Source organism: Pan troglodytes, chromosome 4 (genome assembly GCF_028858775.2).
Source record: "Pan troglodytes isolate AG18354 chromosome 4, NHGRI_mPanTro3-v2.0_pri, whole genome shotgun sequence".
In the NCBI taxonomy this organism is placed as follows: Eukaryota; Metazoa; Chordata; class Mammalia; order Primates; family Hominidae; genus Pan; species Pan troglodytes.
The window spans coordinates 9,063,591-9,135,679 of record NC_072402.2 but is presented as its reverse complement, the minus strand read 5'-3'; positions in this window follow the sequence as shown (position 1 = coordinate 9,135,679).

Below are 72,089 nucleotides of genomic sequence, written 5' to 3'. Positions count from 1 at the left end.
TTCTGTCATCTTATGTAAAAAATGCAGACTCACTGAGCCAAAGGCATAAGTAACTATTTTTCTCTAGCACCCTCTTACATGAAAATTGTGTACTTCTCAATTTCCTACCCTTTCCTCTTTAAATTCGGAGCCCTCAAAATCATCTTCAGAGAAGGGCATAGACCTGTCTCCTGGGCACGTCCTTAACATTGGCAAATAAATCTCCTAAAATGATTGAGACTTGTCTCATCATTTTTCTCAATTGACAGAACTAAGTCATGGAATTGCCTTGAGGACTCAATAGACAATATACATCATCAACACCCTTTACCCAAAGCCCACTGGAATGGCCCTATAAACAGGTTGGGTTTATTCCTCCTTGCAATTAGTGAGAAGACACAGCATAGGGAACCAAGGGATGTCTCAATAAGATGGTGTTATAAAGAGCCTCTTACAGGAACTGGGCTTTGGTTGGGTGAATTGGCAGAGCATCTAAGGAAGTGGGGACTTGCTCTAGATTGGAGGGTGTCAGAAATTATAGATTTATAGGTGAATCTATAACTGAGTATCTCAATAAATCTTATCCATAGGGAGGACAGACTAGCATGAAGATAGAGCTATAACTGGTACAGTAGCAGGCACTCATTTGGTGATAGGAATGTTTAGAATTTTGTGTTGCAGAGTGACCTTGTTATTGTCTTATTTTGTTATGATTCCAGACTGCACTTTTTTGACATTCTGTGAGACTGTACATGCCCAATGGCAGAACACAAGAGTCTGGCCATGAACATCAGACTAGCTTGTATTGAGGTCTAAATGTGAATGTCAGATCAGTTCCGGATGTCAGGGGCTGTTTTTGTTTGCTGTCAACATAAATATTTGGCACAGTGTTTAGCACCTGAGTACTTTCAGCTCGCTTAATAAGGAGCTCTGCTAAACTCTGCAGATCAAGCACACATGAGTAGCTGTACCCTCTTATAGCATCTGAGCTAGATCTTCACTCCTTTGGCTATGTCTCTTATAACAATGATAGATTACACACACACAAACAGAAAACAATAAATGCTAAAGTTAGGTTGTTTAGACATAAATAAACTAATCTATGTTAGCATTCTCTCACTCTGAAAAATTATTATAATAGCAACATGTTACCTAAGAAACATGGTTAAGAAAACCATGATTCATAAGCTCTAGCCATGAATATCTAAGGGTTGTCAAAGGCAGTATTTGGATTTCCTTTAAGTATCAGCCAGTAATATTTAAAATGAAAAATGTTAGCATTTAACAGAGATGAAAATTTGGAAAAATAATTTTAAAACACCATATATAAGAAGACTTTTATTAGCAATTGAGTTAATGCCCTTCTACAGATGGGGAAAGTTTATCATGTCAATTGAAGTATTTTAAACATACTTAAATTAGGTTTTTAGGGTTTCGAGGTAATAAGCCACTTTAATATGTAGGTACTTTAAGCAAAACTGCACCAACAGAACAACCTACAGGCTTCCTAGACTAATCTGGATGACTCAGAACAGAAGGCACTTAGGAACACCTGGCCCTGGACACATGGGAGTTACTGGGCTGTCAGCAGGTAACTTGGGGTATTGGTTTTCTACTCATTTAGCTCTGGATAGGAGTAGATCTAGCTTAAACCTTTCAAGTTTACGAATGCTCACTTAATGCTTAAAATTATAAAATGAAGGATTTACTAATACCTCAGAATAAAAATAAAGTTGCCACTAATGATCCTAATTTATCTTGGATGAATTTTAAAGAGGGGAGTATAATAAATTATGGTAAGCAGAGTTAAAAATTATTTAACAGGCCGGGCGTGGTGGCTCATGCCTGTAATCCCAGCACTTTGGGAGGCCAAGGTGGGTGGATCACGAGGTCAGGAGATTGAGGCCATCCTGGCTAACATGGTGAAACCCCGTCTCTACTAAAAATACAAAACCATTAGCTGGGCGTAGTGGTGGGCACCTGTAGTCCCAGCTACTCGGGAGGCTGAGGCAGGAAAATGGTGTGAACCCGGGAGGCAGAGCTTGCAGTGAGTCGAGACCACGCCACTGCACTCCAGCCTGGGTGACAGAGCGAGACTCTGTCTCAAAAAATATATATATACAAATTTTTCTACTCAGTAATACCCACACGAGACAGTGTTCACTTTATGCTAGGAGCTATTCTAAGTGCTTCTTCACAAACTGACTTATTTATTCAAATAATGCGGTAAGGACTCCCATCATCGTCATTTAAAGATGAGAAACTGAGGCACTAGCCAAGTCACGATTAGTACGTGTCAGGGTGTTTTCAAACCCATGTGGTCTGTCGCTAGAGTCTATGCTTTTAAACCACTATGCTCTACTGCCCCTCTGAGGAGCCACAGTTCCTATTTTGTGACTCTAGACCCTGATTTTTCCCCCCAACATGATATAGAAATGGATGCTGAGGGCCAAGAGGTCATAGAAAGCAGTGCATGTTCTTTCAGATTCTTTAAAAATTATTGTACCTATAGTTATGTCCCCCTTTTTCATCATGATGTCTATTTCTGCTCTTTTTCCTCAGTTTTTATTAGTCATTTTAATAACAGATTTAGGTTTATTATTTTTTAAAATTTTTCTATTCTGTCATTGCCTGCTTTTTTCTCATTTGTTTCCTTCTACTGGCGTTATTTCATTTTTCTCTTATCTAACTTTCTAACTTCAAACAGATTTTTAACTTTACTTTTCAATATCTTTTTTCTTTTTTTTTTTTTAAATACAGGGTCTCACTTTATCTTCTAGGCTGGAGTGCAGTGGCAAGATCATGGCTCACTGCATGCTTGCTCGATCTCCTGGGCTCAAACAATCCTCCCACCTCAGCCTCCCAAGTAGCTGGGACTACATTATACACCTGGCTAATTTTTGTACTTTCTGTAGAGACCAGATTTCGCCACGTTGCTTAGGTTACACTCGACTCCTGGACTCGAGTGATCTGCCCTCCTTGGCCTCCCAAAATGCTGGGATTACAGGTGTGAGCCACGATGCCCAGCCTCAATATGTCTTGAACTCAAATACCCCTAATAATCATGGCTTCTCCTTCTCCTTGATTCCTCTTACAACCACTATGTCAGGTTTTTGTGCCTACCACTCCACAAAAATCGCTCCTCATTACCCATGACCTGAATGCTGTCAAATCCTATGGATACTTCTCAGTTCTCCTCCTACTTGACCTATCAACTGTAATAGACTCAGTTGCCCGTAAGTTCTTCTTGAAACACTTTATTGTTCTCTAGTGTTTCATATTCTTGAGTTTCCTAACTGGCCATTCGTCTCAGTCTTAGTTGCTACTTCCTCCTCCTCCCAATTTCTCAACCAAAATCCTCCTCCAGCATTCATTTTACCACTCCCTTCAGTATACAACAGAAATATAAACATGCAATGATTGGTGATAATCATGTTCTTGATTCATTTGTGTTTAAAACAACTGAAAAGGAAGAAAAAGTTTTAAAGTTTTTATTCAAATTCAGAATATTTTATATTTCAACTAAATTTTAAACTTTCTAAATGAAAGTTTACAACTTGAAGTTCACACTGCTGTACTGCTTTAAAACTTAAAAGCAAATAAACTTTGTCAACTAAAATCAAAGTAACCAATATCTGGCCTGCCTGTCTCTAAAATGGCCATGCTGTCACTGCATTCATTATTCACAGTCAGTGACCCTTAGACCAATGCTTACACAAGATTTCTTTCAAATATGACACTGTGGAGATGGCCACAGGAGGTACTACAAAAACCAAGTGCTCGATTACCACTTAACATGTTCAGCTTGAAATGACTGCTACCTTTGCCTTCAATTCCTTCCCACACACCCAGGTATACAAATATCTTTTATACAAAGAGTCCTTGTGAAAGTAAATAGAGGGAACTCCCAGGAATAAGGGAGGGCAAAAAACAGGAGGCACTTGAAGCCAAAATCTGGAGCAACTTTTAAGAAGGAAGAGACGTCCGTCCGTTCCATTTTCATATCTCTGCATGGATCTCCCATGGAGAACTTGAGTTAAATGTAATGATTACACATGGCAGAAAGACAACTCTCTAGCACAGTGTTTCTTTCACATAGGCTGCTACATTCATTCCATAAGCTCAACAATTTTAATAAAAAATATTTCTGCTAAATACTTTATATTCATCATCATAAAAAATGCACAGCCATTTGAAAAAAGGGCAATTACCCTAAATGAAAATTGCCAAAGCACAGATCAACTTTATATAGGATTTCTTTCCTTGTTCCTGAAAAATCGCAAACAGAACTGGCAGACTTTATTTAACAAACATTGATTTTGGCCAGGCATGGAGTTTAAATTTTAGTGTATGTGCTGGAGGCAGGGAGAAGTGATGCGAGAAAGTAAAGCAATGACAGGTCATGCGGGGACCAGTGCTACAAAGAAACTAAAGCCAGGGGAAGGGTTGGGGAGGCATGGAGTGGGGTAGGACTGCTAAATTTAGACGGAATGGGGTGCTAGAAAAGGTTGACTATGCTGTGGTAATAAATTAGCCCCTGAACCCCAGCGGTGTAGCATAAGTTTATCTCTTACCCACATTCTACGTCCACCACAGGTCACCAGTGGCTGTGCTCTAGTCATTCAGGGACACAGCTGGATGGAGGCTGCACCATCTGAGACACAGGGCACCTCCCTAGTCCTGCCAGAGCCGCAGTAGCAGTGGACCAGAGCTGGAAAGTCACACATGGAGCCTTAAAGTCTTTAAGCAATAAGCCACAACTAGTACCATGGCCCCACCTACTGCAAGAGGGCTGAGAAATGGGAGGAGTTCATAGCATGAGCAATCAATAACTGTCACTGATGTCCAGGGAAGTCTTCTCTGACACAGGGAAATCTAAGCAAAGACCAACTAAAGAAAGAAGCTACACAGAAAGTTGGAGACAGGATGATGTCATTTATGACTCCAAGAAATATTCTGTTTGTCTGCCATTTGTTTCCAGTGAACAGCCACACCAAATCTTTAATTTAGATATTTTGATAATTAAATGCATTAAAAATCTGTTTCTATTTCTATGCTTAGTTCAAGTAATAGCTTACCTCAGTGATTTTAACAGTCTTACATACCATATAGTATCACTGCCCTTACATTACATCCTTCAACAATTATCCCCTCCCGAGTAAAATCATAATACAACGGCTGACAAACTCATTCTTGATTGACACACATCTTGACTCCTCACTCATTTCTTCTCCACATATTATTATTATTTTCTCATTACTTACCTAAAATTTAGCCTTATAGATAATGAAAAGGGTTCTGAACATTAAGAAATAATAGAATAGTTATAAATGGAGAAAAAAGTTTGAATAAAAAAGTTTCTTAAAAGGATAGTGTCACTTGCAAAAATAGCTCTTTGAAATACAGGTTCCTATAAACATTTTACACACATTAAGATATTACTCTTACACATACTGGTAACACAGACACTATACATATTTGTCTCCATTTTAGGAAGAAATGAAGCAAGGCTATTTTTAATAATAGACTTAGAAACAATTCATAACCCCTAGTATTTGCAGGTTAATGCAAATACTAGGCAGCACACCACAGCAGAGTGTAACTAAAACCTAAAATAGTGTTTCACTTTCTTCCACACCTACCTCTGTGCGCTCATGCAAGTGTTTTTATTTTGCTTTGCATTAGATGCTTCTGTAATACAGGCATCTGATTCACCCCACATAAAGCTGTTGTAAGTAATCAATGTGAGAAAGTCTACTTATTGTTAAGCATATTTGTATATTTTTTACTAGTTATTTCATACTTGCCCTGAAAGAATACACATTCAAAAAGCTTGAAATTAGGCAATGTCAGTCTCATCAACCAAAACGAGCATTGGAAGTGAATATTAACAAATATCAGAATGAAATTACAAAATACACATCTCCAGCCTCATAAAACATGAATTTTATAAGCACTTTCATAAACATAAGAAAAATAGCTTTGACAATAACTATTTGAAAACATTATTATTAATAATATTGTATACTGTACATGTGCACTTAAATGCAATAACCCCAACATTCATTATCTTATGAAGGGGATACTTTATAAGAATTATAAATTATTTTTACATGATTAAATAATTTTGGCAGAGTAAGTCCACAGGACTTAAATAACCAGTCAGCCTTAGTATCTACATCTGGACCAGGAAGCCTTTGTGTTACAGATACAGATTCCCTATGAAGTTCTCCAGGGTGTAAAGAAGGCCCCAGGGAGGTACCGATGGGGTGTGAGGGCTGCCTTTCAGCTCAGGCAAGCCTGCAAGCAACAGGGCAGTTTGGGAAGGGTCATAGGCACAGGAAGGGAGCAGTGGGCAACTGTTGATTACATCAAACCAGGATGGTTTCTTCTTTTTAAAGAAACTTTTGTTGAGTGTTTACCCACCCCCATCCATACAAATATGCTCTGTAGGAAATGTGAAAGTATCAGCTTCAGAAAAATGTTTTTCTCATCCTTTAATGTCTGGTTTTATGATCAAATGTTCCGAAGACACTGCTTCTTTTTGCTCAAAATAGTTGACATTGTCATTGCTTCTAGTTTTTCAGCTCCTACTATGCTTACTATGTCCATGGGTGCCATTGACGTCTTTGGCTATTTATCATCTCTAGAAAAGAAAAAAAAAACATTAAAATTTGAGGATGTAGCATTCACAATAAATCTCTTACCAAATCCTCCTTAAATCCCTAAACTCTCTACCTGGCTCTGACTCCAAGATCACCCTTTCAGTTCTTTCCATGTTTTTCTTTGGAAAATGTAGTTTCCTAACCTTTCTACCCACCCTTCTCGTCTACTCTTAGGTCTGCAGCCACAGTGATAGTTCTAAGTTGCAAACCTGATCATGTCCTTCCAGTACTTAGTCTTTCAAAATCTTCCTACTTCCCGCAGAGTGAAGCCTGAACTCTTTAATAGGCATCTAAGGACTTGGACCCAGATCCTGTTAACCTGTTAATTCATCTTTGCCTCTAACTCCCTCCCTTCATCTTTCAAAGCACAGCGCAGGACTTAACTCATTGTGAAAGTACTAAGCCTTGATGTATCTTTAGGAAAAACACATGTATACACACACACGCATGCAAAGAGAGGAAGCATAGCTTAGTGGTTAACCTACATAGACTGCAACTTGCTTAAATAATCCAGTATTTATCTATGTTTTAATAAAATTGTTTTAATAAAAATATATGAAATTCATCTATCTTTTCTCTGGAATGCTTTTGCCTGTTCAAAGATTATACAATGCTCCCATATGTTACAGAGGAAGCCGTCCCTTCATTTATAAAAGACAGTTAACACATAGCACAAAAACTCTAGAGTAGGATGGATCTGCAACTACTGTACTGGAAATATGCTAAATTAGGGTTCTGATTAGAGTTAATGGAATTAACTTGGGTGACAGAAAATACTCACCATTAATGTAGGGGTAACAGAGGAGTTAAACTCCAATTCAGAAATAGAGCAGTTCAAAATCAGAATCTAGAGTCAGCCTACATGGGCTTGATCTGGGAATGTGCCCTTTATTAGACGTGTAACCTTGGGCAGCTGCTTGACTGAATTGGTCTTCGATTCCTCATGGAATGAATATAATAAGATCTGATAAATGCAATTAGACAGTGCCTGAAACAGTAGTCATAAGTAGGTATTTCTGTTGTCCCACTTTTTGAGAAACAAAACCAAAGTCAATTCAATTAAAACTGCAGGTTTCTTGATTTCATCCTAATACTTTGCAAATTAATCACAGAACCCAAGTGAAATTGCCTAGACTCTCAAAGAGTTCGAAAAACATTTCTAATACACTCAAAATTTTCCTAGTTGACGTTCACAGATTATCAAGAGTAAAGCACCTTCATACAGTTTTGATCCTCACACTGTCTAAATCTGAGGAGCTGTCAGGAAAGACATGTAAGGAAAGATCTAAGCTAAAACTCAAACCACACATGAGGCTTTTCAACTGTAACCAGCTAGTAGTTAAAATTAAGTTTATGCTTTTCTGTCCACCTAAGAGCAAATTAAACCTTTAAGAAAGCAAAGGATAAAATCATTGTTAGCTCACGCATTAAAAAAGAAAATAACTGAATATATCTTCTTCAACTCTCTACCCCTAGGGATGAGAACTGCACCTGGCAAACAAGAGGACATTCAACACGTAGTAGCTGTTAAAATGAGTAACTCCCCAAAAGCACTATGTAGAAGGCGATATAGTTATTATGACCAAGTTCTGCGGAAAGGTGGTGTTGAAAACCTTACTGAAGCTAACAATGTGCGTCACCTTCCAGGAGCCACACACACATCTGAGGGCTTCCCAGATCAACCCCTCATCCCCGCTACAGAGCCACAATCCAGCACCACCTTCCCACGACTCTCAGCTGAGGCCCCAGCCCCCGCAGGCCCAGGGACGACGCGGCGGGCAGGGCACATGCTGCGTCCGGCCAGGTGGAAGCTCGGAACGACCACGGGCCCCCGGGGCGCGCCCCTCCCCGTCACGCCCCCCGTTTCCCACGTCCACGCATGCGGTTTCCCCAGGCCTGGGAAGCGCCTAGAGCCAAAGCGCCCAGGGGCTTGCCCGCGCAGAGGCCGACGTGGGGCCCAGGGACGCGCTCCCGGGGTCCTCCCCGCCGAGCCCGCAGCCAGCACCCGGAGCGACCCCCCGAGCCCGAGGGGCGTGGGAACCACGCGCGCAAGCCGGCTGCCCTTCCAGTCCCGGGACGCTTCCCCATCAGGCCAGTGCTAGGCGGGCGGTCGGGACCCGGGGATCGCAGCCTCCGGAGCGCTCACCTGGGTGGCGCAGGCCAAGGACGCCCATGGACAGCGCGACCTCCTCCCATTCCACACACGCACCCACGCCCAAAGTGCGCATGCTCGGCACCTGGGACCAATAGGAATCTCGGTCCCAGGGTAGCTGGGGCCAATCACAGCGCGTCTGGCGTGTGGGCGGTGTCTCCTCGTGTTACGCGTGCGCGGAGCTGCCTCGCTGCCCGGTCTTCGGTTTTTCCTCCGGGAGTAGGGGTGGACTGAAGGCTTGGCCGCTCCGCCTCACTGAGCCGGTTCAGTCAGCGCAGGTGTTCCTGGAACGCCAGTCCCTTAGGATGGGAGGTACTTTCATCTCGAAGAGGGCCGTGGCGTCTGGAGCTTCCCTCCCTTCTGTCCTGCTGAGTCATCCCCGCGTCGCCCGCGAGGCCGCGAGGCGTTTAGGTCTGGGCAGGCCGCCTCTTCCCCATCACGATCCTGTTATTTTACTGTTTCATTCTTTTTCTCACTTTCCTATTTGTTAAGCCAAACTTTTTCCTTCCATAGACGTGACCGCTTAGAAGGCTGCCCATGCCTCGACATATCTGACATTTGACGTTTTACCCAAATAATTGGCCAAAGTCTATTGCCTTTTTTAACTTCTGTTTTGTAAAGCTAGTTTGATACTAATCAACACAGTTTTTTCAACAAGCATGTAAGTGTGCATATTCTAGACATGCGCGGCCTGAATACAATACATTCTTGTATTGCTATAAAGAAATACCTGAGACTGGGTAGTTTATAAAGAAAAGAGGTTTAATTGGCTCACAGTTCTGCAGGCTGTACAAGCATGCTGCTGGCATCTGTTAGACTTCCGGGGGAAGCCTCAGGGAGCTTTAACCCTGAGTTTAACCCATCTGCTACTAATTTGTGTTGTCTCGGAATATTATCTAATCCCGTGCTTCAGTTCTCATATATAAACTGAAACTTTATAGATTCACTGGTGGCCTGTAAGCCTGGCCTTGTAAGCCTTAAGTTGAAACATGGAGCATATCAGAACTGTGCCTGGCACGTGGTGAAATGTTCAAAAGTTAGTATTGTTATTAGGTGCTGGGCACTTTTCTAGGCTTTGGGATATAGGGATCAATGTCCCTGATGTCCTGGTGTTTATAATTTATTGTGGACACTTTGCTATTTTTTTGGATACAGATCTTTATTTTCATAAACATGGATAATTTTCATTGAGTGCAGTGTGATCTCAATTGATACTTTTGTAGTATTTCATCATTATGCTTATATTCTTTTTAAAATTTAGGTACTGTTGAGGGAAAGTGAAAATGACATGATTTTGATAACATGGTAGAACCTTTTTCATTCATCTGGTGTTGCCACACTGGGGCTCTGGGTGCTTTATGAATCATGTTCACAAGTCATACTTGTGTCCATGGTTCTTTTCACTACAGCCACCATAGTTCAGGGTGAGATTTTTCACACCGACTGTAAAGATTTATCAGTGGAAAATGGTAATGAGCTTGCCTGGTTGATGTCCTGTTGTTTTCCCAAGTACATACTTGGAAGAGAGTGAACAGAAGACTAAAACGTGGGTCAACAGATGTTTTGCAGTGAGCTAAAAAAAATTCACTTTACTAGAACAATTGCTTGATATTCTACAGCAGTTTTGCAGGTTTCTGAAGTGGAAGAAGCAGATAGTGATGGAATGCTGCTAAAAGAAATATAGGAGAATAATAACACTCTTGGTGCTTGTTAATCTCATTTTGAGTTTTTTTTTTAAAGTTGTCAGTTACATGTTTGGTGACTGCTTTGAAAGTTCTGATTCTGTTGCATGTGGATCCACAAGGTAGCTTAGGAAACCTGATGGCAGAATACAAATTGTCTTAAAAGAGTTCATAGGTATTCACAATCTTTGTATTGAAGAAAGTATGATGAAACTCCCCAGGTCCAGTTAGGGCAGCACTGGGAATGCAAGGTGAGAAATTGGAAGAATTGACCACACACAAAAAATGATGTGTCTGTATTAGTCCATTCTTGTATTGCTATAAAGAAATACCTGAGACTGGGTAGTTTATAAAGAAAAGAGGTTTAATTGGCTCACAGTTCTGCAGGCTGTACAAGCATGCTGCTGGCATCTGTTAGACTTCCGGGGGAAGCCTCAGGGAGCTTTTATTCATGGTGGAAGGCCAGCAGGAGCAAGAGAGAAAAGTGGTGGGGAGGTGCCACAATTTACAGCAACCAGATCTTGCAGGAACTTAGTATCAGGAAGTCAGCACCAAGCCTGAGGGATCTGCCTCCACGACCCAAACACCTCCCACCAGCCCCCGCCTCCAACACTGGGGATTAAAATTCAGCATGAGATTTGGTGGGGACATATATTCAAAACATATCAGTGTCATTTTATGAAATATTCTGGGCTAAAACAGTAGATCTACAAGCAATTTTTAAAAAGAAGATAATTAACATCTCTCAGTTGACAGTTTCTAACTTGAATCCTAAATAGGCCAAGTGTGCAGCATGCTTGTGGTTTTTGATCAGACACTACCTGTAAGCTCTCTTTTTCTTAGTTCTAATAAGGAAATAGATACTTAGTCTTAGAAATTTTTAAATACTTTGGGCACAATAACATTTTTTTAAACAAAGACCTAGAGCAACATGTTGCTGGACTTTCTGAGCAAAGAAAGTCAAGTGATATAGAAAACTGACTCCTGGGCCAGGGGTGGTGTCTCACGCCTGTAATCCCAGCACTTTGGCAGGCCGAGGTGGGCAGATCACGACATCAGGAGTTCAAGACCAGCCTGGCCAATGTGGTGAAACCCATCTCTACTAAAAATACAAAAATTAGCCGGGCATGGTGGCATGTGCCTGTAGTCCCAGCTACTTGAGAGGCTGAGGCAGCAGAATTGCTTGGACCCGGGAGGCGAAGGTTGCAGTGGGCAGAGATTGTGCCATTATATTCCAGCCTGAGCGATAGAGCAAGACTCCATCTCAAAAAAAAAAAAAAAGAAAGAAAAAAGAAAACTGACTCTTTCAAAATCCATTTTGAATGTAATAGCAAAAAGTTGTTTTCCCCCTTGCAAATTACAGGCATATGTTAGAGATATTGGGGGTTCAGTTCCAGACCACCTCAATAAAGTGAATATCACAATAAAGCATGTCAGATGAAGTCCTAGACAGCATCTCATTCCACATAAGGCTATTTTGCCTACACTGAAAAGCTGTTGTTTAGTGTAGCCACCTTTATCAATGATCTTAGCTGGATCTTCTGGATAACTCGTGGCAGTGTCTACACTAGCACTTGCTGCTTCACATTGCACTTTTATGTATAGAGGCAGCTTCTTTCCTTAAACCTCATCAGCCAATGTCTGCCAGCTTTAAACTTTTCTGCAGCTTCCTTATGTCTCTCAGTCATCATAGAAAAGAAAATTAGGGCTTTGTTCTGGATTAGACATTGGCTTAAGGGAATGATATGTCTGGTTTGAATCTCTCCAGACCACTAAAACTTTCCGCAGATGAGCAGAAAGACTGTTTCACTTTCTTATTATCCCTATATTCCCTGAGGTAGCACTTTTAATTTTTTTTTCAAGAACGTTTCCTTTGCATTCACAACTTGGCTACCCATTTGGCACAAAAGGCCTAGCTTTCAACCTATCCAGCTTTTGACATGCCTTCCTTGCGAAGCTTAATCATTTCAAGCTTTTGATTTAAAGTGAGAGACTTGCAAGTCTCCCTTTCACTTGAACACCTAGAGGCCACTGTAGGGTTATTAATTGGCCTAGTTTTAACATTGTGTCTCAGGGAACAGGGAGACTTAATGGGAGGGAGAGAGATGGGGAACAGCTGGTTGGTGGTGCAGTCAGAACACACATATTTACCAGTTCAGTTTAAAGTCTTCCATGAGTGTGGCTCTTGGTGCCCCCAAGCAATTATAATAGTAACATCAAAGATCACTCACCACATATCATCATAACAGATATAATAACAAGAAAAAGTTTGAAATAGTGTGAGAATTACCAAAATGTGACACAGATACACAAACTGAACACATGCTGTTGGAAAAATGGCGCTGATAGACTTGCTCAATGCAAGGCTGCCACAACCCTTCTATATATATATATATATATATATATATATATATATGTATATAAAATACAGTATCTGTGAAACTCAGTAAAGCAAAATGTACAATAAAACAAGTATGACTGAATAAACTTTTAGTACCTCAGGTTTTCAATTAATAAAATCACCTGGGAAAGTCAATTACTTGCCATGAAAACCTGCATTTTGTTTAGAAAACTAGAAAATACGTGATTCCCTCACTTTTATTCTTTTCATGCATAATATTGTTAAACTCTTAATTCATGTTCACTGATCAAATATAATCATCTGACTTATGCTAAACACATTTAGCTCTTATTTTCTTCATTAGTTTCAAGATGAGCTGGTTATAACTTAGACTAGAATAATTAATGTTTGAAATTTTGATGTTTCAGAGTCCAGGAATCCTTTATACCCAGCAATGTTTTGACTTTCTTTTCCATAATGGTCTAAAAAAAGTCATGTGGTAAAGCGTTTGAATTAGAAGAAAATAGTTAAAGAAACTTAACTATTTTATGGAAAGGGAAGCAGGCAGTTTCCAGAAGAGCAGGATCTTTACTTACCTAACTAAAGAGTTGCAATATAATTTTGGAGATAATATTGATAATAATAACCACAGTAATATATGTTAGAATCTTTCATGAAAGAGCAAATGTCTAAATGTCACTTTGGACATTTTCTTAAGAGGGTTAGTTTATAATTTATATCAAATCAAGTCTACCTAGATACTTCAGATGACTGGATCTCAGTTAAAGGAAATATATACTGAAGATAAATAAAGAAAAATAGATCATATTATTTTGGAGATAAATATTTATAATCATTGAATCATGCAGAAAATTATTTAAACTAGCAACAGAAAATTCTTATATATCAATGTGAAATTTTGGGGGAACATAAAAATACAAATCAGTAAAAAGGAACTTAACATAGATAAGCTTTTCTTAGAGGTGGCAAGGGAAATTGACAAGGGAAACTTCTGATTTTAAGTCACAGAAAGTATGCGAGTTTCATTTGATCCGATATAAATGCTTCATTGTCAGGTTGAGAGACAGGACAGGAATGGCAAGAAAGGCAGGAATGAGGGATCATGGATAGAAAAGGCTCTGAAGTTGGGAAAATTGAGTCTGGGTCGTTTCATCATCAGATAGTTCTGTCAAGAAGGAACAAGAAGAAGGAAAGAAATGGTATTATTTTCTCACTTAATGCCCATTCATGTCAGGCCACATACCAGGTACTTTCATTACACGCCAACCATGTGACTTGGGACAAGTTAATTCCCAAGTCACAGTTTCCTTGGAGATGATACTAGTAGAATTGTGTGAGAATTAAGTTATTCAATACATGTAAAACACAAACATGGTAGCACATGTTATTGAATACATGTAAAACATAAACATGGTAGCACAAAGAAAGTATACTGTAACTATGATAACGATTACGTCTGATTTTGTCACACTATGCTGGTGCCTCACTTTATCTTTGGGGTCTGTTTATTCATCAGTAAAACTCAGGGAGAGGGGGGTTAGGTGAGTTGATCTCTAAGATTATTCATAAAATGTTCTGGTTCTTTTGTTTTAGAGAGCGGAGAAGGCAAAGAGGAACAGACTGAATGGGAAAGAGACTGGATAGATTCTAATATGGTAAAGTACTCAGTTAATTAGTCTGTCTACTTGGAGGCTAGCTTTAAAGCATTTTTTGCTCACTTTAAAATCAGGTAGTTAGTTGATTTCCAATTCTTATCAGATCTGTGCTATTGAAAATGATGTTTTGGACCTTTAATCTAAGAGATTTGTAGACATCATTTTGATTGGAAGGTTCATGAACCCTCAGAAAGTGTAAAGTATGTACCATATACATGTATTTTTCTGGAGACAAGCTCTACATTACATTGTTTTTAAAAGCATAGGTGACTCCCCTTCTAAATCTTAATAATTACTGACTTAATCCCTTCTACATACGCCATTCTATACCCCAGCATTTCTTTCATACCATTTACGGTGGGACAAAAATACTTTTATACCATGACTATTGTCACAGTATACACAGCTCTTCCACACACCTCTTTGTTACCCATTTTCCAGTCTGGTCCTTTGACATTTTGGATTATCTGCACAATCTATTAGCTTATGTACATAGATATATACCCCTGATAATTTCCTTCCAGGAAAAAGAACACTTGGGGACATTTTTTTGGAGTTCTACCCACAGAAAGTGTTTACCTTTGCCATAGTCCTTCACGGTTCCTGAAGAATGGGGCTGCTGAAGGGTTTTCTTGGATGGGGCAGTAATCTCGCAGTTCTCCACTTTAGGTGATGCCAGCATGTTACATAGAATTATCTGTAAACGAGACTCAGCATTTTCCTCCTCCATCAATATGTTACAGTATGCTTGCGTTGAGAGACAGCAGTTAATGCAGCAAGAGGAGGAGCCATGCAAATCTGAGCCTCTTACTTTTACCTTTAGGTCTTGCTTGAGACCAATCTCGTATATAAAACTACAACTTGTAATGGAGTGCTGCTATACACACGTTTCATTACTTGTTTTTTCAGACATTTCCCAGTTCTTGAAGGGCAGAAGAGGTTGAATGGTTACTTAGTGGCTCAGAGTCAGACATTCTATCTCTACTAGGGTCCAGTAGCACACCAGGAGCTATCAAAAGAGAACACTGTGTGTGCAAAAGATGACAAAGTTTTGCTCCAAAATCCTGAAGTTTTGCATTGTGCTTCTACAGCGACCTCTCGAAGGTTCTAAACAGCATTTGCATCTGCCACAAACATGTTGAATACTTTTGGATCTGCTAGGTCATGAGGCCCCAGTAGCAGATCAGTTTGTATGACAGCCCAGACCTATATGTAGAGCAGTATTTTCCTCTGGTCACCATTCAATACTGATAGCCTCTAAGATTTCCCATTAAAGAGGTAGCACACTACAGATCCAAAAAGGCCTTCGCCTTGTATCTCAGTGTGCCCTCTGAACAGTGGACCTCTCACCAAGACATCTAAGAAGGTGGCAGTGCCTTACATTTTTAGGTATTTATTCCTGTCCTTGGTATACATGTGTGTCTGTGGTCAGGGTGTCTGGGATATTTGCGACTTTTTGCTTACTAGGTCTGATCAGCATTGTAGAGGGCCAGCATCATGTCCTGTGGAATGCAGAGGTCACCAAGATTCTCATGGATATATTATTACATAGGACTGCAGAGTTGATATAGTCTGGAAATTAGACAATTTTGCAGATTCTGCCAGCTGAAAGCAAACTGTTTCAGTATACTTCATTAAAAAATATAGCCATAAAAGCATTCACCAGATTTATAGCCGCATACCTGGTAATGGATTGTGTTCATTTTTTTCAATGAAATGAACACACACACACAACTGAACAGCAGTTACCACTGGAGTCGCCATATGATTAAGTTTATATTCTATTGCCGTTTTCCAAGATTCAAGTCTCCTGCACAGCCCCTGCGTCCTTTAAGTTCCTGATGGAGGCTCTAATCTCCACATCTCTTCCATGAGTGTGGTTATTGCTTTTATTACTTTGGTAGTAGAGACAGTTCAACTTCATATTTCTTCTGTAATAGTCCTCAGTCAACAAATCAAGAAACCCGTATAGAAATATTTCCAGGGCTGAGTATTTGGATTCCAACTTTGCATTTTGGAATTGGAGAAAAAATACCACAGAATAGATTTGGGGAGCTTCTGACCCCATGTGAGATAGAACTGTGCTAAAACTACATTAATCAATTCTGTAAACTCCTACTTTGACTAATGAACCATAACAACACTTTGGGTTTCTAAGAATAAGTATCACTTTAGAGCCTATGAAGAGCATTTATTTCTCTTCCACAAAGCACACTGACCTGGTAAAGAGTTTCAGGTACTTTGGAAATGAATAAGAGGAAGATTTAAATTCTTAATTTCTGACAGTGTAGTATTGTTCCTTTCCTAAAGAGATCAGGCTTCCATTTCATTCAAAAGGCTCTTGAGCCTGTGAATAGGGCTATAAACTCTATTGCGGTGATTCAAGTGAGACATCAATTTGTTTACTAGACGTAAAACCTTTCTGTTTGATTATACAAATAAACAATTTAAAAGGCTTCCATTGGCCAGGCGCGGTGGCTAACGCCTGTAATCCCAGCACTTTGGGAGGCCGAGGCGGGTGGATCACGAGGTCAGGAGATCGAGACCATCCTGGCTAACATGGTGAAATCCTGTCTCTACTAAAAATACAAAAAAATAGCCAGATGTGGTGGTGGGCACCTATAGTCCAAGCTACTCAGGAGGCTGAGGCAGGAGAATGGCCTGAACCCGGGAGGCGTAGCTTGCAGTGAGCTGAGATTGCACCACTGCACTCCAGCCTGGGTGACAGAGCGAGACTCCATCTCAAAAAAAAAAAAAAAAAAAAAAAGCCTCCATTTTCCAAATCTTTCTGAGATTCTTTCTATGAACTGTAAACTTGAGTTTTAGCCAACTGCGATGGCGTGTGCCTCTGGTCCCAGCTTGAGAGGCTGAGTCAGGAGGATTGCTTGAACCCAGGAGTTTGAGGCTGCAGTGAGCTACAAATATATACTGCCTTCCAGCCTGTGCAAAAGAGTGAGAACCCATCTCTAAAAAAATAAAAAATAAAAATATTTGAGTTTCTCAAGGAACTGGGAAAAATAGTTTATAACTTTAGCCAAGTTGATGCAGCACAGTCCAGCAAAAGATAGGTGCATGGTTGATCACAGTAAATATGATATGCACACTCACACTGAAATTCATGCAAAACTTGATGGTATTATACAAGAATTTAGGACTTAAAGAAAATCAGAAAATGATACCTGAAGTGATTTGTGGGCTGAATTTTAGAAGGAAAATAGGTGATGGGAGTGATGGAAGAGCATTTCCGGCAGTATTCCAGATAGGACATTGACAAATGATGAATAGTTTACCGTAACTGGCATATGCGATACATTGCACGCAGAGTAGATACTTGAGCTGAGGCTAGATCTGACTTTTTCTGGCGCGGTTTGAAAAACAATCTCTAGCCCAGCAATTGTGCATGCATTTTATGAAGATAATTTAGGCTGGTAAAAATTTACCTACACAGATCAAAATAAGAGACACACATTAAGATTTTAATTGAACATTGATTCCATATTTTGCATTGATTAAGTTCATAGGAGACATTGCAGCAGTTTAATTAAGTTACTTTTTCCCAAACCATAATGTAAGTGGTCAAATAGTGTTTTAATTATTTGAACAACTTTCTTTTTCTTTTTTTCTGATTAGATTATTTTTCGTTTTTTTCAGGAAGAATATTAAAACTAGATATGGATTTGTCTGTGTGTCTGTGTGAAGTGATCAGTTATTAACGTGTGAAATGCTTTCACTTTTGTCTGTATGAACCACAGAGCAGGCCTTCACCTTGAGGCCTAACAGGATTTAATGACACAGGATTGTGATGTGTTGTGTTATATGTCAGCATAGGTAGGACATAGTACCCAGTTTTGCCAGTTTTGGGTCAAACACTGGTCAAATTGTCGCTATGAAGACTGTTTTTTTTTAGATGATATTAACATTTCAATCAGTAGACCTTGAGTATAGCAGATTACCAACCATAATATGAGTAGGCCTCATCCCACCAGTTGAAGGCATTAAGATAAATGACTCAGGTTCCCCAAGGAAGAGAGAATTTTGCCTCCAGACTGCCTTCAGGCTTGAGGCTGTAACATCAGTTCTTTCTTGGGTCTTCAGACTGCCAGTTTAACCTGCAGATTTTATGCTTGTCAGCTTCCAAAATTGTGTAAGCCAATTCTTTAAAATAAAATTTCTCTCTATATATGCATGTCTGTTTCTCTGGAGTAACTGACTAGTACAAAAATAAACCAAACATTGTTTTAAAACATCAAGTTTAAAAGCATTTTTTGTGCACAAAGAAGATGCTGTTTACTTTTTTAAAAGAATTGTGAACTTGAATAAATCATTGATAACTTATAATCATGACTGGATTATTTATAGTGTTGGGAACAATATTGGCATGCATAATTGAGTTTAAACATGATCTCCAAATTCAATTTTTACCAACAGTTTTCAAACCATTTACCAACAAATCAATTGACTCTAAAATGGATAGATTTTTTTCCCTATTTTATATTATTATAGGGCTACAAATAACTATTGAAATAGCAAAAATATTGAAATGAAAGGGAAGAAAATATCATCTCCAAGTTGATGATAAGCACTGTATAAGAAATCTAAGATTAAACAAAATAACCAGATGCATTGGTTTACATCTGTAATCTCAATGCTTTGGGAAGGTGAGGTGGGAGAATTGCTTGAGGCATGGAGTTCAAGACCGAGTTCAAGACCACCCTGGGCAACATGATGAGACCCCATCTCTACATAAATCAATTTAAAAACAAACAAATAAAATTTAACATGGAATAGACCTATTGGAAAAATAAGGCAGTATTGTTATCATAGCAAAAAATATAATTGTACAAATTTATGGTTGTTATGAGTTGAATTGTGTCCCCTAAAAATTCACATGATCAAGTCCTAAACCCTAGTACCTCAGAATTTAACTTTATTTGGAGATTATTTCTTTATAAAATGAGAAATTTGGAGACAAACCCCAATATAGGGAGAATGCCATGTAAAGATGAAAGCAGAGATAAGATTCTTCAAGAAAGCCAAGGAATACAAAACATACCAACAAACCACCAGGAGCCAGGGAGAATCTTGGGCCAGATTCTACTTCAACTCTGAAGCTACCATAATCTTGGATTCCTAGCTATGACACAATAAATTTCTGTGATTTAAGCCACTCAGTTTGTGGTACTTTGTTGTAGCAGCCCTACCAAAGTAACTTAATAGTACAAATCAATTTTTCTTTAATAAACATAATGAAGAAATGTAATTGTTAATTTCCTGATTATTCAACTAATCTCAGAATTATTCTAGATTGAGTATCCCTTATTTGAAATGCTTAGGACCCAGAAGTGTCTAGGATTTTGGATATTTTTGGGGGTGGATATTGGAATATTTTCATAGGCATGCTGAGATATATTAGGGATAGGACCAAAGTCTACACATAAAATCTATTTATGTTTCATAGGTACGTTATATACCTAGCCTGAAGGTAATTTTATATATTTTAAATAATTTTGTGCATGAAATAAAATGTGTGCACACTGAACCATCAGAAAGCAATGGTGTCACAATCTCAGCCATCCACATGGACAATCTGTGGTTGTTTGTCATCCCCATCATTCCTGACTTTGAATTTACATGCTATCAATAAGCAATCATTTCTTTACACATATTCACACATAAGTAATTAACAGTAAAAAATATGACATACCATTAGTACAGTGAAAAATTAATGTGTTCAGGATAAGTAAGCAGCACAGTAGCATCCCCAGAACACTTGTATCAGCTGTTAAACAACAACAGCAACAAGCAGCAGGCATTCAGTTTCCAGTTATGATGTGGCATTTTGTTTAAAATATTACTGTACACTGCATTTTACTTTATTTTTAGGTGAAAACATCAGAAGCAGTTCAGGGACTAGGAAGTGGGAACTCTAGAGATGAGAGACATTCTGCTGGGTGGTTTTTAAAGTTTCTTCCAGAGTCATCTGCCTCATTAACAACAATTTTTGTGGAAGAAGTCTGTCTTTGATTTTATAAACTCACGTGACTCCTTGGTCTGTTACGAATGCACAGTGCTCCAGTCCTTCAATAAGACCATTACATACTTTCACCATGTCATCTATAGGTGCTTTTTCTCCAGTGTAAACATCATCTTCGTCATCACTCTTACAATGCTCACCTTGATTCAGAACCATTTTGACCATTCACATCAGTCAATGAATGAACAACTGAAGTGTCATCATGGACAGTAAAAACTTCTTCCATATCCTCTTCTTTCAGCCTACTGACAGACTCGGAAGGTATATATTTCACATATGGCAGGAGGTCAGACTTTTTTTTCAACTTGACATACAGAATCCTTCAAAGTCACTACCTTGTTCTTCATCATCACTGAGCATACTTGCAGGCCAGATATTGCACCATGCATGCACAACTGTGTCTCTAGTTATTGTGTTCCAAGTGTTGGAACAGTATATATGGCATCTTTCACGCCAAACTCTTTTGAAAACTTTCCACACCCATGCCCCTGTTCACTGCTGCTAGCCTGCTGTTCAAGAAAGTGTTCTTATATTTACTCTTCTTCTGTATATGGTGTGAAAGGAAAATAAATCTCAGGACCCCCAAATCACTAAGCCAAATGAAAAAGTCGAGGTGGGAATTGCATCAGACAATTTGCCTCACATTTTATTCCTAAAGAGGATAGCTACAAAGATAAAGAGAGAGAAAGAAAAAGAAAGAGAAAGAAAGAAAGGAAAGAAAGAAAGAAAGGCAAGCAAGCAAGCTACATACCTTCCTCACAATTTGCCCACTTGGAAATTCCTTGTGGGCTCAAGATCTTTACCCTAAAATGGTTCTGTTGAATTTTATCCTGACAATGTAAATTGATAGCTTATCTAAACAGTTGCAGGACAAAGGACAAAACCGAAAGTCATCCCTCTGCTCACTTAAGACAAATGCACATCTGATTGCTTCACCTGATGTAAAAATGTGATTCACTGAGCTACATGAAAGCATGAGTGACTATTATTCCTCTACCCACCCCCCCAACCCCCCCTCCCTGCCAACATGTAAATTTTGTATTCAGTGAAAGGCTGATCAAACACAAAAAAGAATGAAACAATTTGTCTCTTATCTACCCACAACTTTAAAAGATATATTCCTTTTTCCCCAATATCCACCCTTTCCCTTTAAATATTGAAGCCCTCAAAATAATCTTTGGAGAAAGGCACAGACATGTTTGCTTGGTGCACATATTTAACCTTGGCAAAATAAACATTCTAAATTCATTGAGACCTGTCTCAGATACTTTTGGTTTACAAAGGATACCCTGGTCACATGGTTGAATTAATGAAGTCACATTTGGGAGAAAGTACATGGCATAAATATTTTTCATGAGAATTTCAGCTGGAACGAGAGCAGTGCAGTTGTCAAGGAATAACAAAATATTGCAGTTGTCATCTAGTCCAGGTTCCCTGCAGTAAGCATGAGCCACTGGTACAAAATGTTTGTAAAACCAGTAAGAAAAGATGGCCCTGGTGATCCATGCCTTTTATTAGCATAATAATGGGCTGGTAAGAAAGTCACTCCTGAAAACAGCAAGGATACAAGTTTTGCCTATCACAACAAGTTTACATGTATGCATGCCTGCGGCATAAGCTCATCCCAGAATAGCTGTTCTGTCCTTGACATCCATCATTCCTGTAGGGGCTCTCTCATCAGCTGTAGCCAGTGTCTTTCGGGGGCATTAAAACCAGAACAATGATGTTTCATCAGCATTATTGACTTGTTCTGGCATCAGATTTTTATCACTGATGACCTTGGCAAAGTCATCCATGAATTTCTCCACTGCTTTGTGATTAGCAGATGCTTTATCACCACAAATATTTAAAAATTTAATGCTGTATCTTTTCTTAAATTTCTGTAACCAGCCTATTGAACACTTACATTTTCTTCAATTTTTGGTTCATCATGATAAATACTCACTTGTTTTGTGATCAATATGACATTGAATGTCATGTGTTTACTGCAATACTGATAGATCCACTCTTTCTATTCAATACACGATTAAGATCTTCATTTTTAGATTTATGCAGCATTTATCTATTTTTTTAAATTAACTTCAGTTGATTATTTTCAGCAGAGAACTTCCACGATTATTTTTCTGTTTCTTAGGGTCATATATAGTGGTCATTCTAACACCAAACTCTTCCATAAGATGTTTCACATTTACACTGCTGCCCAGTTTCTTCAACAGCTTAACATTCTGTGCTACAGACAAATACAAATGCTTCCTCTTTTTTATATCACTGTTACCCATGGGGTATTGGCAGGACGTTTTGACATTTCTGACAATACCTTTATACCACAGATCAGAAAATAAGTAAAAATACCCAGAGGGATATGTGTGTAGATCTTGGCTCCATGTAGGATATCATGGGGAACTGCTGATGGTGCCTCTGTCCTGCACACTTGCCATTTAATTACCTTTGGTGGGCATACTTCAGTGGAGAGATATGGGCATTTTCAGAAAATATATATTGCAGCTGAAGGGGACTGGGAGTGTCTTTTTTTTTCCCTTTGGGATGCTGAATAAACTGTTTTGTGCATCTGCATTTTAACTCTCAACTGATCACATGAGCTCACACGAGGTACCAAGTCAAAATTATACATATTTAATCCTGAGAAATTATGTCTGGCAGGGTACCACATGGCTCTTTCGTATAAAGAATACAAACTATATCTCCAGAATCATAGAAATAAAGACATTAAAAAATATAATATGTTTAAGCTTAAATGTTAATTTATCATAAATTGAAGATCTATTTTTCTTTCTATTCTTTAAACTCTGTTATGGTTTGGCTCTGTGTCCCTACTCAAATCTCATCTCCAATTGTAATCCCCATGTGTCAAGGGAGAGACTTGCAATCCCCATGTGTCGAGGGAGGGAGGTGATTGGATCATGGGGGCAGTCTCTTCCGTGCTGTTCTCCTGTTAGTGAGTGAGTTCTCATGAGATCTGATGGTTTTATAAGGGGCTCTCCTGGCTTCACGCATCTCTCTGTCTCCTGCCACCTTGCGAAGAAGGTGCCTGCTTCCCTTTTGCCATGATTGCATCCCATGGATGCAAAGTGATAGTGCAGTTTCAGGTACCACATTCATCAAAGCAAGAGGAAATCTTTCTTCTGTGAATTCACTTCTAGAACTCCCCAGCAGACCATTCTTCACATCTCCTTGGACATGGCATTACACACCTACCCTTACATAAGTTATTGTCAAAGGGGACAGGATCCTCTTAATTGAATTAAACCTAAATTTACCCCAGAGCTATATGAGGGAGAGTTAGATACCTGAAAAAGTGAGGATTTACCTTGCCCCAAGAAAAGACGGAATAATATGTTTGGTATAGACAACTAATTATTGTGGCTCCGAGGATCTGCTATGGAAGGACTTGCTACCTACATGGGAATGTGTAGGACATTGTGAAGATAAGGGGATGGGGAAAGAAATGAAATCCTATACCCTCTCTAGTCCCTTTTATTATCAGCTGCCTTTTCTTGTCTTGTACTTCTAGAGACATTTGACACCTTCCAGGTTCCCAGAAGCCAACAAAATAGCCCACCATCACCTATGGACTCGGCATGTTTTCACCTCTCAGTGCAGAGGAAGAAGCGTTGTTATCAGCCCGTGGCCAGTTTCTTTCTGTGTGCTCTCTTCTCAAGGAATGCGTTGCTTTGATTATCTCTTCTTGCTGCTGCAGCTACTTCTCTAATGGCTACTTCCTATTAATTAATTTTAAATCATGCTCAAATATTTTAATTTTTAAGCAATACAACTAACAAGCTAAAAACAATTCACCTGTTTTGTTGTTGTTGCTGTTCTTGTGAAGAAAGTAAAAAAAGACATATTCTGTTTCTTAGTTTTCAACAAACTCTGAAACTAGGAAGAAGAGTCTAGCAGATGGAGATCAAGTAAATTTTGTTACTTATGGAGCTGCTTAAAGGAAAGGGGTTCAGGAAGTGCCATGAGAAGCAGTAAGAAGCTTTAAGTCTTTCTTGTTTCCTCATTTTTAGTGAAATATTGTCTCTTTTCTATAAAATCCTCAGGAAGGGAAATAAGCAATCCATCCTATCACCTGTCTCCTCTTCACATCCAAGTTTCTTGAGAATGATGAGTAATCTTAACTACTGCCTTTAACAACTTTTGAATATCCCAGTTGCTGCCCATACCTCTGCATTTAGTTTCTGATCCCCATCACTTAACTGAAACTATCCTCCCTATATGAACAAGGTCTAACTACAAAACTCAAGGAATTTTTAAAGTCATTATCTTAACTGGCTTCTTGGAAGGATTTGGCTTCGCCGACCATGCTTTTCGTCTAGAAGTGTCTTCTCACTCAGAAAATGCCACTGCACCAGTCATAACTGGTTCAGGTCCTACACTTCTGCACTTGCTCAGTTTGGGGCTCGTTTCTTTTGCCAGAGCTATAAGCATGTTGGTTTCCTGAACATTCCATTCACATCTGCCTGGTCTCCTCTCCCACTCTTCTCACTTCAGAAGCTTTTTTTGTGTGTGCTTCTTATTCATGCCACAGCTTCCCCCCTCCACTGCCACATGTGTACCTCTGGACCTGCCTGTGTTATTTCCAATCATTAATAAATTCTTCCACAAGAAAAGCATTATGGAATGGGTGTCTAGACTTTAAGTTGGACTAAAAGCCTCCAAGGGGCTGTCACTCACCATCATCACTGATATTTGTAAATTTGTGAGGAACAGAATTTCTTGTATTGGGCATTGTCCAGTGTTATGAGCCCAACCCCAAAATTCCCAGTACCAGCAACTTGTTAGGCACTTTACCTACTCAATCCTTCAATCTTCCTTCTGTCATTTATCTATTCATCCAACCACCCATCCATCCAGCCAGCCATTCATCAATTCATCCATCCATCGATCCATCTATCCATCTACCCACCCACCCATCCATCCACGAAGTTCCATTTCAGCAACCATTCCTTTCACAATTCTTAGTGCCATAACTATAAAATCTTAAACTGTTGTTGTCTTACTACTTGACTGTGACCTTAATTTTTCCAGAGCTGCAGGTGCAACTTTTCAGACTTTCTTGGCCTTATCATTCTTATGTTCATCATATGACATTGTCTCCTCTTCCTAAAGGGAAATAGAGGCTCTCAAGTTGTTATAGGATTACCATATATCCTACTTTGCCTGAAAGAGTCTTATTTATATGTAATTATTAACACTACTACTGCTTTTGTTGGCCAAAATGTCCTGGTTTGAACAACAAAGCATGTTTACCTTAAGTGTAGACACATTCAAATCACTCTTCTTAACTGAAAACATCCATTTCCTAGAAGCATACAAACAACTGCATAACAAACAACCACAAGCCTCAGAGGCATTCATTAACAAAGATTTGTTTTGTTCATGGGTTTGTGGTGTTCATCGTGGTGGGTTGGCTGATCCTGGCTAGGTTTACTCATGAATTTGTGAACACTTCCAAGTTGGCTGATCCACGGTGGTCTTGTTGGTATGATTGAGGTGACTCAACTTTCTCCCCTGCAGCTGGTTAGGGCGTGTCCCCTGGTAACAGCAGCAGCATGAGAGAGCACATAAAAACAAGCACTTTTCCAAGACTTATGTCAAATCGGCTGTCATCCTGTTGGCCAAAGCAAATTCTACTGTCAAAGTCAGAGTAGTAGAGCTCTGCACAGTGATGTGTCAAAGGACATGAATATAGGGAGAGAGTAAGAATTGGAGCATTTGTGCAGTCAGCCAGACGATGCCTGGAAATGCTTCTGTGTTCACATGCACCTCTCCTTTTGCCCGATAGCCTTACTGTGTTCACATGCACCTCTCCTTTTGCCCCATAGCCTTAGAGAACGTGGTGTCCCTCCTTCAACTTGAGGGCTGTCTTTGAATCTCTTCTTGCTCCATAGAATCTCTTCTTGTTTCTCAAGGAAAATGCACTTGGTTGGTGGGAATGGTATTCTGATTTAATCCCTAGAAATATGGAATTGGAAGAATTACATAAAGAATACTCTGATGCGACAGTCTTAGAGAAGTTTTAGTGAGTAACGTAGGCACAAAGACTGTGTCTTCAGAAGATGTTTACAAGTTACTTTAGTCTGTGGGACATTCACTGATCTCAGGTCCTCTAGACTCCCTTGTCCCCATGACAAATGCACTTGGTTGGCAGCGATGGTATTCTGCCCTGTCAAATTGCAGGAAGTCTTGGATAAGAGTTTACTAAGCTTCTTACAATCCACCCACATTGTCCTGAAAGTCCAGCATGAGTAACTATCTTTCAATGGGTGCGGAAACATCCCTCTTGGAAGTCAGGTTACTCAAATCTAACATTTGAGGTTCAGGTATAAAGCTTTACTACACCGTACATGCCACTTTGCTACATTGGCCATAGGTCATATAACAACGTACTCTTCATTACACATGCATAGTTGCATCTATCTATGCACTACAGACCAGTCCGCTATCCTCAAGGACTAGGAGAGCATGAGCAATGTCAGGCACATCCACTGCTCATTCTTGCTTTTTCAGTTTTGTTTTTTTCTTCCTCTTCGTGGGTCCCTTTTCTCTAAAGTCAGTCTACTTTTTCATCTTTAGCTCTTGCAACTGCCTCACTTGTATACCGCTCCATAAAGGAGCAATGTGTGGTCTCCTAAATGTATCATGGTCTCTCTTACCTCTGTTCGTTTACAAATTACATCAATTCTGACTGTAGTTTTTTTGTGCCTCTTGGGTAATTCCTGCTGCTCCTTTAATTCTCCATTGAATTTTCAGTTTTCCCCAGACTTCATTAGGTCTTTGTTACTCTTTTATCAGCATCCTAAATTATGGTACTTACCTCTACAGTGTTAGAACTCTTAGTCAATCCTCTGCTAAAAACCTATCGTACCTGCTAGGGTTTGGATGTGGTTTGCCCCACCAAACTCATGTTGGAATTTGATCCCCAATGTGGTAGTGTTGAGAGGTTGGCCCTAGGGAAGGTGTTTTTAGGTCATGGGGGGTGGATGCCTCATAAATAGATTAATGCCCTCCCTCAGGAGTGAGTTTTACCTCTCACAGGAATGAGATTGTTCCAATGAAAGTGGGATGTTGAAAAGAGTCTAGCTTCCTTAATTTCTCTCTCTTTCTCCTTCTCTCACCTTGTGGTCTTTTTGCATGCACCTGTTCCCCTTCCACTTTCCAACATGAGTTGAAGCAGGAGGAGACCAGAGAGGCGGCCCAATCTTGGAGTTCCCAACCTCCAGAATCATGCGCCAAATAAACTTCTTTTGTTTATAAATTACCCAGCCTCAGGTATTCTGCTGTAACAATACAAAATGGATTAAACCAGTTCCCTATTTCAAATTTGGTAAAACCTGAAACCTTTCCCCTGGGCTTCCCAATTTCTCTTTGATATTTTCCCCTTTTACTCTTCATTCTATTCACTAAGCTTTAGCCATACTGGCTTTCTGACTTTTTTTGTAAAATGCCAGACATTTGTATTTGTTTTTCCCTCCATGTGTAAAGCTTTTCCATTCAGTATCCAGTTGGTCAAATTCTTCAACTCCTTTAAGTTTTTGCTCAAGTGTCATTTTCTGAATGAGCACATATTCAGTATTGCTACTCCCCATCTAGCATTCCTGAACTCGTATTTTTTTTCCATAACACTTATCAATTTCTAACATACCCTATACTTTTCAAATTTTCATGATTATTGTAATTGTCTCCCATTACTATGAAGCAAGTTCCACAAAGCACTTATATTTCTATGGCTTTTATTCATCAATCTATCCTGAAAGCTGAGAACAGTGCTAAGCAATACTATTTTTTGAATAAATTAATTAATGACTGCTTTATGGACTCCTTAATGAGTAGGAGTATGGACTCCTTTTTCATTTGTGTGCCCAGCACTTTATTAAAAACCTAAATATAGTCCACACTCAATCAGTAATTTTAGGATGAATATATGACAAATGGTCTTGATAAGCAGCAGAAATATGAAAAAATTTGTTAAATGAAGAGAAGGAAAAACTATATTACTGATGATCCAAAAGAAAACAACAGATTAATCTGCTTTAAATGAATTGAGGATGAGAACACTGACAATTTGACTTTCATAATTCTTTGTAAACCCTATTTTCAGTTGTTTTTAATTAGTTATTTACTGAAGAAAGTGGGTTGTCCAGGTGTGTCACTGAAGAAAACAGGAACCCCAAATAATGTGTTTAGTAATAAATCTAAGTTTCAAAATCAGATCCCTTCTCTGTGCCAAAATCTCTCTTAAAAACAAATGTATGTGCTTAGGGATGTACCTATACTGCTTTAATACCTTAAAATGTTAATCAGTTAATAACCCTTTTTTAAATGATTATACAAGAGAGTTTACTATAAAGAAGTAAATGTTTAATGATTAATGCCTAAAATAGAGATACCTAAAATAGAGATGCTGTAAAACTTGCCTTCAATAAAATGAAAATTGAGGAAACAGGAATCATATTTCCAAATTAGAATGTAAAGTTGAGCTCCTGAGTGAAGACTGAACTGTATGCCTTCAAAAGAGGGAACTATACCCCTTCATCAATGGGAACTTTGAACAATTGTTTCACCAGTCTTTACTAGCTCAACATGGACGTTAGTATTGTCTACCCCAAATGATCCTAATTTATTTTCTGTTTGTCAGTAAACTAGTATTAATCTGTCCCCAGTTTTCACAATGAACTTCACTGTTTTTTCTCTTCTTAGGGTCATAATCTCTACTGAAATAATCTAACATGACATCCACTTACTTATCATGTATCTAAAAGTATTCTTACTGCAATAAAATCATTTTATGAGCTATTTTTTAAATAAAGGAGACTCAAACATTGGCTTAAATTCTCCTGGCTTGAAAAGCTTTGAAGATGTGAAATAAACTCTCTTGTGGTTTAAAAAAAAAACAGTCATTAACTTTCTGGTGATTAAAGATAATTTGCCTGGAAGAAATAAAAATCCTCTCTCTGTGCTTAATTGAAGGAGAAATCATTTCTGCTTGACTTGAAGAGAAGTGTTTTGTGGAGGTCAGCACCTCTCCCTGTGAGCAGGCACTGACTCTCACCAGCTAAATAACAGCCAGGCTGGGGTGACTTTGTTGGGCTCTGTCCCAGGACAGTGAGAGCCTGTTTGGCAGGGTCCACACAAGAGTTCCCTGGAAATGTGAAGCATCTGCCCTAGGTGCTCGCTGGTCTGATTACATTTACTGATGCAGATGATTCATAAATGGAAGTGGCAGTCACAGAACAAGTGCAATAAAGACAAATGGAGATTGGGAATAATATATATTTGTGTAAGAGATCCTCAGACTTTAACACAAAGACAAAGAAGGACTATAAAATAAAAACAAAGACCAAGAGTAGGCTCCTCATGTTTCATTAGTAACTTATTAAAAATATTTAGGTTAAATTTACATATTTAAAATTACCATGGAGTAGTGAGCCCTTCTTGTTTGTCAGCTGTCTCCCTTTCCCCAGCAAAAATATCATGAAGGTACAGAAGCAAACTTGTGTAGCCTCAAACCTAGGAAAATCTGTCACCTAAAAGATGCAATTCACATGAATGCTGCACAAATAAGGTATGCCTCATTATACATTATACAGAACTTCAGTGTATTGCATAGAATTGTGTTATCACTGATCTATCAAATCAGGGAAATCGTTAAGTGTTGCTTGTCTGAAGATTAATTCTAAGAGGAGTAAGTCCTGGTTTACACTTTTCACTGTCCTGGCATAAATATAGAATGCTGTTTCCCACTCAAAAGCATGCCAGTTTGAATTGTAAATTATATTGTCACCCTACTTATGAAATACTCTGGTCTAGGTGTTTCAGCAAATATGCTCCAAAAGACTGCAATATTTTTTTCCAGTAAATGTCATGTCACAATTCATCATTCAACACTGTACTTTAAGAAATTATTTCGAGGTGCTTCTGCCTTTTCTTTACCCTGGTCCAGGTCTATCCTTTAGTTTCTCTGAAGCAGTTTCTTCCCCAAATAGGTAGGCATCAAGGCTTAAGCAATGAAATGGATTATTCTCTAGCTGAAGATTGAAGAGGACATTTGATAAACAAAATAATGCTATAGTTTAATATATTCCTTCTGTTTAATCTTATTTTTAATACAAATTTAAATCTTTGAACTATATTGCTTTGTGTAAAATATTTCCAGAATTCTTGAATTCAAGTTAATGCAGTCAAAATTGTTTTCTTTAACCTTTCCCTTATAAATATTTTCTATGCTCCTTTTAAAATTTTAATTTTAATTTCAATAGTTTTGGGGGTACAGGTAGTTTTGGTTTACATGGTGATATGGTTTGGCTGTGTCCCCACCCAAATCTCATTTTGAACTGTAGCTCCCACAGTTCCCATGTGTCATAGGAGGGACCTGGTGGGAGGTAATTGAAACATGGGGGTGGGTCTTTACCATGCCATTCTCATGATAGTGAATACGTCTCATAAGACATGATGGTTTTATAAGGGGGAGTTTCCCTGCACAAATTCTCTCTTGCTGCCACCATGTAAGAGTGCCTTTCAAATTCTGCCATGATTGTGAGGCCTCCCCAGCCACATGGATCTGTGAGTCCATTAAACCTCTTTTTCTTTATAAATTTTCCAGTCTCAGATGTGTCTTTATCAGCAGTGTGAAAACAGGCTAACACACATAGATAAGTTCTTTAGTGGTGATTTCTGAGATTTTGGTGCACCCATCACGTGAGCATTTACACTGTACCCAATAGGTAATTTTCTATCCCTCACCCTCTTCTCAGCCTTCCTCCCTGAGTCCTCAAAGCCCATTATATCATTCATATGCCTTTGCATCCTCGTAGCTTAGCTCCCACTTATATGTGAGAATATATGATATTTGGTTTTCCGTTCCTGAGTTACTTAGAATAATGGCCTCCAGCTCCATCTAAGTTGCTGCAAAAGACATTATTTCATTCCTTTTTATGACTGAGTAGTAATCCATGGTGTATATGTATACATTTTCTTTTTCCACGTGTTGTTTGATGGAGACTTAGATATGTTCCATATCTTTACAACTGCATATTTTCTACACTGTTAAGTGCTATTTATGATCTTTCAGGCTAACTTATTTTAAAAAGTAAAAGCAACATTCATTTTTAATTTAAAAATATAATCAGTAAACATAGGCCATACTAAATAAAATAATTTTATGAATTACTCCTAAATGCATGTTGTAAGGAAACTTACATATACCACCAGGCAATGAATAACAATAATTTCTTTTTCAATCTTTTTGTTGTTCATCATCTCAATGCCAAATGTTTCTGTAAAGTTTGGATTTTTTTCTGAATAATCTCAGTGACTATTTTACATTACCATTTTGGAAACAAAGTTGTAAAACAAAATTCTTAAATTAGGTATAATTTCTTTTTAGTACATGAATTTTTATAAGAAACTGTGAAATTCACAAGTAAATATGCTATCCAAGCATGTGTGATGAAAGCTGTATCTCCATACATATGTCCAGGCACACACACATGAAATCATTCCACAGGCTGACATATGCTCATGCCTATTTTCAGCCTTGCTTAGCACATCTTCTGCTCATGTGTATCCATAAGAATAATGTACAAATGCACCCTCAGATCTCTCACTCACATTCATTGTTAATTAGAAAGTGGTCCCTGCCACTGTGGGAGGCTGAGGCGGGTGGATCACAAGGTCAAGAGATTGAGACCATCCTGGCTAACATGGTGAAACCCTGTCTCCACTAAAAATACAAAAATTAGCTGGGTGTGGTGGCGGGTGCCTCTAGTCCCAGTTACTCAGGAGGCTGAGGCAGGAGAATTGCTTGAACCCGGGAGGTGGAGCTTGCAGTGAGCTGAGATCACGCCACTGCCCTCCAGCCTGGTGACAGAATGAGACTCCATCTCAAAAAAATAAGAAATAAATAAATAAATAATAAGATAAAGCAATACCTACTTTATAATTTCTTTGATTAACTCAGAATTGACACAAATTAGATTTGTGGCAAATTGCACGTTAGCAAGAAACAGATTTTTAAATATTTAAATAAAAGAAAACAACTTGGATTCTTTTTTATTCTTTCTGGGGAGATTGAAGCCTCTCTTCTACCCCCAAATCACACAGACACTGTATCTGTAAAATGCAGGCCTATGGAGGTACTTTCTATCTGAAGGTTCCATGGTTCAGTGGTGAGTTTAAAGATTATTTCCTTTTCTTCCTGTCTTTCAAAAAGGATAAGGATGCTACTGGCTTAGTTTCAAAAGTCTCTTCTGTCTAACAAATGGAGCTCCCTGATTCAACTGAGGACTGCAGTCAGAGGCCAGGCATTGTCTTGGAAGGCCACACTGCAGGTGACCGATGTGCTCCTGAATGTCAGTTGCTTCTTGACTACAGTAGCCTGTATGTACTTAAACATGTTACTTCTTGCCTACTTCATAGGATAACATTTGTTTGACTATTTTTATTAAAATCACACTTAGTTAAAACACCCTAAAAATAAATTTGGGAGAAAGGCAAGCTCAGGGTGCTTTGGAGACATCAGACGAGGCTTTTCTATGGAAGGGGAAGGATGTGGGGACAAATCTACGTGAGAAATATGAACTGGGGGCGCCTTCATGGAGTGGAAAACAGACACGCCATAGACACACTGAGGTACTCATTGCACACTGAGGTCATGGTGGGCAGTACATCAAACACCATCTCTGGACCCAAATCACATGCTCTCCAACAGTGACCTTGTTTAATAAGCTCTTTAGTGATCGCCCCTTCCTCCTCCCTTGCTTGTTCTATGATGTTCCTGAGAGCTCTTAGAGCAGCAAGTTGAAGTTCCCTCTGGACATTTTCCTTCTCCTTCAGTGACTTCTAAAACTCTCCTCAGCCAATCCCTATAAATACTTGCTCACCATTCCACATGTCAATGTGGGACTCCATCTCTAAGAGCTTGCCAACTTGGGATCCACAGCCACTGGAGAGGAATCCTAATTCTGTTCTTGAGTATTGTTCAGATAATTCATGTGTTCTTGACTTACTGCACTTTTTTGTGTACTTTGGATGCAGAGGCCCTGGGTCAGATGGTGCAAGTTCAGACTGTGGTGCTAGACACTGAAGTCCAGTTCATTATTTCTGTCTTTAAGTGAGTGTATGTGAGTGTATTATTCTCAATGTTAATGGCTCCTTTTATAGTGAAATAATGCATCTTAATTGTTCTACTAATTATACGTCCATTGGTGCAACTCAGCTTCACCTACCAAAGCACGTGTCCAACTCAATTGGCCCAACAAATGCCTAGTTGTCCCTGAAAATGTGTTCGAACAGGTATAGTTGTTGTCTATACATTTCCATTCATTTTGAACACTGAATATTGTTGCTATAATTATTCTAATTGCCCTGTAAAATTCTGACACTTGCTTATTAAATGGGAGGTAGAAATACAGAAAATAGAATCAAATCCAGTTGTTAGACTTTTAAAAAATAAATTGAGGCCCAGCGCGATGGCTCATGCCTGTAATCCCAGCACTTTGGGAAGCCAAGGCGGGCAGATCACAGGGTCAGGAGATCGAGACCGTCATGGTGAAAATGGTGAAACCCCGTCTCTATTAAAAATACAAAAATTAGCTGGGTGTGGTGGCACATGCCTGTAATCCCAGCTACTTGGGAGGCTGAGGCAGGAGAATCGCTTGAACCCGGGAGGTGGAGATTGCAGTGAGCCAAGATCATGCAACTGCACTCTAGCCTGGTGACAGAGCGAGAGTCTGTCCCAAAATAAATAAATAAATAAAAAATAAGTAAATTGAAGTGTTCCACTATGTAGGTAATGTCATAGACAGGTTCAATACATTATATCATCCATCAGAATGTTGTGCAAGTAACATTTGAGGTGGAGGGGAAAGTGTCTCCTGACATCTAGAAGTTGGCCTAACACTCACAGCTGGAACAGGCTATTCTCCCGTTGGACATAAACATTATCAGAATACCAACCTCAGACAAGGTTACTCTGAGACTATAGTAAGACAGAGTGAAACAAAGCAAAGCCACCTTATAATTCTGTTGAAGCAGAGACAAAAACAAGGTCACTGTGCCACCCAAGAATGGTGTATACTCCCTGCTCTCTGCTAAATGAGTGACTGCTATTTTTTTTTTTTTACCTCATCAACCTCCAGCTTTCTAACAACATCTAATCCAGAGCAAACTTCTTAGAACCGCCCCGAATTACTTACCCAAATCCAAATCCTATAATAGGTTCATTTTAACATTCCTCCTGAGACACCCACGATTCTCCCTGGTATGTGTTCACCTAACTTGCCTAACCACAGGTGTGTTCCTGGAGGTCTTGGCTTTGTTTACTTGTTTAAAAAAATAATTGAAAGTCTATGTAATTCTCAAGTTTCTCCTGAGTTTGCTCAATTAACAGCTTTGCAGAATTTTGTCAGCTGTATCTTCCTGCTTTTAAGTTAATTATGAGGCAAGAAAGTTGCAAAGCAGTGGCCTCTTCTCAACATCCTTTCCTTCCCTAAATGGTTTCCCTAGCAACCTAGAAAGAAGAGAGTAAGAGTTGTTCCTCAAAGCTAACAGAGTCATCAGGCACTGTAATCACTGTAATTGCTAAAGCAAATTTAGGTCACTAAAATCACCAAAGTGCATTTTATTTCAATTTTCTAGAATAAAACCTTTTCGAAGTTATCCTCAAAAGCGCTAAAATCATTTAAAAATATATTCAGATACCTGTTTGAAGGCAAAATGTTTTCACATCCTGCGTAAAACAAACATGAATAAAGATATATAATATTTTACCTTTTTTTCCTCCTTTGCCCTAAGTTTTCATACAGAAAAGCTCTTTCATTTGTCAAAGACCTTATGTCACCAGTAATGAAGAATTTCTGCTGGTTATAATATGGAAAGACGTGTATTTTTCTAAAATGTGTAGCAAATTGTGCTGATCATTTTTGATGTTAACAATAGCAGGTTAATATGAAACCTGATTAACACAGTCTGCTGATGTGTTTTATTCACACCAATATGCCATAATTCAGAAGCTGGATTCTGCCACGATATTCTGTGTAGGGTTACTGTTGGCTGAATTGTGTCTTCCCCATCCCCACCCACCGAATCTATATGTTGAAGCCTTAATTCACAATGTGACTAAATTGAAATAAAAAGCTAAAGTCAAACTGATGACAGCGGTGGGCTGTCTGGTGCACTGTTGCCATCATGCAGGCCACTGCGGGGAGGGCACGGGGAGGAGGCAGACAGCTCCCACTCCAGCAAGGCCGCTGCGATGGGGCCAGGCCAGGTTGTGCCACTGGGCGAGGGGGAAGCTCCGGCCACCCATGAGTGCTGGGGCCACAGGGGGAGCTCAGGGCAATGTTGCCCCTGCCCCAGGCCCCCAAGGAAAAGGAGACACTGTCCCAGGCTGTGAGGGTGCACAGCTGAGTGTGGTGCTCCATGGAGCTGGGCAAGCCATGGACAAGCATGAACCCTGCCCCTTCCAAGTTGTCTGGATGGAAGCTCCCTAGTTGCAACAGCAGGCTGCTCAAGGCAAGGCTGCAACCCTGGCACCCCTGTGCTCTCAGGAACCAGGAGTAGGCACACAGCCCTGCCCTCCTGGGTGGGGCTGCAGCCGCCCAAGTCGTGGCTGCAGATCCTGGCCTCCCACTCCACGGAGCAGGCGGGAGCCTGGCCGCCATTCCCCCACCCCCATTTGCACAGCTGCAGCTGCCCAAACCAGGGCTGAAAACCCAGGCATCCCTGTACCCTTGCAGGCACACAGGTGCCTGCTCCTGCTGCCTGGCATCTCCCCACTACTGGCACCAGCTCCCATCTCTGAGCGGAGTTGGGGCCAAGCCTGGGGGACTGTCAGAGCCCTGCTGGGTGTGTGCACGCTTGGGGCAGTCCTGACATGTTAGCACCCGCTACTTTGCCCCCCTCTGGACTTTGGGAACGGAAGAGTGCAGGAAAGGAAGCTGAGTGGGGGCTGAGGGAGGCTGGGTGCTGGCCTGCAGGTGCCCCTTGGTGCCAGCAGCCTGGATGCCATGGATGGCCCTGGGAGACAGGTTCCTGGGCAGAAGGGGGCAGGTGCCCAGTGAAGCCACATCTTACGGCCGGCATAGTCCTGATGCCTGGGTCTGGCCTGCCAGTCCTGCAGAAGGGAGGGAAAACTCATGGTGCTTCTTCCTGGGCCTGCCCACAGCTGCCCATGGACCATTCAATATGTACTTCCCCCGCTGAGGCCCATAAAAGCCCCGGGTTCAAGCAGAGCAGGGCAGAGGATGCAGAAACTATGGGTTATCAGCTCCAGAGAGGAGATACTGTCTCCACTGATAGCTGGAGACAAAGGGACGACCTGCTGGCAGTGCAGAGAGGACCCACCCTCTCCAGGGCCTCCTCTCTGCTGATAGCTGGACACTCCAGATGACCTGTCTACAAAGAGGGGCTTCCTACTGTGGGTCTCCTCTAAGCTGTTGTAACACTCAGTAAAGCTCATCTTCGTCTTGTTCACCCTCCACTTGTCTGCATATCTCATTCTTCCTGGACACAGGACAAGAACTCTATCAGTGGCACCACTGGTCACAGAGGTTTCTGGCCAGAAAAGTGACACCCCAAAGATCCCATAACAAAAAGAGGTAATAAGGGTGGGGCCTTAATCCAATAGGGCTGGTGTCTTTATAATGAAGAAGAGGACACCAGACCTCACTCTCTCTGTATGTGAGAACACATAGAGGAGGAGTTTCACCAGGAGCCAAACCCTGCTAGAACTTTGATATCAGACTTCCAGCCTCCAGAACTTTGAGAAAATGAATTTCTCTTGTTTAAGCCACCAGTCTATGGCATTTTGGTATGATTGCTTGAGCAGACTAATATAAGGGTGATCATTAAGCTGTTCACAGTGACCCCTTCCTCATTCACTATATTAAGAACAAGTGTTGTCTAAGTGGCTCATGCCTGTAATCCCAGCACTTTGGGAGGCCCAGGTGGACGGAATACCTGAGGTCAGGAGTTCGAGACCAGCCTGACCAACATGGAGAAACACCATCTCTACTAAAAATCCAAAATTAGCCAGGCATTGTGGCACATGCCTGTAGTCCCAGCTACTGGGGAGGCTGAGGCAGGAAAATTGTTTGAACTCAGGAGGCAGAAGTTGTGGTGAGCTGAGATTGCGCCATTGCACTCCAGCTGGGCAATAAGAGTGAAACTTCGTCTCAAAAAAAAGTGATTACCGTCTTAGAAAACTTTTTACCATTTAAGACAAAACAAAGTATTATAAAGATTTTCATTTTTACTGTTTTTTTCTCTACTTTATATTTCCCAGCCTTCTTAAGCTATGAATTATGTACAATAGAGTTCTCCCAATTTAATTGTGTACTTCATAAAGTTTCATCAATTGTATGTAAGTGTGTAACTACCACCCAATCAAGATATAGTATGTATCCTTCAGCTAACATATTTCCAGCGTACCTTTGTAATCAATCCCCTACCTCTAATCATCAATACTGAAAAGGCAAGTATTAATCGCTTTCTGTCACCACAGACATTTTTTTCTAAAAAATGGTGGTGTAGGTCCACAAGTTGAAGTTACGGGGACAGAGAATTGTAAGTTATTTTATTTCTCAACTTTCATGAAGAAGTAAAAAGATGTTCCTACGGGAACATCTATACTTTTTAAATTTGTTTTTTGATGACTTCAAGAAAGCCCACAAAACAAATTTTAAGTTTCCCTTCTGGGATAACCGAGGAAGTTCCTAAAACTTCTCTTCCTCACAAGTTTACAAGAAATAAACAGAGCATTAAAAGAAAGACCATAAGATTTCCAGTGGGACAGGTAGCATATTCTTCTCTCTTTTCCTGCTCCTCCCTGTAAAGTACAACTGTAAACCCTGGAAATAATTCAGGACACAAGCAAAAGAGGACTCTGAAAAAAAAGAAGAAGAAAATGAGCTCGTTTGGAACCCCAGTGATATGGTTTGGCTATGTCCACACTCAAATCACATCTCAAATTCCCATGTGTTCTGAGAGGAACCCAGTGAGAGGTGATTGAATCCTGGGGGCAAGTCATTGTCATGCTGTTCTCATGGTAGTGAATAAGTCTCATGAGACCTGATGGTTTTATAAAGAGGAGTTCTCAGCCAGGCATGGTAGCTCATGCTTGTAATCCCAGCCCTTTGGGAGGCCGAGGTGGGTGGATTACCTGAGTTCAGGTGTTCGAAACCAGCCTGGCCAACATGGTGAAACCCTGTCTCTACTAAAAATACAAAAATTAGCCAGACCTGGTGGCAGGCATCTGTAATCCCAGCTACTTGGGAGGCTGAGGCAGGAGAATCACTTAAATCTGAGAGGCGGAGGTTGCAGTGAGCAGAGATCATATGATTGCACTCCAGCCTGGGCAACAAGAGCAAAACTCCTTCTCGAAAAAAAAACAAAAGAGGAGTTCCTCTGAACAAGTTCTCTGTTTGCCTGCTGCCATCCATGTAAGATGTGACTTGCTCCTGTTTGCCTTCCACCATGATTGTGAGGCCTCCCCAGCAATGTGGAACTGTAAGTCCAAAAAACCTCTTTCTTTGGTAAACTGCTCAGTCTTGGGTATGTCTTTATCAGCAGTGTGAAAATGGATGAATACACCCAGGGATACAGGAATCACCCTCAGACTGAAAAGGAGAACTTTTCTTTCAGTACTTGAAAAATGTTGCCCCAGTTCCTTCTGAATCTCATGGGTTCACGTACAAAATCCACTGCTATTCCAGTAAGAGTACCTCTGCAGATAAAGTGTTATTTCCCTCTGGCTGCTTTCAGTATTTTTTGACTTATTTTTCAGAAGCAAATTATGATGTGTCTTGATGTAGATTTTTTTGTGTGTTTGCCATAATTTGGATTTTCTCTACTTCTTGAATCTGTGGTGGTATGTCTTTTAACAGGTTTATGATGTTTTTTGGCATTATTTCATTAAATACCATTTTAGTTCCACTTTATTTCTCATCTTTTATGACAACAAATATGTTGGGTCTTTTGTTGTTGCCTCACAGGTCCCTGAGTCTCCATTCCCTCATTTTTGTTTTTCCCAGTCTATCTTCTCTCTGTTGTTCAAATGGGGTGAATTCTATTCGTCTGTCCTCAAGTTCATTCTCTGTTACTTCCACTCCTTTATTGAGCTCATCCAGTGAGTTGCTTACTTTTTGTTTTTTTAATTTGTCATTGTATTTTTCAGTTCTATAATTTCCATTGACTTTTTTTTATAACTTCTTTTGCTTTAATGAGATTTTTCTATCTTTTCATTGGTTCCAGAGAATGTATAGTAAGTGGCTGAAGCATTTTTATGATGGCTGCTTTAAAATCACTGTCAGGTAATTCCAACATGTGACTCATCTTAGTGTTGGTATCAGTTGATTTTTTTTTCCATTCAAGTTGCAATGTTATTGGTTCTCAGTATGATGGGTAAATTTGTGTTGTATCCTGGACATTTTGCCTGTCATGTTAGAAGACTCGTCTAGTGTAACTATCTTATTTTAGTAGGCAGCCACTGTGATCAGGTGTAGTATGCAGGACCTGTGATGTTTTTGAAGGCTGTGATTCCAATGACAGTTTACTTTTTATTTCAGCAGGTGTCGCTTTATCTGCTTGGTTTACATAATGCCACCTGAGCCATCCTAGTCCCTGCTAGTGCTGCCTGATGGAGTAAAAGGGTCTCCCCAGACTAGATGCAGGCTGTCTCTGCAGGAGAGAGGAGTCTTAGGCCTGCAGGCACCAAGAGGATTCTCTGGATGGGTACTTGCTACGGCAAGATCCCTCCTGCCACTGGGGATGTAGAGGACTTCCTGAGCTGGGTGCTGTTACCCCTTGGCTGCACCAGTGTTTCGGGATGGGGGAGTGGAGTCTTAGTTCAGTGGAGTCGAATAGTCTTCCTGGGCCAGGTTGCTCACTGTCTGGGTTGGGTTTCCCTCTCTGGTTCCACCTGCACCTCAGTATTTCCCAACAGAGAAGGGGACTCTCACTTGCAGGAAAGAAGAGAGATTCCTCTGTCTACTTACTGTCGGTGAGGGTCCTTATCACCCGATTGCTAGTGATGTTGAGTTTGCCTGATGTTGTCAGTGGGGGAGGAATACTTAATATTGGGGGAGGAATGGACGTTCTGTTGCTGCATTAGAGATCAGGGAGTACCAGACCTGGGTTGCCTTCTGCGGGGTGGAGGGTTGGATGACTTCCTGCCGCTGTGCTTTTCTCCAATCCTGATGCCCCAAACCGGATCCCCTTCTTGCCACCTTTCAGAAGTCTCCCTTGGTTGCTTCTTACGTTATCCCCAGGGTTTAGAGTTTTATTTGGTGAAGAAAACAGAGAGAAATGGGTCTAAACCATCTTCTCAATATCAAAAGCCCTGATTTGCCTAACTGAATTTTCACAAATGTGCCGTGAGTTTTGACTTAGATGCCATGCCTTATGCAAAAATTCACTCGGAATGGATCCTATACATCGATAGAAAGCAATCGAAATTATAGAAACAACAAGCATAGGACAAAAATTAGGAATTCAGAGTTAAGCAAAAAAACTTACATTTCAGATTAAAAACAATTCATAAAAGGAAAATTGATTATGTATCATATAATTTTTAAAAATTGATATGTAAAAATATCCTGTTAAGCTAATGCCAAAGAAAGCTATATGCTGGGAGAAAATATTTATCAACCATGAATCCAACAAAGAAATAGCATAAAGAATGTATAAAGAAATCTCAACATGCAATACACACAAAAGCAAAAAAAAATCTTACCAGCAAATGGACAAAAGACATGAAGAGCTATTTCACCAAAAAGGATATACCCATGTCAAATAAGCACATGAAAAGAAGTCTGAAATATTTTACCAGTAGAGAAATGCAAACGAAAGCCATAATGAGATTTCACTACACACCTGTTAGAATGGCTAAAATAAAAATACAACAGCAAATGTTTACAAGGATTCAGCGAAACTGGATCACACATACATTACTGATGGGAATGTAAAATTCTATAGCCAAGAACAGTTTGGCAGATTCTTACAAGACTAAACATGTAACTGACATACAACTCAGCAACTGCACACTTGGGCATTTATCCCAAGCATACTACTCGGCAATAAAAAGGCACAAACTGGGCTGGGCGCGGTGGCTAACGCCTGTAATCCCAGCACTTTGGGAGGCCGAGGCGGGTGGATCACGAGGTCAGGAGATCGAGACCGTCCTGGCTAACATGGTGAAACCTCGTCTCTACTAAAAATACAAAAAATTAGCCGGGCGTGGTGGCGGGCACCTGTAGTCCCAGCTACTCGGGAGGCTGAGGCTGGAGAATGGCGTGAACCCCGGGAGGCGGAGCTTGCAGTGAGCCGAGATAGCGCCGCTGTACTCCAGCCTGGGCGACAGAGCGAGACTCCGTCTCAGAAAAAACAAAACAAAAAAAGGCACAAACTGTGGACACATTCAACAGCATCAATGCATCCACAGGGAATTATTCTGTTAGGAAAGCCAATCCCAAAGATTTGGAATACTGTATATTATTTTTATATAACATTGTTAAAATAACAAAATTATAGAAATGGAGAACAAATTTGTGTTGCTAGGAATTGGGGTGGGGAGAGAGCGGGAGATGGGCATGGCTATGCAAAGGCAACAGGAGAGATCCCCGTGGGGACTGAGCTGCTCTTCATCTGGACAGTATCAATGTCAGTATTCTGGTTGTAATACAAAACTCGTTTTGCCAGATTTTACACAGGGCAAAGAGTATATGGGACCTACCTGTATTGTTTATTACAACAACATGTGACTCTACAATGATCTAAAAACAAAAAGTTTAATTAAATAATCAAGGCCACATTATCAATCTGATTACTGATAAAAGACAATCTGAAACATGCAACTCTAGGTTTGTTAGTCAAATGGTTCCTTATACTGAATACAGCATTAGACAGATTTATTTAAAATGTTATAATAGTACGGAAATTATTCATGCACAGTATTCATCCCAAGTACATCATTAATATATTAATATGATATGTATTATATACAACATTCATATATTTTATGAATTGTTGTAATTAATATGCTATATTATATAAATAGGGCATATTAGATCATGTATTTATATGACACAATTAGTATATAACATAGAGCATTGTATATTAACATATATATCAGCATGGACCCAGGAATATTTATTTTATCCATTGAGGTATAATCCAATTCCTTTTTATTTATTTTGTGGCTCAAACTGTTCAGGCTTTGAACATTGAGAGCTCTGTTGATATGTTCTTACGTCTTTTGGATATACTCCCATCTCCATCCTTCTTTTTTTTTCTTTTCTTTAAACACTTTCTGTAATTACAAGACTATCCAGTATAATCTTTTGTTTTCCCCGTTTTAATTGTAGAATAAGCCATTTCTCTAGGAAACATTTGTTTTTGTGTTGGAGAATGGTATTTTGAAACCAAGATCTGGGTGCTAGATGTGCTAAATTCTACAGAGTGTAGGTAGTTTAATTCCCTTTAAGTGGGCAGAGCTTGTGTGTGTGTGTGTGTGTGTGTATCAATAGATATATATATACATATCTATGTTTATTTATGAAGAACGAGAGAGAGAGAGAGAGACAATGAAGCTGTGTTTATTCTGATATCCATGACCTTAATCTAGCACTATAGAGTTCATTCCGTTTCTCCTCACTGATTACTCAAAATTTCTTTCTTTCTTTGAGAAATCCAGAAATCAAACTTTCACATGATGTACAATATATTTATTTGTGAAACCCTAGTATTCATCAAAAGTATCTTCATAATTGCTAAAGTGTAACCCCGAGAGACACACATTTACCAACTACAGCACAGTGTCTTTGTACAGGCTTTTTTGACTTTAACCTTATAGTATCCACATAAAAAATGTTTTTCAAAGTTACTCAGGTGAACTCCTTTCCCACCTTAAGATTATATCATAAACTTGTAATGAGATACATTCATCTGTCACAGTCTGCATTCCATCCTGGATTTCTCCTAACATGCTGGTAAATTTTTCTTGATACAATAAAAGTCAAACTTTATGAAAGAAAGTTCAATGGCTCCTCAGAACTGAGTACAATCTTGTATCCTTCACGACAGTCCCCTAGAGAACAGAACAGTCTCATCCCTGTGAAAACTTCCTTGTGTGCCCCAGCCCCTTACCTTACTCTTCCTCAAACCCTGACGAACAGTAATCTGTTTTCCTCTCTCTATAGTTTTGATTCTTGCAGACCATAACGTAAAATGGATTATAATATGTTTCCTTTGGGACTGACTTCTTTCACTTTAGCAACATACATTTAAGATTCATCCATGTTGTTCGTGAACGGTTTGATCTTTTTTTTTTATGAGTAGTGTGCCATTTCTGTCACATAAGGTCGTCTGAGTTATTTCCATTTTTAGGAAATTATGAATAAAGCTACTATAAAAATTTACAAGTAAGATTTTATGTGTATTCAAGTTTTTAATATACGTAAAAGGAAATGCCAAACTGTTTCAGAGTGGTTTCACACTATTGGATTTCCACCACCAATGAATGCAAGTTTCTGTTGATCCACATCATATCTGACAATTGCTAGTATTAATTTATATATATACAGCCACTCTAATTAAGTTATCTCATTGTGTTTTAAATGTGCACTTCCCTGATTACTAATGGTGGTGAATATTTTTTCATACGCTCATTTGTCGCCCACATATTATCTTGAATGAAGTGCTTCATCAGATATTTGCAACTACTTTTATTGAATGTTTATTTAATTGTTATGTTTAACAGTTCTTTATATATTCTTGCTACAATCCTTTATCTGATTATGTGATTTGCAAATATTCTGTCCAAGTTTTTGGCATGCTTCTCTTTTCTCTTAGCAGAGGCTTTCACAGATAAATTTTTAGGTTTGATAAAGTCTTTTTTTTTAATTTCGTGTATTGTTCTTTTAATGTTATATCTAAAAACTCATTTCCAAACTGTAGATCATGTGGATTTTGTCCTACATTTTCTTTTCAAAGTGTTATAATTTTACAATTATATTTAGGCTTATTATTCATTTTCAGTTAATTTTTAAGACATTAACTGGATAAAAAATGAGAAATGTATAAGAAATGCAATATGTGTTGAAGTCCATTTTTTTTTCACATGCTGGTTCTAGGACTATTTGTTTAACAGACACATCATCATGGATTTAACATTGCAATTTGTCAATAAGTAACTCTATTAGTATGTATCTATTTCTGGATTCTCTATGCTATTGATCTATGTGTTTCTCTTTTGCATAATACACTACTGTCTTAATTACTTTAGATTTATAACAAGTTTTTAAATCAGGGATTGTACATTCTCTACGTATCTTTTCCTTTATCAGCATTATTTTGGATATTTTAGTTGTTTTGCCTTTCTATATAAATTTTACAATTATCTTTCTAAAAGCATTGCAGGTTTTTTCTTAAAGAGGACCATACTGAATCAATAGATTAACCTTATTGAATCCATAAACATGGTATACATTTCCAATCCATAAACATGGTATACATTTCTATTTAGATTTTCTTCCATTTCTATCATCTATCTTTTGTTGTCTTCAGAATGCAAAATTTGTACACCCTTTTGTTAGATGAATACATAAGTATTTTATTTCTGGTGCTATTTATAAATGGTAAATATATTTTTCTTTTTTCTTTTTCTTTTTTTTGAGACAGAGGCTCACTCTTTCACCAGGCTGGAGGGCAGTGGCGTGATCTTGGCTCACTGCAACCTCTGCCTCCTGGGTTCAAGTGATTACCCTGCCTCAGCTTCCTGAGTATCTGGGACTACAGGCACACATCACCACCCCCAGCTAATTTTTTGTATTTTAGTGGAGACAGGGTTTTACCATATTGGCCAGGATGGTCCCACTCTCCTGATCTCATGATCTGCCTGCCTCAGCCTCCCAAAGTGTTGGGATTATAGGTGTGAGCCACTGTGCCTGGCCTATTTTTTTTGTTGTTGTTTCTATTACCAATTATTTATTGCTGGTATATAAGAATACAATTTGTATTTTTACATTAACTTTGAATCCCCCAACTTGGTAAATTCACTTATTAGTGCTAGGTGCTTTCCTATAGATTTTTTGGGGATATTCTACATAGGCAATCATGCTAAGAAAGGCTGTTTATTACAGAATATTCGAGTTTATTACAGAATATTATAGACTGGGCAATTTATAAGAAATATAAATTCATTGGCTTACAGTTTTGGAGGCTGGGAAATCTAATATCAAGGCTTCAGCAAGTTTGGTGTCTGGTAAAGACCTGTTCTCCACTTCCAAAATGTTGTCTTGAACTTTGGATCCCTGGGAGAGGGGAAACACTTTTCCTTATGTGGCAGAAAGGCAGAACAGCTAAAAGGTATCCCACTCCCCCAAATCCTTCATAAAATGGCATTAAACCACTAATGAGGGCAGGGACTTCACAACCTAAATATCTCTCAGTAGGTCCTACCTCCCAACACTGACACAATGGCAACCAAATTTCAACATGAGCTTTGGAAAGGGACAAGCATTCAAACCACATTAGCTGTTAAATAGGAGTGTGACAGAAGACATATTTGTCTTGTCCTTGATCTTGAGAAGAAATCATTCAGTCTCTCATAATTGAGCCTAATGTTAGGTGTAAGGTTTTATAGATTTCTTTTACTAGGGAAAGGATGTTCCTTCTAGTCCTAGTTTTCTTCTAGTTTTAAAATCATTAATAAAGATAGTAATTTGTGAATGTTTTTTTAAAAAATTATTGAGATGATTATATGGATTTTTCTACTTAGTTTGTTAAAATGTTGGATCACAACTATTGATTTCTTCACGTTGTGCCAGCCTTGGCTTCCTAGAATGAATCACACTTGGTGTTGACGTATCATCATTTTATATTGATGATATCAATTTGATTAGTTAAGAATTTTTGCGTGTTTATTCATGAGGAATATTCATTTGTATATTCTTTTTTAAAAAATACCTTTTTCTGGTTTTAGTATTTGAGTAAAACTGGTTCCATAAAATGAGTTTAAAAGAGTTTCCTCTTTTTCTGTTTTTCAAGGATATTGTATATAATGATATTGTTTCTTCCTTTAACATCTGGCAGAATTCAGCAATAAAGAAAATTTGTGCCTGGATTTTTCATTCTTTTCAATTTACTTAATATATAAGGTGACTTGAAAATAAATATTTATTTTCAAATGAGGTTCAGTAGTTTATTTCTTTCAAGAACTTGCTCCATTTCATTTGAGTTGCTGAATTTATGAAAAAAGACCAGAGTTGTTTGTAGAAATCCTTTTTATCCTTTCATTGTCTCTGTATTCAACAATAATTTCCCATTTTCATTCCTGATATTGATAATTTGTATTTGCTGTCCCCCTCTTGCTCCATTCTGGCTTGAATTTCATAAATTTTATCTTTTAAAGACAATATTTTTACTTTATATGTATAGTATTATGATTACTAATTTAAATAACAGTAGATGGTAAGAATAAATGGTAAAAAATATATTGTTACATTTTGAGCAATTAAGAATAAGAAAAAAATTGTATTTTATGTTTATATATTCCATTTTAAAACTTTTTCTTTATTGTTTAGATCCAAATTTATTACCTATATCATGTGTTTTTTCCCGTGCTTTGGAGAAAGGAAGTTTACCTGTTGCTATTTATTGCTAACTGACTTATCTATGTAAAAGGAATACATATACACACACACACACACACACACACCACAGTTTCTTTATCCACTCATTGATTGACGGGCATTTGGGCTGGTTTCATATTTTTTTTGGGGGGGGGCATAGAATCTCGCTCTTGCACTCAAGATGGAGTGCAATGGTGTGATCTCGGCTCACTGCAACCTCTGCCTCCTGGGTTCAAGCGATTCTCTCCCCTCAGTCTCCTGAGTAACTGGGATTACAGGCACCTGCTATCATCCTTGGCTAATTTTTGTATTTTTGTTGAGACTGGGTTTCACCATGTTGGCCAGGCTGGTCTTGAACTCCTGACCTTAGGTGATCCACACACCTCGGCCTCCCACAGTGCTGGGATTACAGGCATGAGCCACCGCGCCCGGCCTAGTTGAATATTTGTATGATTGCAAATTGTGCTGCTATAAACATACTCATGCAAGTATCTTTTTCATATAATGACTTCTTTTCCTCCGTGTAGATACCCAGTAGTGGGATTGCTAGATCAAATGATAGTTCTACTTTTAGTTATTTATCTCTCTGCTAAAACTTTTTTTCTCATCTTTCATATCCTCTATCTTTACCATTACAAATGTTAACATATTAATCATAGGAATTTTAATTTCCCTGCCTGTTAGTTCCAATATCTGTGTTATCTCTGAATCTGATTCTGATCATTGCTTTATTTCTGTGGACTGTATTTTTTGTTGTTCCTTTTTTTTATAAGGTAGACACACACATTCACACACAATTTGGATAAGCTGTACAGGATAGTGGATACTGAAATACCTTCCTTAGTGCTTGAACTTGAGCACCCTTTCCTTCTGTTAAATTATTAATTGGGTGATTTGTACTGATGTCATCAGGAGACAAACTGGATTCGAAGGGTTTTGTTGTGACTATTACCCTCAGGGCAGCCTAGGCTTCAAGTTACCCTACAAGATCTTTCTCTAGTTTCTGTGTTTAAAGTGTCAGTTCCTTTGCCAGTGAGGTTTTCTTCATGACTCCTGCTGGCCCTTCCGTGGGCTCATGAGTTTTCCCTTTACACTGCTTGACAGAGATAATTTGTCTTCTGCAACTCTCATCGTTGTGTTCCTCTGTTATTTTTCCTGAAGCGTTATTGTGGGGTTGCAGTGGAGAAGGACTAGCTCTGACATTCTGATTAAACACTGTGGAACTGGTGCCTGGAGCGTGGCCTTCACACGAGGGGCTCCTGCCCTTTCGTCTGTTGTGCTGGGCCCCAGGGGTAGAAGGTATTTTTAATTACTATTATTTAAATTTTCTTTTCTGTTCCCCAGCTGTACTGGTTTCCATCAGTACCTCATGTCACAGATTCGTGGCTCTTTCCCCTGGAGATTAGGCTGTAGTTGTTGATGTTTCCTACGGGAGATAGAAGGGGTGGGTCTGGATGAACTTTTAATAGTGGCTGCTTTTCTCCTCCTCCAGCTGCAGTGGGTTTGTACTGTGCTGTGCCTTAAGGAAACAGTTTTTGTTGTTGTTTCATCTACAGATTAAGGCTTGTTACCATATAATAAATGGGGGAAATAACTCTGGGAGAGTTTCTCCTGTTCTTGCTGTTCTGCTCCACTCCCCAGCACCATGAGGGATGCTCTCTTGGGACTCCCCCTGAGCCTCCTGTGAGCTCATGGTGGGGTTTCTGCAGGGGAAGCTTGCCAGCTTCAGGAGCTTCACAGTCCCATTCTAGCCCATGCTGAGCCTGTAGCAATTTAGGAACTTTGTAGCTGAATTTTCTGTGCAGCGTATGTAGGATTTGATGGTGTCTGTCCAGGCAGGCAAATACTCCATTTCTATTTGGCTCTGCAGGCTCCTCTCTTTGTCTAAATTTCACATTGCTTGTGCTTGTTTGCCCTGTGCCTTGAACTTTCTGATAGGTGCAGGAAGTCATCGATTTGCAATTTGTTCAGATTTTTTTTTCTTTCTGTGTTAAAGTAACCTTCTTATCAGCTTTTCCCACGTCCAAGCTGAAAACCGACATCTATAGTGAACTTTTAAATTATTGATGTTTTTATTGTAATATTCCTCACAGTAAAACTGAGTGAATCAATAAACTTTTTCATTCCCTACCAGATCTAGGAAGTCCTTACTGGGTAATCTCCCCTTCTGTCTACATTTTTAGGCTCACAAGAAATCACCTTGTAAAATCAGTGTCACAAAGCACAGCCTCTTAGAGTTGATAAAATGGAAGTAAGACCACACAGTACAATGAATAATTCATGCGGAAACGTGGCTCTGGTTTCATGTAAGAGGCTTGCTCATCTAAGCTTTCACACTTGGATAGAAGACAAGATTTGCAGATTACCATACTTTTTGTATATGGTAGGTATTGTATTAAATATTGATGAGAAAATTTATGTAATAGCACTATATATTATCCATGGGGACTAGCAGTCATGCACGAAGTACATAAAAGTATTAATGTATTAGTGCTGATGGTCAATACTTACATTGTAGTTAAAGTGCGTGCCACAGAGAATACAGAGACTAGTTTAATTGGAATCTCAGCTTTGGGTGTTGATGGTGAAGCTTCCAGGTCACAGGTGAGAGACAAATGGTTGCATTCTTTTGAGTTTCTGATTAGAAGATCTGGGAAGAAGTCGGTCAGAGAGCCTTGGGCCAGAGTTTCAGGGGCTCTGAGAGTGGCTGCCGGGCTACGTGGACAGTCCGATTTCTGGTGGGGGTCCTGCACAGGTGGGACATGGCTTAGGAGGAATCCTGGGCTGCAGGCATTCCTTGGCCCAGTGGCCAGATTTCCAGCACTTGAAGCAAGATCCTGGGGGAGGAGGTCCTGGAGGAACACCTGGCCACTGTGGTTTAGGCGTTTTGAAGTTCTTGTGTGCTGGAGATGTGGCTTGGGTTTCTTTCAAAGTGGAGGCATGTAATTGCAACTCAGAAATACGTTGCCACTTGGCTACCATTTCTCTGTTATTGTACACCTCGAAGGCAAGGTTAATTAATTCCCGTTGTGGGGTTTGAGGGCCGGAATCTAATTTTTGGAGCTTTTTGTAATGTTGGCAGTGGACTGGGTAATAACATGCATATTGAGAATAAGACGGCCTTCTGGCCCTTCTGGGTCTAGGGCAGTAAAGTGTCTCAGGGTTGCTGCCAAAAGAGCCATGAACTGGGCTGGGTTTTTGTCTTTACCTTGGAAGTTTATTTAAGTTTGTCATAATTAACAGCTTTGTAAGCTACCTTTTGAAGCCCTTCAACTAGGCAGGAAATCATATAATCTCGCCTAGCTGTACCTGGGGAGCCTGTCTGGTATTCCTATCGGGGATCTTCTCCGGGAAGTTCCCTGATGCCTTCCTGAAGGTCTGGCTCATGATGCCAGCAGGTGTGAGTGTGAGATTGGGCTAGGGTATAAACTCTATCCCGCTCATCTGGGGAAAGGTTAGAAGTTAGGATGATATTTAAGTCACTCTAAGTTAAATTGTAGGACGGGTTAAATACTGGAATTCCTGTATATATTTAGTGGGGTCTGATGAGAAGGGGCCTAAGTGTTGATTAATTTAGGAAAGGTCTGATAGAGAAAACGGTACATGAACTCTGACAATGCTCTCAGCTCCAGCCACCTCTTGAAGAGGAAATTTTTGGGCAGGTTGGGGAGTATTTGCTGCAGAACAAAATTGTAAGCCGGACTGGTGTGGGGAGGGGAGGTGACAGAAGGGTTATAGGATAGGAGAGCAGAGGCTGAGGAAGAATTGGGACTTGATTCAGCCTGCCGAGGAGTGGCCTGGGGAGGGGGAGAGAGGTCACAGGGGTCTGCAGAAAAGGAGGATTCAGAGGACTCAGCATCACTTGGGGTTGGGACTGACGAGACAGGCGGAATGGAAAGAAGGAAGATATGGGACGAGTCGCCTTGGGAGCAGAGACTAAGGAGAGATCATTGTGTAAAAGAATGCCTAGATGTCAGGCACCTCAGATGATTTGCCCATTTTTTGACAAAAATTATCTAGATCTTGTAGGATGGAGAAATGGAAAGTGCCATTTTCTGGCCATTTAGAACCATTATCAAGTTAGTATTGGGGCCAAGCAGTGTTGCAGAAGAAAATAAGATGCTTAGGTTTTAGATCAGGTGAGCGTTGAAGAGATTTCAAGTTTTTAAGAACACAGGCTAAGGGGGAAGAAGGAGGAATGGAAGGCAGAAGGTTGCCCATGGTAAAAAAGTAAGTTTACAGAAAAGAGGGGTAGAGACATGGCGGGGGGGTGACACTTGCCACCCAGAAGAGATAGTACTTGCCACCAAGGTGGAGGATCAAGGCAGGTGTCCCTGCAGTGATTGAACACCAAGGGAAGACTGTCTTCTCCAGTCTGTGACCAGCACCGGAGTTTTGGGTTCAGGGATAAAACGCTTCTCCTCTGTCCCTACCAGAAAAGGAAAGGAACTGAAATTAAGGGAAGGGAGAGATTGAAGGGTAGCATTGAAATTGAAAGGAGAAAGAGGTTGAGGGATAGTGAGAGAGGTTGGAGAAGAGAGTAAAAAGAGGCCGCTTTCCTAATTTAAAATTGGTGAGGTGTTTCTTAGGCCGGTCTGAGGACCCAAGGTCATAGGTGGATTATCTCATGGAGCAAAGAGCAGGAGGACAGCGGATTGATCTCCCAAGGGAGGTCCCCTGATCCGAGTCCTGGCACCAAATGTCAAGCGAGTCCGTGTGAAGAGACCATCAACAGGCTTTGTGGGAGCAACAAGGCTGTTTATTTCACCTGGGTGCAAGTGGGCTGAGTCCGAAAAGAGAGTCAGCAAAGGCAGGTAGGGGTGGGGCCGTTTTAAAGGACTCGGGTAAGCGTGAAAAGTTACAGTTAAAGGTAGTTATCTATCGTCAACAGAGGAGGGAGTCACAAGGTGCATGGTGGGGAGATCATAAGACTCATTGTCCAGAAGAAGAATATCACAAAGTCGATTGATGGATCAGTTGGGGCAGGGCAGGAACGAGTCATAATGGAATGTCGTAAGGTTGGTCAATCAGTTAAGACAGGAGCTGGCTCTTTCATTTCTTTCATACTTTTCGGTTGTCTCAGGCCATCTGGATGTATACCTGCAGGCTTGGGCTCAGAGGCCTGATACTGTGATTTAAAATGTTATTATGAAATTTGATATAAGGCCAAGTATTTTTAATATACTATGATTTAAATTATTTCGTAAAACCTATTATAAAAACCAAGTATTTTTAACTCTACTATGCTTAAAACTGTTTGATTTTATAACAGGTTAGAGGTACATATTGTGGGAGACCAGAATATATCTCCTCAAAATATGAGGGTTTGTTGAGCTGAAGACAATTAAGAAGAAAGATATAGCAAAGCTCTTTTCCCTTCCTCTGTTTGCCTAAAAGTAGAACATAAATTTGCAAAGACAAAAGCTATTCTGCCCCATCTCTACCAGAGAGAACAAACATTAACCACCAGAGACTTATCAGCTCAGAGAAGACACCAGAGGTATCTGCAAATAAAGCTCACCTTTTAGTTTATTCCTATATTCTCTTTGCACAGTTTCCCATGCTTAGAGGCCTAAAATTGCTTTCCTTTGTCCTGTTATTTCTCTACAAATTCACTGTTGTTTGCTGAAGGTGCTATATAAGCCTGAGTCCTAAGCCATTGCTTTCTGTTACCTTCAGTTGAAGTTTCTCATGCACGGCATGCCCAGCATACATTAATTAGCTTGTTTCTGTCTTTTTAATCTGTCTTTTGTTATAGGGGTCTGTCCCAATTACAAATTTATGAGGATTGACAAAATAAATTATATTTCCTTCTTGACATTCTTTTAAAGTAAATGGTGTTTGTGTAGCATGAGATGAAAACGTCCCACATGCTATAAAATGACATTTAAAAATCTGAAGAATTAGAGAATGTTGGAGTTGAATGGAGTTTACATGCCTGGTTCAATACCTGACTTTATGTTGCAACCTTTCCATGGCATCTCACAGGTTAGGTAAGGAGGCTTCATGAGGTACCATCCTCTACCCAGTTCTGGCTGATCACTAAGAGGGCGGATCTTATGTTAAGTCCTCTTATCACACAAAAAAAGTAATGATAATAATGAATATGAAGGTGAGAGACAACTTTTGGTGGCAGTGGAGAGATTCATGACATGGATCATGGTGATGGCTTTGTGAACACAGAAAATCTGAGACAGGTCTCAGTTAATTTAGAAAGTTTATTTTGCTAAGGTTGAGGATGCGCCCCTGAGACAGCCTCAGGGAGTCCTGGAGACATGTGCCCGAGGTCACAGCATGGTTTTATACACTTTAGTGAGACATAAGACATCAATAAATATATGTAAGAAGTACATTGGTTCAGTCTGGAAAGGAAGGACAACTTGAAGCAAAGACAGGAAGACTAAATGGAGAGGGAGCTTCCAGGTCACAGATGGGTGACAGATAAATGGTTGCATTCTTTTGAGTTTCTGATTAGCCTTTCCAAAGGAGGCAATTAGTTGTGCATCTATCTCAGTGAGCAGAGGGATGACTTAGAATAGAATGGGAGGCAGCTTTGCCCTAAGCAGTTTGTAGGTTGAGTTTTCCTTAGTGATTTTGGGGGTCCAAGACATTTTGCTTTCACAGTTTTATGGAAGTGTACTTTACCTCCAGACTCATCAATTTGTACATGTTAAATTTGTACGGCTTTTTTGAATGCCAATCATAGCTCAATATGGTGTTTTTTCGAAATAATACAACCAAGTATTAGAATGCCATGTTATAAATTGTAGTTTCATATTGTTATGAACTAGAAAATTCATTTCTAACAAACCAATTTATAAGAAACTCTGATGAGAATCAGTCATTACTTGTACCAGGATTTTAAGTTAATGAAAAAATAAATTTTAAAAGGATTATGGTTTCCCGATTCAGTTCTCTGCTCCAGGAAAGCTTAACCTTTGTTTTCCCCCTATGCATTTTTGGTTCTTCCTTGACAGAATACATTGATACACTGCCAACCTCTGCAATGTAGCTCTGAATTAGATTCTCAGCAGTGGTCAGGTTTTCTTTCCTTCATAGATGCCACTTTCTTATTCATGCTTTTGCTCTACTTAAATATCTTTCTCTCTTTATTTCTCTTTTTTCTCCTTCTTTCTCTTCTCATCTCTCTTTCCCTCATTCTTACCATGCAAAATTTGGCATGATATTTCTCTGATTTCTAGCATGTTTATTCTCCAATTAGGTGTATTATATATTCTAATATACAGTAATAAATTAAGGCAATACATCAAGTGTTACAGTCTAAATGTGCCCGCTCCAAAATTCAGGTGTTGCTAATGTGATGACATTAACAGGTGGGGCATTTAAGAGGCAATTAGTCCATGAGGGCTCCTCCATCACAACTGGGACAAAGGCCCTCATAAAAGAAGCTTCAGACAGCCATTGGCTGGCTTGCCTTCCTGCCTGTGTCATGTGAGGACATTGCATTTGTCCCCTCTGGAGGATGCAGCAACAGGGCACCATCTTGCAAGAAGAGAGTAGCCTTCACCAGGCACTCAATGGGCTGGCAACTTGGTCTTGGACTTCTCAGCCTCCAGGACTATGAGAAATAAATTTCTGTTCTTTATAAATTACTCAGTCTAAGGTATTCTGTTAAAACAGTACAAATGGACTAAGAAGCCAGTATAGACTTTTTATAGCCCACGTGAATGATATTACAGTATTATGTGCACTCAAGATGAAACGAGCATAATTTTATTTTCATGGCCTTATAGACCCATTCCTTCAACAAGGAAAGTCATAAATCTATATTATGTTCTAGCTGCATTTTTCAATTTGGGTACCTGATTTATCAAAAAGTTATAATAATATGCACTTAGACAAATAGCTCCCAAGTGACTTAAAATATGTTGAGGAGCCTCTATGCATATGCTGTTTAAATCAAAGTCAGCAAGAACATCCACTCTATTTTTTTTTTTTTCACTTTTGATCATCTATCTTTATGATGGAGCTGAGAAAGTCTGTAAAGATAAGGTCAACTCTAAAATGGGAGAAATGGATGGGAACTTCAAGAAAAATGGAGAAGCACACATGTTTGCACAATTCAGTTACACATTGTGACTTATTCAGTTTCCAAGTCACCCTCCTCTAGCTGGGGTGGCCACAGTCAGCTCTGGGTGTCCAGGTACCTGGTTCCAGTAACATGGCCTGTCTGCCCTTGCAGTGCAGCACTGTGGACCAGAGCCTGGACATTAATCTGATGAAGAGGGACTTGCAGGATGTTCAGAAGTTCATTCTGATGCATGAGGTGGTGCAGCCAGTGACTACAGTGCCCTCCTTCATGAAAGACAATAGTCACATTTCCCATCTGGCCATTGATATTGTGCAGAGCAGAGACATGCTTGTCCACACCGTCTGTTTGGCCACAAATGGGAGTTCTGCCCTCATCTGAGGAGTTTTCTACCATCTTTTGATTTGGGGCTTTTGATTCTAAATGAGCAATTTCAGTTTCAAGCTTTTCATCTGCCGCCTCTCCTTGCAACCAGCAAAACCCACAGTACTCACTCATCTTTGTCATCTTCTATGCATCTTGTTTACAGTTTGAATTTTTATCTTTTCTCATACTTTGGTCATATTTTAATTGGAAAGACAATACTTTGTGCCCTAACCATTGCTTCTTAACTTTTCAAAATAGCCATTCCCCAGCAAAACCATTTAGTTTAAGTAATTTAAGATAATACAACACTTTGATATTGTGATTTAAAAAAAAATCCTGTAATCATCATGGTAATTTCTGATTGGTTCAAAGACAATACTTTTTGTATCATGGACCATGGAATCAACTTATCCCTTAAGGAAAAATAACAGAATGTCTTATGGAAAGTCTAGGGGACAGGGCTCATCAAGTTATGACATTTAGACCTGTTCAATTTCCAGAGTAACTTAGAGTGTGGCAGGGGAGTTCCACCTCTTCTTTGTTAATTGCTCGTATGCTGAGGATACTGAAGACTGGCTTCAGGGATGCCCTTTCAATTTTGCACACTTGTCCAGCCTTTTCCTGTGTTCAGTCCTCTCACATCGGCCTCCCTTGGCCTGGGATTGTGTCCACACCCTCCCTATTCCCACCAGTTCTTTCTGCAGCAAACAACCCATTCACTCTTCCATTTCAGTTTAACGGACACTTTCTCAGAAAACAAAAAAAAAATCATTTTTATCCTAATAATATGTTTCTTTGAAAAAACTCACTTTGTAGTTGTACATTTATTACTTGCTTTGTTCTATTCATAAAGTTGCTGCTATCTACTGAAACTTTACTATTTGTGTAGTTCATTTGAGGCATCGGGGAGTAAACTGGTGAGCACGCAGGCATCTTCTGGCCTCTTGGGGCTTACATTCTAGTGGGGATAGCAGAAAATAAACAGACCAGCCAGTGAGATGCCAGAAAATGATGGCGAACAGACACAGTGGAAGCAGACGTGGCTGCAGGTGCCAGGCAGGCTCCTGTACTCGCTGATCAGCATCAGTCTCTGCCAGGAGGTGATGATTAAGCTGAGTGCAGACTGAGCAGGAGGGGTCAGCCCTGCATCCATGAGGGAAGTGGCCAAAACACTTCCCTCATGGGAATGTGGGACTAGCCAGCTGAAGGCCATGCCACTGAGCAGTCAAGTAAGAAGAGGACAGAGGTGAACACCGGATGGGGCAGATGGAGGCCACAGCTGCCTCTCAGGGCCAGCCTGTGGGAGGAGGAGGAGGGGCATGGGCCAAAGTCAGGCAGACACAGCTGCTAGGAGCAGCTCCTCCAGAAGTGATTGAGGTAAGGGATGTGGAGGATGGATGCCACATCTGGAGGGCATGGGAGGTCAAGCAAGAAATTTTTGTTGCTTTTTGTTTGTTTTAAGAGGAGAAAAGGAATTACCATTTCCTTGTCTATATTGCTCACTCCTGCAGGCAGGAATTCTATCTCTTTTCTGCCATTTTTATCCTTAAGGTCCCCCAGAGTGCCTGGCATGGAGCAGGTTTGCAGAGTGAATAAACTAGACTTTTCCATAAGTGTTCCTAGTTTTTCATCACAAATGTTTAGGCTAATGCTACAGAGATTAGAGCCATATCCTTGTAATTCTAGGAGGCAGTGGAGGTTTTCATCAATACCTAAATAGGCTGGGGAGTGAGGAGAGATGGTGTTGGGGCGACGGGGCTGCTCCTGAGCAGGTCTGAGTGAGTCACTGCAGAACTTCAACTTAGCAAGATTTCTTACATCCATAGGCTTCTGACCCTTCCCATAACAGTGGCCACGAGAAGGTGAAGTGCGTGTCCATTATGTTTATAATGAGTTGGTTTTGGAGGTTTCTGATGATTTCTCACAAAAGTGGAATTCATTAATTTTAGAAGAGTCGACTCATTCTATTTATGAAGAATGGAACACTTATTTCTAAGAACAGAACACTTGTTTCAATACACTTATTTTCTCACACTTTCTCACACTATTGAAAATATTCCTGTACAGGTGGTACTATATGCAAAGATTTTTATTCCAAACAGTGTGTGTGAACAGAATGTAAATCTAGTCGAACAGAAGATCTTACGTAATTATACGCTTCTACATAAAAGTAGAGTCAATATCAGTTGCTTTTTATATAATGCAACCATCTAGAAGTTTGGTTACAGAGTTTGTTTTGGATGGTCTCATGACTGGACTGCTGTCCTCCTGACCACTACAGTGAGAAGCTCCCAGCCCTTAGCAGCAGGAAGCATTCCAGGCTGTCTGATCATACCCAGGGTTGCAGTGGACTCATCCATAGGCTTGTTTGTGTGTTAATTTTAAATCCTTCACTATTTACAAATTGAAATTATGTAGCACACAATGTCAAGATGTTGCTAATTCAAATCATAGGCTGGGATTCAAATCAGTCCGGGATTATGGATGAAGATGCTCTACATCGAATGCTACTACAGTTTCCATTTCTCACTAGTCAGTTTGTTTGCTAACTCAAAGGGAGGGGGAGTTTGCAGTGGGAAGAGTTACCTTCCTGCAGAAAACAACCACGGAGATGCACAATCCTATAGGAAGCCCTGCCCCAAATCCTATGTGGAAACTCAGGGCAGACCCCCAAAAATTTTTGTGGGAAGCTGGATTCTGAGATAGCATTTAAGTTTGTTTAGACCAGTTTGACAATTCTAACTTCATCACCTCTATAAACAAGTTTCATGTTTTAACTAATTTTTAGATTTTTCCATTTTAGCTATTATAGCCATCTTAATGAATTTTGAGGTGGATGTCATCTTTTGCAAGAATCAGTTTGGAATCTCAGGCTTGGAATTTAGAAAAAGAATCCAGGTTTAGAAATAAGTGTATTTTCCCACACTTTGATTTGACTTGAACAAATATAAATTGGAGAAAATTTGCCAATGGCCATGGAAAAAGTTGGTTTATATTACTTTTCACTGTTATAAAAACAGTAAAGTGAATTAGACCCCTGTTGCTGGTGCAGCTAACGTGCATCTTGCTGCTCCTGTGACGTTTCCCCCCTGCCACCCGCCAGCTGGACAGCAGCCTCCCCAGACACGTTCTGGGTCAGCTTTCTTGCTGCATCCATGTGTCTCTCTTGTTGGAAATCCAACCAGGGCCAAGCAAATCATCTGGGCCCTGATTGTGCAGATATTTTGGCAACTTCTTGGAAGGTCTTCATAGAGAAGAAGGCACAATGGCAAATGGTAACTCCTTTAGAATGTCAATGACTGGAGTTCTATAAGTTCTGTGTCTTCTATGCAAATGGTGGCTCTGTTCCTCTCTATAAAGATAACATTAAAGTTATATGTGCCATTTGTGTATTCTGAGAATATTTTCCTTACTTGCCTTATAGAACCCTGAATCTTCTGCCCCTTCTCCTGGCTCTGTGATTATTCTTTTCCTGACTCCACTTCATCTGCCTTCCCCTCACATATTGCTGTTTCTCTGGACTCTCCCCATGGAGAGTTATGGGGAGCTTGTCAGGTCAGTGTAGAAGGGTAATGCCTGGAAACCAAAAAAGCCACCTCAGCTTTGTTGGTCAACCAGATGGCAGTATGTGATAGTGAGTGCCATTGATCCTCGCTCACTGCGTGTTGCCATCTCGTCCATACTAACCATATGAATGCGATTAGGTGATTGTTCTGTGATAGATGGCTTCCAGTACAGGGACAGGCTTTTTTGTCTTTTTCTTTTTTAAAATCTTAATTGAATCCCATCAAAAAGGATATGAATTACGGTAGATTTTGCTTTGTGAAAAAGTGGTAATAACAAAACTGTTGTATTTTACTTTGATGTGTTAAGTTCTTCATCTTGAAATAAAACAGAGTAAGGCTCCTTAATTGTATCGTCGCACACTGTGGTTGAGGGCTCATTGCTCTAATATTACCTAGTCTGCAGTAAAGTTTAGCCTAAGATGTAGTTTTCTTGAACTCCAGACAGAGAGCTTAATTAATAAAGAAAAAAAGGGTCACAGTTACGCAGCGACTCTGAATACAGATTTCTGTTTCGTTATAGGATAATTTATAAATTCAATAAATATTTAAAATAAAGTTGTGCTGCACTTGTAAGCTCTGGCTGTTCTCCACCCTTAAAGGTTTTGTGTTAACTGTTAAGAGGAAGTCACTACTGTGTTAATCAACAATGATTTGATGCAGAGGGCTGATTACGCCATATGGAAATAAGACAAAGCAATAAAAAACAAGACCATGAAGTGGGGGCGGGAGTGGCATCCATTCATGGCTTAAATAAAGTGCCTCAGTGGAATTACATGTTGACCATGAGCATCAAAGCCTGACTCCTAGAAATTCTTGGAAATAAGAACACAGTTCTTCCTTGTCATTTTATTAATCTCTCTTCTATTTAGAACTTTGTGGTGCTAAGATTAAATAGGTTTTAGGAGTACTCAAATCTAAGGAATTGGAGAAATCTGTGGAAAGAACTTAAGGAAATGCATATCTTCACTGTTCAATAAAGATGAAATTAGTGTTTTTTCACTGTAGCGTGCTCCATGATTTACTTCCCCCACCAACCTTCCCACCATGATTTTGGATGGCTTATTACTAAATCTGGAATGTTAAAAAGTGTCAAATAAAGTTGGATATATTAATAACTATACATCCATATTGATTTTTTTCACAGACCTTAAAAATATAGAGAGCCCCTTCTGTTTATAAATGTATGCAAATAGCTGACACAATTTGAATAGAATAAACCTTGAAAGATAAACACTTATTGGGATTCTGTGATATTAAATACAAAAGTAATGGTTTTTCACAGTTGAGATAATAAAAGAATAGAAGAGATTGAAGTACTAATTACAAGCCTCCCAACAAAGAGAAGCCCAGAACCAGATGGCTTTCTGGCTGAATATACAAAATATTCAAGGAAGAATTAATCCCAATTCTTCTTGGAGTCTTCCAAAAAAACTGAAGTATAGGGAATACTTTCAAACTTATGCTATAAGATTAGCATCACCCTGATACCAAAACCAGAAAAAGGCACCCCAAAAAGAAAGCTATAAGCCAATGTCTCTGATATAGACACAAAAATTCTTAATAAAATACTAGCAAATCAAATTCAACAACATATCAAAAAGATTATACACTAAGACAAAGTGAGATTTATCCCTGGGATACAAGGTTAAGTAAACATTTCCAAATCCGCCAATGTGATACATTGCATTAATAGAGAAAAAGATAAAAACCACATGGTCACTTCAATAGATGCAGAAAAAGCATTTGATGAAGTTTAACATTATTTCATTTAAAAACCCTCAACAAAATAGATACAGAAGGAAATTTTTTCAATATGATAAAGGCCATTTATGAAAAACCTAGAGCTAACATAATTAATGGTGAAAAGCTGGAAGCTTTTTCTCAAAGATCCACTGCAAGGCAAGGGTGCCCCCTCTAACCACTTTTATTCAACATAGTACTGGAAATATTATCTAGAGCTATAAGACAAGAAAAATAAATAAAAAGCAACCACATTTGAAGAGAAGCAGTAATTTTGTTTGCAGATGACATGATTCTACATGTAGAAAACCCTAAAGACCCAATAAAAAATATTAGAACTAATAAATGAATTCAGTAAGTTCCAGGATATAAAAATCAACACACAAAAATCATTTGTATTTTTTTAAGGCATAGCAATCTCTCTGAAAAAGGAATAAAAAACAATAATTCAATTTAAAATAGCATCAAGAATAAAAAATATTTCACAATAAATTTAACCAAGGAGATGAAAGAGCTCTATACTGAAAACTGTAAAACATTGATGATGGAATTTGAAGAACATGCAAATAAATGAAAAGATATCCCATATTTATTACTGGAAAGAATCAATATTATTAAAATATACATACCATCTGAAGCAATCTACAGACTCAATGTAATATTTATCAAAAATTGAATGGCATTTTTACAGAAATAGAATAAAAGACAATTATAAAATTTTTGGAACTACAAAAGACCCAAAATAGCCAAAGCAATCTTCAGATAGAAGAACAAAGTTGGAGGCATCATATTTCCTGATTTCAAATTATATTATAAACCTATAGTAAACAAAACAGTATAGTATTGACACATAGACCAGTAGAACAGAATAAAGAGCCCAGCAATACCCACAAGCATATAGAGTCAACTAAGTTTTGACGAGGGTACCAAGAAGACACAATCGGGCAAGAATAGTCTCTAATAAATTGTGTTGGGAAAACTGGATCACCGCATGGAGAAGAATAAGAATGCACTCTCATCTTACACCATGTACAAACATCAGCTCAAAGTGGATTAAAGACATAAGTGTACCCTTTACTATAATAAGTCTTAGGACACAAGCGTATGCTCAGTCCTGTGAGTTCTCTTAGCAGATCACTTAACCTAGGGGTTATCTGGGGAACGCCAGACACAGACACAGGAATAGAAGAACATTGTTGTGCTTTTCCCTCTTAAATTAAAAATATTAACTTACATATATCTGATCAATTATTTTGTAAATTCTCATATATAATTGTATTAAAAGATTAGTCAAATATATTATTTAAGACATCTGGAAAAGCACTAAGCTATCTCTGAACACAGACTTGGACACTGAACTAAAATGGACTATGAGGTCCTTACTCATTAAGGAAGAAACTCATTGGCCAGTGTGGTCAGTATAGTTTGTATTTTGGAAAATATTCTTCTAATTGTGATTGTAGTTTGTATGTTAAAACTTCTCCAGGTTGCAGAGTTAGTTGATGGATATGACAAACAGGACAATTAAATGATAGCTGACATTTTAACTATACCAGAAGCTACATATGCAGTATCTCATGTAGTTTTTCAGCAACCTTCCAGGTTAGACACTACTATAATCTCCAATTTACCAATGTGGACACTGAGGTCAGAAGAGAGTAAGTGACCTGCAACTGTCACTCAGCCGGTCAGTGGCAGAGACAAGTCTCATGGCCAGTGGACGGCACAGCTCCTCTTATGCTCATCCTGTGACAATTGCTCTGCAATGGGAGCCAGCCATGGCAGCAGCGGAGATGCTGCTGAGGAAGACAAGCTTGCATTATCAATGCCTGTCATCAGAAGACAGAAGGGACACTCTTCCCACTGCTCAGTGGCCGAGGGCTGCCTCTCCTATCTTGAGTGTTTATGCTGCGTATCTGCAATCAGGAGAAAGAAGCAGGGTGAGGTTACTTGAACTTTAGTTTGGAGAGGGAGGCAGAGACTAATTAGATAAATGTGTAAAATGCCAAGCTTCTGACACCTCTTCCTTTCCCTTGCCCTCTTCTCTCTCAAGCTCAGAAGTAGCTGATGATGGGTAGTTTGGTGGGGGAAAGAATCATTCCTTATCATTTTCTTCAATCAGCTCCTGAATTGTCCTAATCATCTTCTCTGTTATTGTCCTAATAACACAACTGTGACATAAAAAAGAAAATTAATTTCCCTTTTATCAAACTACTCTGAAATTTCATTTTCTCCAAGTGCCATCTATTTGATTTTGGAAAGAGCCATCTTAACATTGTTTTGATGATTTAGAGAACACCACAAAGGTGGTTCTGAGGATGGAAAAATTACTCATGAATGAGGTGGACAACTTTCAAATGAGATGAGTAAATTTACCTGGCTCTTGCATGTTTTCTTGTTAGGCAATATTTCTCTCCACATTTAATTTGTTTTCAGATGTTGTGAGTACTTTAAAGGCTAATTTATTGACTCTGCATGTTGGGGACCCTGAAGAACATTTTCGGAGAAGGGAAACAGTATCACCACAGTTTTAGAAATAACATACATGCTAATCTGAGTCTCAGAGCTTTGCCAGTCAACCATGGCAGGATGTCATCAATGATTTCTTTCCTAGAAACCATTTGGCTTCTCCCAGAGTTTCTGCAACAAACACTGTGGGGTCCATAGGGTTTTGATAGTGTAGCAGCACCTAGAAGCCCTCTGATCTGTTTAATCTGTGTCTAGGCATTTGGCCAAATGGCAGCTAACATATCAATGCACACACTTAGTGCTGCAAGTCAGCTGCTCTCCAGTTAAAACAAGGAAATGAAGGAAAAAAACCTAATGATTCATGTATTTTAAAAAACCTCTTGGCCGGGAACGGTGGCTCATGCCTGTAATCCCAGCACTTTGGGAGGCCGAGTCAGGTGGATCACGAGGTCAGGAGATCGAGACCATCCTGGCTAACACGGTGAAACCCCATCTCTACTAAAAATACAAAAAATTAGCTGGGCGTGGTGGAGGGGCACCTGTAGTCCCAGCTAACTCGGGAGGCTGAGGCAAAAGAATAGTGTGAACCCTGGAGGTGGAGCTTGTAGTGAGCCAAGATCGCGTCACTGCACTCCAGCCTGGGCAACAGAGTGAAACTCTGTCTCAAAAAACAAAAACAAAACAAAAACAAACAAACAAAACACCTCTTGCTGCTTCTAAAACTGGAGTCCATAGGTACATAAGTGTTCCTTCTCATAATCACTCAGCTTGTATACCGTGGCGATTTGCCCATGAAATGGCCTATGTAGGCACTGACCATTACTGTCATCACAGCCTGTAGCTGGTATCCAAGCAGCAAGTGTTGCCAGATATTGAATTAAAAAATAAAAGACTAAGTGCTTTGAATCAGAGAAAGCCTGTTTTTATAGATCATCCCTTAGATGTTGAAAGGAATAGAGAATGAACAGTGGTTGGTAACTTCAAACAGAGGTATAACAGTGAGTCTGGGAGAAAATGTCGCATTATTATTACCATCAGCTCTACATTGAGCACATGTATAAAAGGTTACAACCTTAATACACCAAATACTCCGTTCTTAGCATTAGTATTCTAAAAATTGCAAGGGCTACATTTCCTTTCCCTGCCTCTTATTAGCATCTTTGCCTTGGGGAGGATATATAATTTAGATAGTCAATGGCTTTAAATAGTGCTCAAAGTCATGAAACCAGGGAAGGAAAGTGGAGAAAGAAGGCAACCAAGGACTGAACCCATAGCAACACCAACATGTACAACTTTACTGAGAATGACAAGTCAGCAAAGGAAATCTAGTTAAACAATGAGTGGGGTCAAGGGGAATTTAAAACAATGTGTTGGCAAGGAAAACAGAGAGCAGCATGGCTGAAAAGATTCACTCAACACGCACTTTCACAAGAAATTGACTGAGCACCTATGATGTGCTTGGGATTCAGAAATGAACAAAATAAACAAAATCTCTGCCCTCATGGAGCTTATTTTAAACAGAGACAAATAACGCAAAATAAAGTTAATTGAAACATTAGATGTGGAAAAGTAAAGCAGAAATAAAGAATGGAGGGCAAGGACTTCAGTGTTAGAAACTCATGCAAGATGAAGAGAGTAAGGGTCCAGTAAATTTGAAAGTTGTGGGGAAAATACCCAGGGAAGGTATTTTTCATGGAAGATCTGGGGTGGAGACAGACTGGAGTGAGTTGAGGAGGGACTGAGCTCAGGAAATGGTAACCTGTCTGGGGAACCGCTTCCAGATGATGGACTCTGTCGGGGGAGAATGGGGGAGAGACACAGCAGAACAGATGAGGATGCAAGGTGGGCAAGGATCTTTTACTGTAGACTTTAGCTTGTATTTTTTTTTGCACGTGCCACAGGGAAATGCACCTGTGAAATTTCTAGCCTCCCTCAACCCTCCTCACCATCCATCTTCACCTGCTCAAGATCATACTCCTCCCTGGGCCTTGGAGGAGCCCCTGTTTCTATCTAGCCCATCCCTGATCCTCTGAGATTCAGACCTAGAGCCTGGGCCAAGAGGCTGAGGGAAAGGGGAGGACTTGGCTGAGGGGCTGAGTTGGTCCCCCGAATAAAGTACCAAAGGAAATGGAGAGAAGGTGCAAGCTAGTGAAGAAGGGGGTGACAGCATCACATTGTTGATAGGGTGCAAGGGGACTGTCATTTGAGAAAAAACAACCACCAGAGAGGCGAGAGAAGCAATGACAGACAGAAGCGTTTTCAAGGGCCATGACTGAGATCTATTGTGTTCAGTGGTTTTCAAGAGGTGTGAGGTAAAGATGAAATTCTATTTTTAAGAATTTTGACTTTGTCTGGGTGCAGTGGCTCACACCTGTAATCCCAGCACTTTGGAAGGCCGAGGCAGGTAGGTTATGAGGTCAGGAGATCGAGACCTTCCTGCTTAACACGGTGAAACCCCGTCTCTACTAAAAATACAGAAAAAAAAAAAAAAGATTTAGCCAGAAGTAGTGGCACGCACCTGTAGTCCCAGCTACTCAGGAGGCTGAAGCAGGAGAATCGCTTGAACCCAGGAGGCGGAGGTGGCAGTGAGCCAAGACTGTGCCACTGCACTCCAGCCTGGGTGACAGAGCAAGACTCTGTCTCAAAAAAAAAAAAAAAGAACTTTGACTTCTTAAGAACTTTGACTTTTTAGAGTGTTACTATTTTCAGTACAGATTAGAGTCCATGACCTATGAATCTGACTTTTTTAAAGTTTACAACTACAGATGGGCATCATTTCACTGTGAAGAAAGAATGAGGGAGCTAGAGAGAGGTGTCCCCAAGTAGCGGAGGCTCTGAGGGACACAGCAGGTAAGGTTGGGCTAACCTCAAGGATGAGAAAGGAGAAGCCCTGATGTGGACAGGGACCCAGAACCCACACCTATCATCTTCACTTAGTCTTTTCATGAACACCAGGAAGGAAACATGCCAGGGACCTTCCCCATGTTCCCTGTCTTCCCTTCCAAAAATATTTTAAATATAGAACATGGCCTTTTTACAGTTACTTGCTACCAATCATTATTAATACAGAAGTCAGTATGACTCCCACAGTGATTTTGTAATAAAAGTGTTCTATGTTCTCTAGAAATGTTGGTATTAGACTGACAACTGGCTCAACAACTAACTCAACAAATGCTGAAATCCCATTCCTCACTTTATCTCTCTGTGTAGTTTCTTACAGCTCCTGATTCAAGCCATTTAACTCGAGTTCTCAAAGAGGCTAGACTGCTAAGTGAGGGACAGGCTGTGTAGTGTGACGGGTACCCCACCAGGTTACTTAAGCGTGTATGTCTGCTGCCTGAACCTGGAAGGCCAGGTGGTGAGCCAAGGCCATGGTGCCCAGCTGAGGAGCAGGTGTCTCTGAGAAACCAAATATTCTGGAGTATATTTGAAAACCTACCAAGAAACACAGTCTCATTGTTCAAACACAGTAGGCAAAGAGCCAGAAAATTCACTTAAAAGCAGTTCACAGACAGAAGGTGGCACAGATTTCTAGAGCTGTCCTGCCGCCCTCCAGGAGTGCCCTTAGTAAGTCCTAATAAACTCAGCTACTCACCAAGCTGTGCTGGTCCATGTCATTCTTTGGTCTCTCAGCTCCTTCCCAGTTTGTGGGGATGTCGCAGTCCTAAGTTTTTCTCATAGCAGTCTGTAGCATTTTCCTTGACTAAGATGAATGAGACTTGAGAGGATAATAGGATTTTGCAGACCCCAATGAGATCCTTTCAGACACTGAAAATTAAGTAATGGATTTATCTCACTACCAAAAATTCTCTTTCTCAACATTTATATGCAATTTGCAACTACCTCAGTGTCATCAACAAACAATGAATTGTGAAAATTCTCACATTAAAATGTTTTCTAGTATTGAAATGATTTACTGTCATGGGAATTTATAAATCTAAACTTAATTTAAAACTTGTTCTAAATGTTTTCATATATGTAAGGGGTTACATATAAAAGAAAAGGGAAAAGGCAGGATGAACTTCATAAATTATATAAAATTTAGTTGATTTTGAGTTTAATAATGTAATACATTTTCAGTTAATAATTCCAGTGAGTACTAACAATGGAGCCAACTCTTAATTATTTGTTACAACTTTTCTGCCTTTAAACCATCTCATTGACAAATTTAAAATAAAATCTGGCTTTCTTCTGCCTCCTCTGAACTCCTAATTAACCTGAATTTAAAGAAAAAAATTAGTTTTCTATTTTTTTCAGGCAAAAAATTTAAAAACATGCTATTAAAAAACAACTTATGTATGTCATACTACTTCAATTGTGTTAAATAACTATGTTGTTTGATTAAATAAGAACAATTAACTCTTGAATTATATTATGCTTTGCATTTAAATATGATTTCTTGATAATTTTAGTAGCTGTATAAGCCTAGTTCCAAATCCACAATACCTATGAGGCTATACTCTATAAGTGTGTCATTAGCCTAATTCATTCTAAAGGGGATGTAATCAGCTTCTGTCATTATGGAGTAACCAACCATACTGTTTTCTTTTTGGGTTGGCTTTCTACCTCTTTGCCTGTCTTTATCTGAGATCTATAGACTGTCAACCTTTCTCTCTAGTATTTCTCATGATCAATATTGATTGAAAGTTGCCCAGGTGCTAAAGCAGTGTGGTGTGTGGACAAAAAAAAAGAAAGAAAGAAAGAAAGAAAGAAAAAAGAAAGAAAACTGTCTCGTCTTGTATATAAATCCTGCTCGTCTCATATAAATCCTTTAGGTTTAATGGAAGCTGCTGGAGTTTAAGCACAACTCTCATCAAACCTACCAACTTTTTGCTTATACAAAAAAACCATATATTATTGTCTCTGTTCTAGATAATGATGTTGTTTTCCAAAGAAATTTTAATGATGTTTACCCAAATATATTTCTAAAGCTCAAGTCTAAATCAAAGTTTTCACTTTTATGGGAGAACCGTGGGATCTTGCTCCTCACAGAACATTTATAAGGCAAGTCTAATGTAGGTACATGTTTGTTGAAATTAACAATTTTGAAACAGACTTAAGAATCCCTAGCAGTTATTTTTTTCTAAGATCATTCACTTATGAGAAGATCTACTTATCTTCTAATTGGAAGATGAATCTGCCAGTGTTATTATAAAAGGATATTTTCAGTCAATCCATTGGTAATAAATATGTCTAATTAAAAAAACTGTTCTCCATCCCCTTGCATTTCATTTACTGTGATGAGACACACTTTACAATTAATGTTTGTCCATTATTTCTTTCCGTAGAAAATGCTGGATATGTCTTCAAAAGAGTTTTATCCAATTCTATTTTTGTCACTGAAAGAGGTGGTATGGTAAGATTCTACTGTAAAGTTGAATGTAATTGTATTTCCTAATACACATTATGAGGTTGGATGATAATTTTTAAAATAAAACTCAGGAGAGAAAATGCTACCATTGATTTATTAACCACTAGGTCTAGTTTCTTCTGACTGTATTTTGGTACCCACTAATCAGTCTCTCTTGATCTCCCCCTTCCCTCTACCATTCCTAGCCTCTGGTAACCACTAGTGCTTGGATTTAGGTAGTGAGCCTATGTCTCAATTTTTTTATGTAATGGTCATGCATTTACTCATAAAGTAAAATTAGAAACAAACTTTGGCCACGTCAATATGAGATTTTCAACCTTATCTCTTTTGCCTTCATATAAACTCAAATTTAACGTAGTTTCTGGCATCTGTATAAATATTAAAGCTAGAAATAAAATTGTAATTATTATAATTGAATGTATTCAGTAACCAAATAAATTCCATCTGCTGGAAGATGGGTTGTGACCTGTGTGTAGTGCTTGTGTTAGTGTTAAAAATCAGAATTTTTATGACCCTTAGTAACCAGGGAGAAAGGTAGGCCCAGGGCTACCTGTCTTAAAGAGTCAATGACTGAGGACAGGCAGGGTGGGTGCCATGAACCACATGAAGAAACAGGAGATGGGCATGTGCTGGACAGGACCTTCTACACTTGGGAATGCTGTTGGAATTCACTGTGATTACCATACCGAAGTGCAACAACTGCACAGCCCTTAGTCATCAATGAAGGTCAAGTCAAGGAACCTATTTCAGAAAATACAAACTGAGTGAAAACACAAGGACACGTCTCTCAGAAAAGACTCTTCCAAATGTTCGGGCGAGGAATATCAGAAATAAAATTCAACCCACATGACAACCTAGAGCAAGTTGGGAAGTCATCTACCACATTTTCCCACAGTTTCAACTTACTGATACAAATTAGAAGATTTTAAAGTCACTGGTTAAGTCATCTTGCTTTTCTTGCTCTTTGACTTTGTCCTTTGTAACCTGTATTTCTCATTCAATTTGGATGTAATAACTAGAATCCAAAGGAAGTTTGGCAGTTTTGTAACTGTCTCTTAGAATTATAGCTCCTCATAATTTCTGAATATCTGTTCATATGGTTTTAATATTGTAGTCTAATGACTCAACTTCAAAACATCACTCCTGCTATGTGACTTATTTCACTGTCACTGAAACAGTCAGTGAAGTCATTTCCCATTCAATAATTAAGCAAGATCCTTTCCAGAGCCTTTACCTGATCATCTGTTTAGTTTTGATCATATTCTTTTGATTGTGAGGAAGTGATACTTACTTTGGTTGCATAAAGTACTAGGCATAATGCAAAGAAACATGTTTCTGCTCCCACAGTTGATGTTCACTTGTCTCTGCTTCTTAGTTTCCTCTTCTAAAGGAGAATCTCATTGGCCCACCTCATCGCTGTCATTCTGGCTCTGCAGAGCTTTCCAGTGGAGGTCACGTGGAAAGCTGCTGGTCAGCTTGTGGCCATTCTTGGGTAAGGGTCAACGTTTGACTGGGGGAATAGGAGCAAAGTTACACAGGACAAAATCAGGGACGTGGTTCTTTAACAGGAGCAGGAAAGATAACCTCAGAAGAGGGCCATGGGCCTGGCATTCAGTTTAGCAAGGTTTTAAGTGAAAACACCTGAAGGTCTATTGGAGGCCCCCTCCCCCACCTCAACCTGACACTTATACTCACTCCTGCAAAACTCTGAAAATAAGTTTTAATGTTAATGGTTTAAAAATAAAATATATCTCCTACTGCTGCAATCATTATGACTGTTTACATTTTAATGGGGAGGAGGATATTTTTCTCTGGTTGAGCTGCACAAGTAATTGCATTGATTATTTGCTTTATATCTGGTTATTCAGACCTGCCTGAATTTATTTTCCATTTGCTCCAGTGCTCCATAAGTAAATGTCTACACTGAAAAAAAAAAGTAATGTAGTAGAGGGGAGCAAAGGAAAAATGCTGCATATTTTATGGCATTCAATAGGTAATTCTCTCCATGAACCAAAAATGAATAAACAAACAATATCCCAACTTGACAACATTAAAAATCTAAGGGCCGTAGGCCAGGTGCAGTGGCTTATGCCTGTAATCCCAGTACGTTGGGAGGCCGAGGCAGACAGATCACTTGAGGTCAGCAGTTTGAGACTAGCCTGGCCAACATGGTGAAACCCTCAACTCTACTAAAAATACAGAAATTAGCCGGACATAGTGGTGCACACTGTAATTCCAGCTATTTGGGAGGCTGAGGTGGGAGAATTGCTTTAACCTGGGAGGAAAAGGCTGCAGTGAGCCAAAATGGCATCACTGCACTCCAGCCTGGCCAACAGAGTGAGACTCTGTCTTAAAAAATAAATAAATAAGTAAAACATAAGAGTCATTGCCATGTCTCTTTGCAGCCCTTATGGATTTAACAAATTCCCTGTTAGGTGAATCCTTCGGAAGGAATCTTTCTAAAGTCACCTACAGGTGGCGAAGTGAATGCATCTCTCCCATAGAAGACACTGCATCTCTGACACTCAGTTATTTAGGACTACTAGGGGGAGTTTTGTAATTTTTTCTCTTACATTTAGGTGGATGATCCATTTTGAGTTAATTATTGAATATGATGTGAGGCAATGATCCAACTTCATTCTTTTGCACGTGGATAATCAGTAGTCCCAGCATTATTTGTTAAAAAGAATTTTCTTTCCCCATTGAATTGTCTTGGAAACTTTGTCACAAATCAATTGATTATAAATGTGAGAGGGTTTATTTCTGGACTCTCAATTTTATCCATTACTCTGTGTGTCTGTTCTTATGTCAATACCATGCTGTCTAGATTTCTATTGTTTTATACTTTTATATTGGGAAATATGAGTCCTTCAACTTTGTTTTTTTTTTCAGGATTGTTTGCTTATTCAAAGTCCTTTGCATTTCTATATGAATTTCAAGATCACTTTGTCAATTCAAAAATGCCAGCTGGAATTTTGACAGGGCTTGCATTTAATATGTAGGCCAATTTGGAGAGTATTTTCATCTTAACATTATTAAGTCTTCTGATCCATAAACATCGGGTGTTTTACATTTAGTTAGATACTCTTTGTTTTCTTTCAAAAATATTTTCTAGTATAAGAATATAAGTTTTACACTTCTTTTTGAATTTGTTTCTGATAATTTTATTCTTTTTTATGTTATTATAAATGGAATTTACTTCTTAATTTCATTTTTAGATTGTTCATTACAAATGTCCAGAAGTACAATTGACTTTTGTATGTTAAGCTTGCATCCAGTAACCATGCTAACCTCTTTTATTAGTTCTAATAGATTTTTGCTGAATACCTTAAGTTTTCTATATACAA